This window comes from Hypanus sabinus (genome assembly GCF_030144855.1).
Source record: "Hypanus sabinus isolate sHypSab1 chromosome 1 unlocalized genomic scaffold, sHypSab1.hap1 SUPER_1_unloc_13, whole genome shotgun sequence".
In the NCBI taxonomy this organism is placed as follows: domain Eukaryota; kingdom Metazoa; phylum Chordata; class Chondrichthyes; order Myliobatiformes; family Dasyatidae; genus Hypanus; species Hypanus sabinus.
Window position 1 is genome coordinate 430,110 of NW_026778907.1, and position 72,089 is coordinate 502,198.

At 52.9% G+C, this 72,089-nt stretch overlaps 1 protein-coding gene across 1 annotated transcript; it reads right to left on the minus strand.

The window, feature by feature from the left end:
• Positions 1-25,952: 25,952 nt before the first annotated feature.
• LOC132385381 (T-lymphocyte activation antigen CD86-like) lies at positions 25,953-58,096 on the minus strand. Its single transcript, XM_059957418.1, has 6 exons — positions 58,018-58,096; positions 57,714-57,779; positions 53,629-53,678; positions 52,528-52,860; positions 28,576-28,860; positions 25,953-26,817 (listed from the first exon to the last, which is right to left on the minus strand). Exons 3-6 carry the CDS (start codon positions 53,675-53,677, stop codon positions 26,693-26,695), a joined length of 792 nt encoding a protein of 263 aa, XP_059813401.1. The 5' UTR covers position 53,678; positions 57,714-57,779; positions 58,018-58,096; the 3' UTR covers positions 25,953-26,692.
• Positions 58,097-72,089: the final 13,993 nt, after the last annotated feature.

Consider the following 72,089-nt stretch of genomic DNA (forward strand, 5'->3'; position numbering starts at 1 on the left):
CGGGGTTGTGTGGGACTGAGGTTGAGGGGTAATGACTGTTCCTGAACGGGGTGGTGTGGGACTGAGGTTGAGGGGTAATGACTGTTCCTGAACCTGGCGGTCTGGGACTGAGGTTGAGGGGTAATGACTGTTCCTGAACGGGGTGGTGTGTGACTGAGGTTGAGGGGTAATGACTGTTTCTGAACGGGGTGGTGTGGGACTGAGGTTGAGGGGTAATGACTGTTCCTGAACCTGGTGGTGTGGGACTGAGGTTGAGGGGTAATGACTGTTCCTGAACCTGGTGGTGTGGGACTGAGATTGAGGGGTAATGACTGTTCCTGAACCTGGAGGTGTGGGACTGAGGTTGAGGGGTAATGACTGTTCCTGAACGGGGTGGTGTGGGACTGAGATTGAGGGGTAATGACTGTTCCTGAACCTGGTGGTGTGGGACTGAGGTTGAGGGGTAATGACTGTTCCTGAACCTGGTGGTGTGGGACTGAGGTTGAGGGGTAATGACTGTTCCTGAACGGGGTGGTGTGGGACTGAGGTTGAGGGGTAATGACTGTTCCTGAACCGGGTGATGTGGGTCTGATGTTGAGGGGTAATGACTGTTCCTGAACGGGGTGGTGTGGGACTGAGATTGAGGGGTAATGACTGTTCCCGAACGGGGTGGTGTGGGACTGAGGTTGAGGGGTAATGACTGTTCCTGAACGGGGTGGTGTGGGACTGAGGTTGAGGGGTAATGACTGTTCCTGAACCTGGTGGTGTGGGACTGAGGTTGAGGGGTAATGACTGTTCCTGAACGGGGTGGTGTGGGACTGAGGTTGAGGGGTAATGACTGTTCCTGAACCTGGTGGTGTGGGACTCAGGTTTAGGGGTAATGACTGTTCCTGAACCTGGTGGTGTGGGACTGAGGTTGAGGGGTAATGACTGTTCCTGAACGGGGTGGTGTGGGACTGAGGTTGAGGGGTAATGACTGTTCCTGAACGAGGTGGTGTGGGACTGAGGTTGAGTGGTAATGACTGTTCCTGAACGAGGTGGTGTGGGACTGAGGTTGAGGGGTAATGACTGTTCCTGAACGGGGTGGTGTGGGACTGAGGTTGAGGGGTAATGACTGTTCCTGAACGAGGTGGTGTGGGACTGAGATTGAGGGGTAATGACTGTTCCTGAACCTGGTGGTGTGGGATTGAGATTGAGGGGTAATGACTGTTCCTGAACGGGGTGGTGTGGGACTGAGGTTGAGGGGTAATGACTGTTCCTGAACAGGGTGGTGTGGGACTGAGGTTTAGGGGTAATGACTGTTCCTGAACCTGGCGGTGTGGGACTGTGGTTGAGAGGTAATGACTGTTCCTGAACGGGGTGGTCTGGGACTGAGGTTGAGGGGTAATGACTGTTCCTGAACCTGCTGGTGTGGGACTGAGGTTGAGGGGTAATGACTGTTCCTGAACCTGGTGGTGTGGGACTGAGGTTGAGGGGTAATGACTGTTCCTGAACCTGGTGGTGTGGGATTGAGATTGAGGGGTAATGACTGTTCCTGAACGGGGTGGTGTGGGACTGAGGTTGAGGGGTAATGACTGTTCCTGAACGGGGTGGTGTGGGACTGAGGTTGAGGGGTAATGACTGTTCCTGAACGGGGTGGTGTGGGAATGAGTTTCAGGGGTAATGACTGTTCCTGAACGGGGTGGTGTGGGACTGAGGTTGAGGGGTAATGACTGTTCCTGAACGGGGTGGTGTGGGACTGAGGTTGAGGGGTAATGACTGTTCCTGAACAGGGTGGTGTGGGACTGAGGTTTAGGGGTAATGACTGTTCCTGAACCTGGTGGTGTGGGACTGAGATTGAGGGGTAATGACTGTTCCTGAACCTGGAGGTGTGGGACTGAGGTTGAGGGGTAATGACTGTTCCTGAACGGGGTGGTGTGGGACTGAGATTGAGGGGTAATGACTGTTCCTGAACCTGGTGGTGTGGGACTGAGGTTGAGGGGTAATGACTGTTCCTGAACCTGGTGGTGTGGGACTGAGGTTGAGGGGTAATGACTGTTCCTGAACGGGGTGGTGTGGGACTGAGGTTGAGGGGTAATGACTGTTCCTGAACCTGGTGGTGTGGGACTCAGGTTTAGGGGTAATGACTGTTCCTGAACCTGGTGGTGTGGGACTGAGGTTGAGGGGTAATGACTGTTCCTGAACGGGGTGGTGTGGGACTGAGGTTGAGGGGTAATGACTGTTCCTGAACGAGGTGGTGTGGGACTGAGGTTGAGGGGTAATGACTGTTCCTGAACGAGGTGGTGTGGGACTGAGGTTGAGGGGTAATGACTGTTCCTGAACGGGGTGGTGTGGGACTGAGGTTGAGGGGTAATGACTGTTCCTGAACCTGGTGGTGTGGGACTCAGGTTTAGGGGTAATGACTGTTCCTGAACCTGGTGGTGTGGGACTGAGGTTGAGGGGTAATGACTGTTCCTGAACGGGGTGGTGTGGGACTGAGGTTGAGGGGTAATGACTGTTCCTGAACGAGGTGGTGTGGGACTGAGGTTGAGGGGTAATGACTGTTCCTGAACGAGGTGGTGTGGGACTGAGGTTGAGGGGTAATGACTGTTCCCGAACGGGGTGGTGTGGGACTGAGGTTGAGGGGTAATGACTGTTCCTGAACAGGGTGGTGTGGGACTGAGGTTTAGGGGTAATGACTGTTCCTGAACCTGGTGGTGTGGGACTGAGATTGAGGGGTAATGACTGTTCCTGAACGGGGTGGTGTGGGACTGAGGTTGAGGGGTAATGACTGTTCCTGAACGGGGTGGTGTGGGACTGAGGTTGTTGGGTAATGACTGTTCCTGAACAGGGTGGTGTGGGACTGAGGTTTAGGGGTAATGACTGTTCCTGAACCTGGTGGTGCGGGACTGAGATTGAGGGGTAATGACTGTTCCTGAACCTGGAGGTGTGGGACTGAGGTTGAGGGGTAATGACTGTTCCTGAACGGGGTGGTGTGGGACTGAGATTGAGGGGTAATGACTGTCCCTGAACCTGGTGGTGTGGGACTGAGGTTGAGGGGTAATGACTGTTCCTGAACGGGGTGGTGTGGGACTGAGGTTGAGGGGTAATGACTGTTCCTGAACGGGGTGGTGTGGGACTGAGGTTGAGGGGTAATGACTGTTCCTGAACCTGGTGGTGTGGGACTGAGATTGAGGGGTAATGACTGTTCCTGAACCTGGTGGTGTGGGACTGAGGTTGAGGGGTAATGACTGTTCCTGAACCTGGTGGTGTGGGACTGAGGTTGAGGGGTAATGACTGTTCCTGAACGGGGTGGTGTGGGACTGAGGTTGAGGGGTAATGACTGTTCCTGAACCTGGTGGTGTGGGACTCAGGTTTAGGGGTAATGACTGTTCCTGAACCTGGTGGTGTGGGACTGAGGTTGAGGGGTAATGACTGTTCCTGAACGGGGTGGTGTGGGACTGAGGTTGAGGGGTAATGACTGTTCCTGAACGAGGTGGTGTGGGACTGAGGTTGAGGGGTAATGACTGTTCCTGAACGAGGTGGTGTGGGACTGAGGTTGAGGGGTAATGACTGTTCCTGAACGGGGTGGTGTGGGACTGAGGTTGAGGGGTAATGACTGTTCCTGAACCTGGTGGTGTGGGACTCAGGTTTAGGGGTAATGACTGTTCCTGAACCTGGTGGTGTGGGACTGAGGTTGAGGGGTAATGACTGTTCCTGAACGGGGTGGTGTGGGACTGAGGTTGAGGGGTAATGACTGTTCCTGAACGGGGTGGTGTGGGACTGAGGTTGAGGGGTAATGACTGTTCCTGAACGAGGTGGTGTGGGACTGAGGTTGAGTGGTAATGACTGTTCCTGAACGAGGTGGTGTGGGACTGAGGTTGAGGGGTAATGACTGTTCCTGAACGGGGTGGTGTGGGACTGAGGTTGAGGGGTAATGACTGTTCCTGAACCTGGTGGTGTGGGATTGAGATTGAGGGGTAATGACTGTTCCTGAACGGGGTGGTGTGGGACTGAGGTTGAGGGGTAATGACTGTTCCTGAACAGGGTGGTGTGGGACTGAGGTTTAGGGGTAATGACTGTTCCTGAACCTGGCGGTGTGGGACTGTGGTTGAGAGGTAATGACTGTTCCTGAACGGGGTGGTCTGGGACTGAGGTTGAGGGGTAATGACTGTTCCTGAACCTGGCGGTGTGGGACTGTGGTTGAGGGGTAATGACTGTTCCTGAACCTGGTGGTGTGGGACTGAGGTTGAGGGGTAATGACTGTTCCTGAATGGGGTGGTGTGGGACTGAGGTTGAGGGGTAATGACTGTTCCTGAACCTGGCGGTGTGGGACTGTGGTTGAGGGGTAATGACTGTTCCTGAACCTGGTGGTGTGGGACTGAGGTTGAGGGGTAATGACTGTTCCTGAATGGGGTGGTGTGGGACTGAGGTTGAGGGGTAATGACTGTTCCTGAACCTGGTGGTGTGGGACTGAGGTTGAGGGGTAATGACTGTTCCTGAACCTGGTGGTGTGGGACTGAGATTGAGGGGTAATGACTGTTCCTGAACCTGGTGGTGTGGGACTGAGGTTGAGGGGTAATGACTGTTCCTGAACGGGGTGGTGTGGGACTGAGGTTGAGGGGTAATGACTGTTCCTGAACGGGATGGTCTGGGACTGAGGTTGAGGGGTAATGACTGTTCCTGAACGGGGTGGTGTGGGACTGAGATTGAGGGGTAATGACTGTTCCTGAACCTGGTGGTGTGGGACTGAGGTTGAGGGGTAATGACTGTTCCTGAACCTGGTGGTGTGGGACTGAGATTGAGGGGTAATGACTGTTCCTGAACCTGGTGGTGTGGGACTGAGTTTGAGGGGTCATGACTGTTCCTGAACGGGGTTGTGTGGGACTGAGGTTGAGGGGTAATGACTGTTCCTGAACGGGGTGGTGTGGGACTGAGGTTGAGGGGTAATGACTGTTCCTGAACCTGGCGGTCTGGGACTGAGGTTGAGGGGTAATGACTGTTCCTGAACGGGGTGGTGTGTGACTGAGGTTGAGGGGTAATGACTGTTTCTGAACGGGGTGGTGTGGGACTGAGGTTGAGGGGTAATGACTGTTCCTGAACCTGGTGGTGTGGGACTGAGGTTGAGGGGTAATGACTGTTCCTGAACCTTGTGGTGTGGGACTGAGGTTGAGGGGTAATGACTGTTCCTGAACCTTGTGGTGTGGGACTGAGGTTGAGGGGTAATGACTGTTCCTGAACCTGGTGGTGTGGGACTGAGTTTGAGGGGTCATGACTGTTCCTGAACGGGGTTGTGTGGGACTGAGGTTGAGGGGTAATGACTGTTCCTGAACGGGGTGGTGTGGGACTGAGGTTGAGGGGTAATGACTGTTCCTGAACCTGGTGGTTTTGGACTGAGGTTGAGGGGTAATGACTGTTCCTGAACGGGGTGGTGTGGGACTGAGATTGAGGGGTAATGACTGTTCCTGAACCTGGTGGTGTGGGACTGAGGTTGAGGGGTAATGACTGCTCCTGAACAGGGTGGTGTGGGACTGAGGTTGAGGGGTAATGACTGTTCCTGAACCTTGTGGTGTGGGACTGAGGTTGAGGGGTAATGACTGTTCCTGAACCTTGTGGTGTGGGACTGAGGTTGAGGGGTAATGACTGTTCCTGAACAGGGTGGTGTGGGACTGAGGTTGAGGGGTAATGACTGTTCCTGAACGGGGTGGTGTGGGACTGAGGTTGAGGGGTAATGACTGTTCCTGAACCTGGTGGTGTGGGACTGAGGTTGAGGGGTAATGACTGTTCCTGAACGGGGTGGTGTGGGACTGAGTTTGAGGGGTAATGACTGTTCCTGAACGGGGCGGTCTGGGACTGAGGTTGAGGGGTAATGACTGTTCCTGAACGGGGTGGTGTGGGACTGAGGTTGAGGGGTAATGACTGTTCCTGAACGGGGTGGTGTGGGACTGAGGTTGAGGGGTAATGACTGTTCCTGAACGGGGTGGTGTGGGACTGAGGTTGAGGGGTAATGACTGTTCCTGAACCTGGTGGTGTGGGACTGGGGTTGAGGGGTAATGACTGTTCCTGAACCTGGTGGTGTGGGACTGAGGTTGAGGGGTAATGACTGTTCCTGAATGGGGTGGTGTGGGACTGAGATTGAGGGGTAATGAATGTTCCTGAACGGGGTGGTGTGGGACTGAGGTTGAGGGGTAATGACTGTTCCTGAATGGGGTGGTGTGGGACTGAGATTGAGGGGTAATGACTGTTCCTGAACGGGGTGGTGTGGGACTGAGATTGAGGGGTAATGACTGTTCCTGAACCTGGTGGTGTGGGACTGAGATTGAGGGGTAATGACTGTTCCTGAACGGGGTGGTGTGGGACTGAGGTTGAGGGGTAATGACTGTTCCTGAACCTGGTGGTTTTGGACTGAGGTTGAGGGGTAATGACTGTTCCTGAACGGGGTGGTGTGGGACTGAGATTGAGGGGTAATGACTGTTTCTGAACCTGGTGGTGTGGGACTGAGGTTGAGGGGTAATGACTGCTCCTGAACCTGGTGGTGTGGGACTGAGGTTGAGGGGTATTGACTGTTCCTGAACCTGGTGGTGTGGGACTGAGGTTGAGGGGTAATGACTGTTCCTGAACGGGGTGGTGTGGGACTGAGTTTGAGGGGTCATGACTGTTCCTGAACGGGGTTGTGTGGGACTGAGGTTGAGGGGTAATGACTGTTCCTGAACGGGGTGGTGTGGGACTGAGGTTGAGGGGTAATGACTGTTCCTGAACGGGGTGGTGTGTGACTGAGGTTGAGGGGTAATGACTGTTCCTGAACCTTGTGGTGTGGGACTGAGGTTGAGGGGTAATGACTGTTCCTGAACCTGGTGGTGTGGGACTGAGGTTGAGGGGTAATGACTGTTCCTGAACGGGGTGGTCTGGGACTGAGATTGAGGGGTAATGACTGTTCCTGAACCTGGTGGTGTGGGACTGAGGTTGAGGGGTAATGACTGTTCCTGAACGGGCTGGTGTGGGACTGAGATTGAGGGGTAATGACTGTTCCTGAACGGGGTGGTGTGGGACTGAGTTTGAGGGGTAATGACTGTTCCTGAACGGGGCGGTCTGGGACTGAGGTTGAGGGGTAATGACTGTTCCTGAACGGGGTGGTGTGGGACTGAGGTTGAGGGGTAATGACTGTTCCTGAACGGGGTGGTGTGGGACTGAGATTGAGGGGTAATGACTGTTCCTGAACGGGGTGGTGTGGGACTGAGGTTGAGGGGTAATGACTGTTCCTGAACCTGGTGGTGTGGGACTGTGGTTGAGGGGTAATGACTGTTCCTGAACCTGGTGGTGTGGGACTGAGGTTGAGGGGTAATGACTGTTCCTGAATGGGGTGGTGTGGGACTGAGATTGAGGGGTAATGACTGTTCCTGAACGGGGTGGTGTGGGACTGAGGTTGAGGGGTAATGACTGTTCCTGAATGGGGTGGTGTGGGACTGAGATTGAGGGGTAATGACTGTTCCTGAACGGGGTGGTGTGGGACTGAGATTGAGGGGTAATGACTGTTCCTGAACCTGGTGGTGTGGGACTGAGATTGAGGGGTAATGACTGTTCCTGAACGGGGTGGTGTGGGACTGAGGTTGAGGGGTAATGACTGTTCCTGAACCTGGTGGTGTGGGACTGAGATTGAGGGGTAATGACTGTTCCTGAACGGGGTGGTGTGGGACTGAGGTTGAGGGGTAATGACTGTTCCTGAACCTGGTGGTCTGGGACTGAGGTTGAGGGGTAATGACTGTTCCTGAACGGGGTGGTGTGGGACTGAGGTTGAGGGGTATTGACTGTTCCTGAACCTGGTGGTGTGGGACTGAGGTTGAGGGGTAATGACTGTTCCTGAACCTGGTGGTTTTGGACTGAGATTGAGGGGAAATGACTGTTCCTGAACGGGGTGGTGTGGGACTGAGGTTGAGGGGTAATGACTGTTCCTGAACCTGGTGGTTTTGGACTGAGGTTGAGGGGTAATGACTGTTCCTGAACGGGGTGGTGTGGGACTGAGGTTGAGGGGTGATGACTGTTCCTGAACCTGGTGGTGTGGGACTGAGGTTGAGGGGTAATGACTGTTCCTGAACCTGGTGGTTTTGGACTGAGGTTGAGGGGTAATGACTGTTCCTGAACCTGGTGGTGTGGGACTGAGGTTGAGGGGTAATGACTGTTCCTGAACCTGGTGGTGTGGGACTGAGGTTGAGGGGTAATGACTGTTCCTGAACCTGGTCGTGCGGGACTGAGGTTGAGGGGTAATGACTGTTCCTGAACCTGGTGGTGTGGACTGAGGTTGAGGGGTAATGACTGTTTCTGAACGGGGTAGTCTGGGACTGAGGTTGAGGGGTAATGACTGTTCCTGAACCTGGTGGTTTTGGACTGAGGTTGAGGGGAAATGACTGTTCCTGAACAGGGTGGTGTGGGACTGAGGTTGAGGGGTATTGACTGCTCCTTAACGGGGTGGTGTGGGACTGAGGTTGAGGGGTAATGACTGATCCTGAACCTGGTGGTGTGTGAATGAGTTTGAGGGGTAATGACTGCTCCTGAACGGGGTGGTGTGGGACTGAGATTGAGGGGTAATGACTGTTCCTGAACCTGGTGGTGTGGGACTGAGGTTGAGGGGTAATGACTGTTCCTGAACGGGGTGGTGTGGGACTGAGATTGAGGGGTAATGACTGTTCCTGAACCTGGTGGTGTGGGACTGAGGTTGAGGGGTAATGACTGTTCCTGAACGGGGTGGTGTGGGACTGAGGTTGAGGGGTAATGACTGTTCCTGAATGGGGTGGTGTGGGACTGAGATTGAGGGGTAATGACTGTTCCTGAACCTGGTGGTGTGGGACTGAGGTTGAGGGGTAATGACTGTTCCTGAACCTGGTGGTGTGGGACTGAGGTTGAGGGGTAATGACTGTTCCTGAACGGGGTGGTGTGGGACTGAGGTTGAGGGGTAATGACTGTTCCTGAACCTGGTGGTGTGGGACTGAGGTTGAGGGGTAATGACTGTTCCTGAACGGGGTGGTGTGGGACTGAGGTTGAGGGGTAATGACTGTTCCTGAACCTGGTGGTGTGGGACTGAGGTTGAGGGGTAATGACTGTTCCTGAACGGGGTGGTGTGGGACTGAGGTTGAGGGGTAATGACTGTTCCTGAACCTGGTGGTCCGGGACTGAGGTTGAGGGGTAATGACTGTTCCTGAACCTGGTGGTGTGGGACTGAGGTTGAGGGGTAATGACTGCTCCTGAACCTGGTGGTGTGGGACTGAGGTTAAGGGGTAATGACTGTTTCTGAACGGGGTGGTGTGGGACTGAGGTTGAGGGGTAATGACTGTTCCTGAACGGGGTGGTGTGGGACTGAGGTTGAGGGGTAATGACTGTTCCTGAACCTTGTGGTGTGGGACTGAGGTTGAGGGGTAATGACTGTTCCTGAACCTGGTGGTGTGGGACTGAGGTTGAGGGGTAATGACTGTTCCTGAACCTGGTGGTGTGGGACTGAGGTTGAGGGGTAATGACTGTTCCTGAATGGGGTGGTGTGGGACTGAGGTTGAGGGGTAATGACTGCTCCTTAACGGGGTGGTGTGTGAATGAGTTTGAGGGGTAATGACTGCTCCTGAACGGGATGGTGTGGGACTGAGGTTGAGGGGTATTGACTGTTCCTGAACGGGGTGGTCCTGGACTCAGGTTGAGGGGTAATGACTGTTCCTGAACCTGGTGGTGTGGGACTGAGGTTGAGGGATAATGACTGTTCCTGAACAGGGTGGTGTGGGACTGAGGTTGAGTGGTAATGACTGTTCCTGAACCTGGTGGTGTGACACAAGTCCTCAGGCTTCTGACCTCCCACATGATGGTCATGGCCTGGACAGCGGGGGTACGATGATGGATACTGTCTTTTTGAAGCAGCATATCTTGTAGACGTGCTCAAAGGTTGGGTCGGCTTTACCCAGAATGGACGAGGCCAATATGTAGATTTTTCAGTTCCTCGTCGCTAGTGTCTCCTTCCGGAACATCTTGTACTTTCTCGTTTACCTGCCCTCCATTCCTTCAGCAGCTTTTATCTTTACTCTTGCATTCAGTTATTGTTCTACCTGGTTCTATCTGCTCTGTATGTAGAGTATGCGAGACAAGATTTCCACTGGAGAATGATGAACATGTGACGATAATAAACCCAGGCCTGTACCAATCCACCCACTGCTTGGTGTAGACATGATGGATCAAATGGCCTGTTTACATGATTCAAGATGGTGCCTCACTATTTCCCTGTCCTCCACCAGGTAGAGAGCACTTGGAGGAGTCTGTTCAGTTGCTCAGCCGACGATGGGAGACGGTGCAGAGGCCATTTCCAAGGACTGACTGAGTTGCGGAGAGAGGTCAGATACTGCGGGGTGTTCGAGAGACCTGTCCTGTGCAAAGGAGGAGGAGGGAGTCAGACAGTCAAGGCAGGTTGGAACCTAATCTCGGCTCCGTTCAGAAAGTGGACAGACTCAGGAGAAGATGTGGTCTGCACGAGGGTGAGGAAGTATGGGAGATGGGGTACAATGTTCCTGTCACCACCAAAATTCATAACCTTCACAGAATCAGGAAATAAGTTCACTTCCTTCCCCAGACTTGCCACTGAAAAAATTCTTCCCATCGTTCACCACGCACTCTCCAAATATATACCTCAGCATCTCTGTGACTTCCTCGATCTGTGTATCCCTCCTCATCTGTGACCCCTCTGGCCCCTACACCCCTCCCCATCTCTGTGAGTCCCTCCGGCCCCACACCCCTCTCCGTCTCTGTGACTCCCTCTGGCCCCTACACCCCTCCCCATCTCTGTGACCCCCCTCTGGCCCCTACACCCCTCTCTGTCTCTGTGATCCCCTCTGGCCCCACACACCTCCCGTCTCTGTGACCCCCTCCGGCCCCACACCCCTCCCCATCTCTGTGAGTCCCTCCGGCCCCACACCCCTCTCCGTCTCTGTGACTCCCTCTGGCCCCTACACCCCTCCCCATCTCTGTGAGTCCCTCTGGCCCCACACCCCTCTCCGTCTCTGTGACTCCCTCTGGCCCCTACACCCCTCCCCATCTCTGTGAGTCCCTCTGGCCCCTACACCCCTCCCCATCTCTGTGAGTCCCTCCGGCCCCACACCCCTCCCCATCTCTGTGAGTCCCTCCGGCCCCACACCCCTCTCCATCTCTGTGACTCCCTCTGGCCCCTACTCCCCTCCCCATCTCTGTGAGTCCCTCTGGCCCCTACACCCCTCCCCATCTCTGTGAGTCCCTCTGGCCCCACACCCCTCCCGTCTCTGTGACCCCCTCCGGCCCCACACCCCTCCCCATCTCTGTGACCCCCCTCCGGCCCCACACCCCTCCGTCTCTGTGACTCCCTCTGGCCCCTACACCCCTCTCTGTCTCTGTGATCCCCCTCTGGCCCCTACACCCCTCTCTGTCTCTGTGATCCCCTCCGGCCCCACACCCCTCCCGTCTCTGTGACCCCCTCCGGCCCCACACCCCTCCCCATCTCTGTGACCCCCCTCCGGCCCCTACACCCCTCTCTGTCTCTGTGACCCCCTCCCCGTCTCTGTGACTCCATCCAGCCCCTACACCCCTCCCCGTCTCTGTGACTCCCTCCAGTCTCCACACCCCTCCCCATCTCTGTGACTCGCTCCGGCCCCACACCCCTCTCTGTCTCTGTGACCCCCTCCCCATCTCTGTGACCCCCTCCTGCCCTCCCTGAACCTTGTCCAGCTGAGTCGGAGTGGAGCCTACTCTTTCTGGGAGCCCTGTGGTCAGTAGTCAAGACTGGTTTTCCTGAAAAAATTGTGTCCAAATAACCTGGTGTTCCAGATTTACACAGGTTGGTGTGTGTTACTGCCACCCTTCTCTCCCCTTCCTCTCCCACTGTCCCAATATTTCCCATTCAGTACACATCCCTCTCCCCTTCTCCTCACTCTAATCCCTCTTTCACTCACACTTCCTTTTCCCCTCTTCCTCCCACCCGGTCTACCCCCCTCCCCTTCACACACTCCTTCGGTTTCTCTCTCTCTCTGCCACTCTTGCTCTTCTTCTCTTCTTCCTCACTTCCCCTCCCTCTCCCTATTTCTCACTGCCTTTCCCTGCTCTATCTCTGCCCACTCTCACTTCCTCACCCTCTCCCTTCTCTGCCCCCTCTCTCCCCCTCGAACTCTCTCGCTCCATCAGGCAGAGCCTCAATATAAAAACACCATGACTGCTTTGACTAAAATGGAGTTGGTTTTTGTTCTGATTGCGTTCTGTCTTGTAGAATTGTGCAGAATGTATGTTTCATTGAGGTTTTTTGTGGAAGTTGAGTCTCTGATGACATTTGCCTGTGAAGCTGCTCCCACTCAGAAATTTAAACTCACAGGGACTCGTCAGCACCTGTTCATTTGGATTTTCAGAAAGTGTAACTCAACAAGGTAGGAGCCTCTGGTATGACAGGAAAGATACTAACATCGATAGAAGATTGGTTGAAGAATGAGAATACTGACTGGCTGTCAGTAACGAGTGCTGTTCTGCAGGGGTCAGTGTTACAGCCTCTTTTCAAGGATTTGCTGGATTTGTGCCCAAGTTTGCAGATGTTACAAAGATTGGTGGAGGGACAAGAGCGTCTGTAGACTTGGACAGGTTGGGATAATGGGCAAAGAAGTGGCAGATGGAAAACGTGCATGGTCATGCTCTTTGGCAGAAAGGATGCAGGCGTAGACGACCTTCCAAACGGGAGCGAGTTCAGAAATGAGAGGTGCAAGCTTAACTTGCAGGTCGAGTCAGCGGTAAGCGAGGCAAATGCAGGGTTAGTATTGATTTTGAGAGGAGTAGAATACAAAAGCAAGGGTGTAATGCTTTATAAGGCAATAGATAGTAGGTGCAGGAGTAGGCCATTCAGCCCTTCTAGCCAGCACCACCATTCACCGTGATCATACACAATCAGTACCCCGTTCCTGCCCTCTCCCCATATCCCTTTGACCCCACTATCTATCTCTCTCTTGAATACATCCAGAGACTTGGCCTCCACTGCCTTCTGGGGCAGAGCATTCCACATATCCACCACTCTCTGAGTGAAAAAGTTTTTCTGCATCTCAGTTCTAAATGGCCTACCCCTTATTCTTAAACTGTGGCCTCTAGTTCTGGACTCACCCATCAGCGGGAACTTGCTTCCTGCCTCCAGCATGTCCAATCCCTTAATAATCTTATATGTTTCAATCAGATCCCCTCTCATCCTTCTAAATTCCAGTGTATACAAGCCCAGTCACTCCAATCTTTCAGGCATTGGTCAGATTGCACCTGGAGCATCCTGGGCACTTTTGGGCCCCTTATTGAAGAAAGGATATGCTGGCATTGGAGATGATCTCATAGATAAAAAGGCTTAACGTATGAGGGACATTTGATGGCTCTGGGCCTGGACTCACCAGACTTCAGAAGAATGAGGGGGGATCTCATTGAATACTGAATATTGAAAGGCCTAGATAGAATGGGCATAGAGAAGATGTTTCCAATTGAGGGAGAGTCTAGGACCAAAGGGTGCAGCCTCAGAACAGGATGTCCCTTTAGAACAGTTTCATCAGCCAGAGGGTGGAGTATCTGTGAAAGTCATTGCCACAAACGGCTGCAGAGGTTGATCGAGGGTTAACGGTTATGGGTAGGAGGTGGGCAGACAGCTGCAGAGGTTGATAGAGGGTTAACGGTTATGGGTAGGAGGTGGGTAGATGAGGTTGAAGAGAAAAACCCATGAACAAGGGGCAGAGCAAACTCGATGGGCTGAATGGCCAAATTCTTTCATCATCAATGAGGATGGGAGAGATTCCGGAGGATTGGAGGGTTACAGATGTTGTTCCCTTATTCAAGAAAGGGAGTAGGGATAGCCCAGGAAATTATAGACCAATGAGTCGTACTTCAGTGGTTGGTAATTTGATGGAGAAGATCCCGAGAGGCAGGATTTATGAACATTTGGAGAGGGATAATATGATTAGGAATAGTCAGTATGGCTTTGTCAAAGGCAAGTCATGCCTTACGAGCCTGATTGAATTTTTTGAGGACATGACTAAACACGTAGATGAAGGAAGAGCTGTAGATGTAGTGTATGTGGATTTTAGCAAGGCATTTGATAAGGTATCCCATGCAAGGCTTATTGAGAAAGTAAGGAGGCATGGGATCCAAGGGGACATTGCTTTGTGGATCCAGAACTGGCTTGCCCACAGAAGGCAAAGAGTGGTTGTAGATGGGTCATAGTCTGCATGGAGATCAGTGACTAGTGGAGTGCCTCAGGGATCTGTTCTATGACCCCTACTCTTCGTGATTTTTATAAATGACCTTGATGAGGAAGTGGAGGGATGGGTTAGTAAACTTGCTGATGACAAAGGTTGGAGGTGTTGTAGATAGTGTGGAGAGTGGTAGGTCAACTATGATGGCAGAATATAGAATGAATGGTAAGACTCTTGGCAGTATGGAGGATCAGAGGGATCTTGGGGTCCATAGGACACTCAAACCAGCTGTGCTGGTTGACTCTGTGGTTAAGAAGGCATACTGCGTATTGGCCTTCATCAATTGTGGAATTGAACTTAGGATCCGAGAGGTAATGTTGCAGCTATATAGGACCCTGTTCAGACCCCACTTGGAGTACTGTGCTCAGTTCTGGTCGCCTCACTACAGGAAGGATGTGGAAACCATAGAAAGGGTGCAGAGGAGATTTACAAGGATGTTGCCTGGATTGGGGAGCATGTCTTATGAGAATAGTTTGAGTGAACTTGGCCTTTTCTCCTTGGAGCGACAGAGGATGAGAGGTGACCTGATGGAGGTGTACAAGATGATGAGAGGCATTGATTGTGTGGATAGTCAGAGGCTTTTTCCCAGGGCTGAAATGGTTGCCACAAGAGGACACAGGTTTAAGGTGCTGGGGAGTAGGTACAGAGGAGATGTCAGGGGTAAATTTTTTAGTCAGAGAGTGGTGAGTGCGTGGAATGAGCTGTCGGCGATGGTGGTGGAGGCGGATACAATAGGGTCTTTTAAGAGATTCCTGCATAGGTACAAGGAGCTTAGTAAAATAGAGGGCTATGGGTAAGCCTAGTAATTTCTCGAATAGGCACACATTCGGTGCAGCTTTGTGGGCTGAAGGGCCTGTATTGTGCTGTCGGTTTTCGATGTTTCTATATCTGTCTGTCTGTCTCCTTTCTCTCACACTATCTCTCATTTTTCCTTACTCCCTCTCTCTGCCATTTAAATCACTCAGCCCGTCTCTCTTCACCTCTTACTCCCTCTCTGTGACCCCTTCTCCCTTAACTTCATTCCCTTTCTATCTCTACCAAATTCTCTCCTGCCTCTCGCTACCCATCTGCCTTCTCTCTGCCTCACTCTCTCTTTCTTGCTCTCACTCTCTCTTATCACTCTTCCCCTCTCTCCCCACATTCTGTCATCATCCTTCAATTTCCCCAACCATGTACCCGCTCGCTCTGTCTCTCCCACTTCGTCCTCCTCCATGACCCGACCCCTCCATCCCCTGACCCCTCCATGACCCGACCCCTCCATGACCCGACCCCTCCATGACCTGACCCCTCCATGACCTGACCCCCCATGACCCGACCCCTCCATGACCCGACCCCTCCATGACCCGACCCCTCCGTCCCCTGACCCCTCCATGACCTGATTCCTCCATGACCCGACCCCTCCATCCCCTGACCCCTCCATGACCCGACCCCTCCATGACCCGACCCCTCCGTCCCCTGACCCCTCCATGACCTGATTCCTCCATGACCTGACCCCTCCATGACCTGACCCCTCCATGACCTGACCCCTCCATGACCTGACCCCTCCGTCCCCTGAAGTCATTTTTCCAAATCACTGTTATCACATACTCCTCCAACCACTCTGGGAGGGGTGAGGAGGGAGCACTGTAGGAGGGGGTGAGGAGGGAGCACTGTAGGAGGGGGTGAGGAGGAATCACTCTGGGAGGGGGTGAGGGGCGAGTGCTGTGGGAGGGAGTAAAATTCACTCTGAGGGGGTGAGGAGGGAGTGCTGTGGGAGGGGTGAGGAGGAATCACTCTGGAAGGGGGTGAGGGGCGAGTGCTGTGGGAGGGAGTAAAATTCACTCTGAGGGGGTGAGGAGGGAGTGCTGTGGGAGGGGTGAGGAGGAATCACTCTGGGAGGGGGTGAGGAGGGAATGCTAAGGGAGGGGTGAGGAGGGGTCACTGTGGGGGGGTGAGGAAGAGTCACTCTGGGAGGGGGTGAGGAGGGGTCACTGTGGGAGGGGCAGTGATGAGACAGCCCCTCAATATGATCACACATTCTCCATTGCTATCAGACAGGTCAACGTGTCTCTGAGGTCAGACACGGTTACGATCCCAGTCAACCCAAACCACACATTCTGAAACAGGCTGCACTTTGGAAAGAGAAGTATTTGACGTAACTGAGCGAAACCTCGCGTTAGTTCTTTCCATGATCACAGCAGCTGGCCTGGACCAGTACGTGGGCACAGCACCACCGGGCCACGTCCTGTCACTGTGACCAAACCCAGGTCATCGGTCCAAAAGAACGGGAAAGTCCTTTCTACAAGTCTCGTCTGTCAAGGCACCCCTCCCACAGTGTTCCCTCCTCACCCCCTCCCATAGTGTTCCCTCCTCACCCCTCCCACAGTGTTCCCTCCTCACCACCCCACCCACAGTGTTCCCTCCTCAACCCTCCCACAGTGTTCCCTCCTCACCCCTCCCACAGTGTTCCCTCCTCACCCCCTCCCACAGTGTTCCCTCCTCACCCCTCCCACAGTGTTCCCTCCTCACCACCCCACCCACAGTGTTCCCTCCTCACCCCCTCCCACAGTGTTCCCTCCTCACCCCTCCCACAGTGTTCCCTCCTCACCCCCTCCCACAGTGTTCCCTCCTCACCCCTCCCACAGTGTTCCCTCCTCACCCCCTCCCACAGTGTTCCCTCCTCACCCCTCCCACAGTGTTCCCTCCTCACCCCCTCCCACAGTGTTCCCTCCTCACCCCTCCCACAGTGTTCCCTCCTCACCCCCTCCCACAGCGTTCCCTCCTCACCCCCTCCCACAGCATTCACTCCTCACCCCCCCACAGCATCCCCTCCTCACCCCTCTCATCGTGTTCCCTCCTCACCCCTCCCACAGCACTCCCTCCTCACCCCACCCACAGCGCTCCCTCCTCACCCCCTCCCACAGTGTTCCCTCCTCACCCCTCCCACAGTGTTCCCTCCTCACCCCTCCCACAGTTCCCTCCTCACCCCCTCCCACAGCGTTCCCTCCTCACCCCCTCCCACAGCATTCACTCCTCAACCCCCCACAGCATCCCCTCCTCACCCCTCTCATCGTGTTCCCTCCTCACCCCTCCCACAGCACTCCCTCCTCACCCCTCCCACAGCGCTCCCTCCTCACCCCCTACCACAGTGCTCCCTCCTCACCCCCTCCCACAGTGCTCCCTCATCACCCCTCCCACAGCGCTCCCTCATCACCCCCTCCCACAGTGCTCCCTCCTCACCCCCTCCCACAGTGCTCCCTCCTCACCCCTCCCACAGCGCTCCCTCACCACCTCCCACAGCGCTCCCTCCTCACTCCCACAGTGCACCCTCCTCACTCCCTCTCACAGTGCTCCCTCCTCACCCCCTCCCACAGCGCTCCCTCCACACTCCCACAGTGCACCCTCCTCACCCCCTCCCACAGCGCTCCCTCCTCACTCCCTCCCACAGTGCACCCTCCTCACCCCTTCCACAGCGCTCCCTCCTCACTCCCTCCCACAGTGCACCCTCCTCACCCCTCCCACTGTGTTCCCTCCTCACCCCTCCCACAGTGTTCCCTCCTCAGCCCTCCCACAGCATTCCCTCCTCACCCCTCCCACAGCACTCTCTCCTCACCCCTCCCACAGCGCTCCCACCTCACCCCCTCCCACAGCGCTCCCTCCTCACCCCCTCCCACAGTGCTCCCTCCTCACCCCCTCCCACAGTGCTCCCTCCTCACCCCTCCCACAGCGCTCCCTCCTCACCCCCCCACAGCACTCCTCACCCCTCCCACAGTGTTCCCTCCTCACTCCCTCCCACAGCGCTCCCTCCTCACCCCCCCACAGCACTCCTCACCCCTCCCACAGTGTTCCCTCCTCACTCCCTCCCACAGCGCTCCCTCCTCACCCCCTCCCACAGCGTTCCCTCCTCACCCCTCCCACAGTGCACCCTCCTCACCCCCTCCCACAACACTCCCTCCACACCCCTCCCACAGCACCCTCCTCACCCCTCCCACAGCACCCTCCTCACCCCTCCCACAGTGTTCCCTCCTCACCCCTCCCACAGCGCTCCCTCCTCACCCCTCCCACAGCACTCTCTCCTCACCCCTCCCACAGTGCTCCCTCCTCACCCCTCTCATCGTGTTCCCTCCTCACCCCTCTCATCGTGTTCCCTCCTCACCCCTCCCACAGCACTCCCTCCTCACTCCTCCCACAGCGCTCCCTCCTCCCCTCCCACAGTGCTCCCTCCTCACCCCCTCCCACAGTGCTCCCTCCTCACCCCTCCCACAGCGCTCCCTCACCCCCTCCCACAGTGCCTCCTCACCCCCTCCCACAGTGCTCCCTCCTCACCCCTCCCACAGTGTTACCTCCTCAGCCCTCCCACAGCATTCCCTCCTCACCCCTCCCACAGCACTCTCTCCTCACCCCTCCCACAGCGCTCCCACCTCACCCCTCCCACAGCGCTCCCTCACCCCCTCCCACAGTGCTCCCTCCTCACCCCCTCCCACAGTGCTCCCTCCTCACCCCTCCCACAGCGCTCCCTCCTCACCCCCCCACAGCACTCCTCACCCCTCCCACAGTGTTCCCTCCTCACTCCCTCCCACAGCGCTCCCTCCTCACCCCCTCCCACAGCGTTCCCTCCTCACCCCTCCCACAGTGCACCCTCCTCACCCCCTCCCACAACACTCCCTCCTCACCCCTCCCACAGCACCCTCCTCACCCCTCCCACAGCACCCTCCTCACCCCTCCCACAGTGTTCCCTCCTCACCCCTCCCACAGCGCTCCCTCCTCACCCCTCCCACAGCACTCTCTCCTCACCCCTCCCACAGTGCTCCCTCCTCACCCCTCTCATCGTGTTCCCTCCTCACCCCTCTCATCGTGTTCCCTCCTCACCCCTCCCACAGCACTCCCTCCTCACTCCTCCCACAGCGCTCCCTCCTCCCCTCCCACAGTGCTCCCTCCTCACCCCCTCCCACAGTGCTCCCTCCTCACCCCTCCCACAGCGCTCCCTCACCCCCTCCCACAGTGCTCCCTCCTCACCCCCTCCCACAGTGCTCCCTCCTCACCCCTCCCACAGCGCTCCCTCCTCACCCCCTCCCACAGTGCTCCCTCCTCACCCCCTCCCACAGTGTTCCCTCCTCACTCCCTCCCACAGCGCTCCCTCCTCACTCCCTCCCATAGTGCACCCTCCTCACCCCTCCCACAGTGTTCCCTCCTCAGCCCTCCCACAGCATCACTTCCTCACCCCCTCCCACAGCATTCCCTCCTCACCCCCCCACAGCACTCCTCACCCCTCCCACAGTGTTCCCTCCTCACTCCCTCCCACAGCGCTCCCTCCTCACCCCCTCCCACAGTGTTCCCTCCTCACCCCTCCCACAGTGCACCCTCCTCACCCCCTCCCACAACACTCCCTCCTCACCCCTCCCACAGCACCCTCCTCACCCCTCCCACAGCACCCTCGTCACCCCTCCCACAGTGTTCCCTCCTCAGCCCTCCCACAGCATTCCCTCCTCACCCCTCCCACAGCACTCTCTCCTCACCCCTCCCACAGCGCTCCCACCTCACCCCTCCCACAGCGCTCCCTCCTCACCCCCTCCCACAGTGCTCCCTCCTCACCCCCTCCCACAGTGCTCCCTCCTCACCCCTCCCACAGCGCTCCCTCCTCACCCCCCCACAGCACTCCTCACCCCTCCCACAGTGTTCCCTCCTCACTCCCTCCCACAGCGCTCCCTCCTCACCCCCTCCCACAGCGTTCCCTCCTCACCCCTCCCACAGTGCACCCTCCTCACCCCCTCCCAACACTCCCTCCTCACCCCTCCCACAGCACCCTCCTCACCCCTCCCACAGCACCCTCCTCACCCCTCCCACAGTGTTCCCTCCTCACCCCTCCCACAGCGCTCCCTCCTCACCCCTCCCACAGCACTCTCTCCTCACCCCTCCCACAGTGCTCCCTCCTCACCCCTCTCATCGTGTTCCCTCCTCACCCCTCTCATCGTGTTCCCTCCTCACCCCTCCCACAGCACTCCCTCCTCACTCCTCCCACAGCGCTCCCTCCTCCCCTCCCACAGTGCTCCCTCCTCACCCCCTCCCACAGTGCTCCCTCCTCACCCCTCCCACAGCGCTCCCTCACCCCCTCCCACAGTGCTCCCTCCTCACCCCCTCCCACAGTGCTCCCTCCTCACCCCTCCCACAGCGCTCCCTCCTCACCCCCTCCCACAGCGCTCCCTCCTCACTCCCACAGTGCACCCTCCTCACTCACTCCCACAGTGCACCCTCCTCACTCCCTCTCACAGTGCTCCCTCCTCACCCCCTCCCACAGCGCTCCCTCCTCACCCCCTCCCACAGTGCTCCCTCCTCACCCCCTCCCACAGCGCTCCCTCCTCACTCCCACAGTGCACCCTCCTCACCCCCTCCCACAGCGCTCCCTCCTCACTCCCTCCCACAGTGCACCCTCCTCACCCCTCCCACTGTGTTCCCTCCTCACCCCTCCCACAGTTCCCTCCTCACCCCTCCCACAGTGCTCCCTCCTCACCCCTCCCACAGTGTTCCCTCCTCACTCCCTCCCACAGCGCTCCCTCCTCACTCCCTCCCATAGTGCACCCTCCTCACCCCTCCCACAGTGTTCCCTCCTCAGCCCTCCCACAGCATCACTTCCTCACCCCCTCCCACAGCATTCCCTCCTCACCCCTCCCACAGTGTTCCCTCCTCACCCCTCCCACAGTGTTCCCTCCTCACCAACCCTCCCACAGTGTTCCCTCCTCAGCCCTCTCACAGCATCACTTCCTCACCCCCTCCCACAGTGTTCCCTCCTCACCCCTCCCACAGTGCACCCTCCTCACACCTTCCCATGCATTCATGTGTATGTCTGACACACTAATCCCCTCTGTCTACACAATGTCCATATCCCTCCATTCCCCACACATTCATGTGTGCGTTTGACACACTAATCCCCTCTGTCTACACAATGTCCATATCCCTCCATTCCCCACATATTCATGTGTCTGACACACTAATCCCCTCTGTCTACACAATGTCCATATCCCTCCATTCCCCACACATTCATGTGTCTGACACACTAATCCCCTCTGTCTACACAATGTCCATATCCCTCCATTCCCCACACATTCATGTGTGTCTCTGACACACTAATCCCCTCTGTCTACACGATGTCCATATCCCTCCATTCCCCACATGTTCATGTGTGTATGTGACACACTAATCCATTCTGTCTGCACAATTTCCATATCAAGTTCAACAGAAATCACCGCACAGTTTCCACAAGTCCCCAGGGTCCCGAAAGCATCGCCATCCCACCCCAGCAGCATAAGGGAATACCCCCGCTATGGACTTCCACGGCGCCGCCCGACTCAATGTCACAGACGCAGCACACAACGTAAGTGACCTGCCCGCAATGACCTCCGAGCCGACGAATCCCCTCTGTCTGCGCTGAGCACAGGAGACAGGGTGTTCTCCTGGACTTGTTGCCGACCATGGTGAGGCGTAATTTGTAAAATAGTGTGCAGTTTTGTTCACCTGCCCAGAGTAACGATGAAATCGTGCAGTAAAATTTGCAAGGATTTTGCCAGGAACTTTGGAACTGAGTTGTAAGGAAGGATTCCGAGGAGACTTGATGGAAGGGCTTCAGATTAAGAGGGGTATGAAAGTGAGAAAGGGAAGCAGGCTGTTTCCAATGAGGTTGTTTGGGTCTAAAACCAGAGGTCATGGGTTCAGGGTGAATGTTGAAACGTTGAAGCCTGAAGGTCAGTTCTTTTTTTATGAGTCTATGTATGTGCCTTCAGCTCCAGCTGGCAGCTCATTACAGGCACCCCCCAGTATCTGTCTAAACTTCAACTCGTCCTGGACATCTTTCCCCCTCACATCTGAAATGAACAGCCTCTCGTATTGGACATTTTCATGCCGGGGAAAGATAGCAGCTGTCTGGCAGAGTCTCTGCCACTCCAGAGTAAACATGTTTGTCCAACGTCTTCCTAGAGCTCACAGACTCTGATCCAGGCTGTTTCCTGGTGTAGATCTTACGCCTCTCTCCACATCCTTTCTGAATGCGGTGGCCATGTCCACAATCCTCCAAAAGAGCTTTCTAAAGCTGTCAAAACACAAAATGCTGGCAGAACTCAGCAGGCCAGACAGCATCTATGGGAGGAGGTAGTGACGAGGTTTCGGGCCGAAACCCTTCATCAGGAGTCCCTCCTACCTGTAATGGTTTTGAACTGAACACCTCGACTAGGCAAGTGTTCTGTACTGCTTCGTTCTGGTTGCCTAACTGAGAGTCTGTGGACCCTCACCCAGCCCCTCTGTAACCACACTTGCCAAGAATGGTCTGTGGTCTTTGCGCTTTTCTCAGCCGGAGAATCTACATCCACGTCCTTTCCAACTGCATCACGTTAGACACCATCACTGCCCAAACCACACGTCCTTCCTTTGGAAATCCAATCACAGACCTTTGCAATTACAAAACCTTTTTTCTACAGTCTTTCACAAACACAAGTAGTTACTTCTTGTTTCTGAGATTTGTACCCACAGATTCCGCTGTGTGGCTGTGTGTGAGACTGTGTATGTGCGTGTGTCTTTCTGTGTTAGCAAACACATTTATAAATTGCACATACAAATGTGGACATGAGAACAGACCAGAACTGTACTGAACAGTGGTCACTCTGTGAGTGTGATATCACCCTGTGTGGTGTAACACTGTGAGTGTGGTTTAACACTCTGACAGTGTTGTCATACTCTGTAAGTATGGTACAACACCCTGTGTGGTATAACACGGAGTTTAGTGTAACACTGTGAGTGTGGTTTAACACTCTGACAGTGGTGTCATACTCTGTAAGTATGGTACAACACCCTGTGTGGTATAACACGGAGTTTAGTGTAACACTGTGAGTGTGCTGTCACATTCTATATAAACCTTTGCACTGACCTTCAAGCAAGGTCAAAGTCAAAGTGTTTACTATCAAGATACACATGTGTTACCAACTCATTTTCTTACAGCCATTATAATATTGTGGAAAATATAGAAATACATTTGAATTTATGAAGAGCAAAGACAGACGAACAACCTATGTGCAAAAGAAGAGAAAGTTTTTAAGTGGAAAACAAATACTACTGAGAAGAAGTGGGAGAGTTCCTGAAGGTGAGCTCTCCAGTTGTGGGATCAGTTCTGTGTTGGGTGATACAGTTACAGTTCCTGAACCGGAGCTAAGACTTCTCTGCCTCCTTACTGATGGTAATAGTGAGGGGTTCCTCATGGTTTAAACTCCTTTCTTGTGCCAGTGCTCCATGTGGTGGGAAAGGCTTTGCCTCTGATGGACTGGACCGTCTCCACTACCTCCTGTAGACTGGGCGTTGCTCTTTCCACACCAGGCCAGCTAGCATACTCTCCACCATGCACCAATAGAACTTTATCAGAGTGTTAAGTGACATGCCAAATCTACATAAACTTCCAAGAATGTAGAGCCGCATAGATTTGTGTGTCTGATCTGCAATTAGATCTCTCTTCCTCCTTAGACAGTTAGCTTTGTATGTCCATTGTACCTCATGTTCAAGAACATCAAGACCCTGCTGCCCCCTCACGGGACCCCCTGCAGTTTGTGTACCGTCCCAACCGCTCATTGGACGACACCATTGCCACCATCCTCCACCTGGCCCTGACCCACCCGGACAAAACAGACACATACGTTCGGATGCTGTTCATAGACTTCAGTTCAGCATTCAACACAATCATCCCTCAGAAACTGATTGGAAAGCTGAGCCTACTGGGCCTGAACACCTCCCTCTGCAACTGGATCCTAGACTTCCTGACTGGGAGACCTCAGTCCGTCTAGATCGGGAGCAGAATCTCCAACACCATCACACTGAGCACAGGGGCCCCCCAGGGTTGCGTGCTCAGTCCACTGCTGTTCACTCTGCTGACCCACGACTGTGCTGCAACACACAGCTCGAACCACATCATCAAGTTCACCGATGACACGACCGTGGTGGGTCTCATCAGCAAGAATGACGAGTCAGCTTACAGAGAGGAAGTGCAGCAGCTAATGGACTGGTGCAGAGCCAACAACCTGTCTCTGAATGTGAACAAAACAACAGAGATGGTTGTTGACTTCAGGAGGGCACAGAGTGACCACTCCCCACTGAACTTCGATGGCTCCTCGGTAGAGATTGTTAAGAGCACCAAATTTCTTGGTGTTCACCTGGCAGAGAATATCACCTGGTCCCTCAACACCAGCTCCATAGCAAAGAAAGCCCAGCAGCGTCTCTACTTTCTGCGAAGGCTGAGGAAAGTCCATCTCCCCCCACCCCCCATCCTCATCACATTCTACAGGGGTTGTACCAAGAGCATCCTGAGCAGCTGTATCACTGCCTGGTTCGGAAATTGCACCATCTTGGATCGCAAGACCCTGCAGCGGATAGTGAAGTCAGCTGAGAAGATCATCGGGGTCTCTCTTCCTGCCATCACGGACATTTACACCACACGCTGCACCGGCAAAGCAAACAGCGTTATGAAGGACCCCACGCACCCCTCATACAAACTCTTCTCCCTACTGCCATCTGGCAAAAGGCTCCAAAGCATTCAGGCTCTCACGACCAGACTACGTAATAGTTTCTACCCCCAAGCCATCAGACTCCTCAATACCCAGAGCCTGGACTGACACCAACTTACTGCCCTCCACTGTGCCTATTGTCTTCTTTATTATTTATTGTAAATGCCTGCACTGTTTTTGTGCACTTTATGCAGTCCAGTGTAGGTCTGTAGTCTAGTGTAGTTTTTGTGTTGTTTTACGTAGTTTCAGTGTAGTTTTTGTACTGTCTCATGTAGCACCATGGCCCTGAAAAACACTGTCTTGTTTTTACTGTGTCCTGTACCAGCAGTTATGGTCGAAATGACAAAAAGTGACTTGGCTTACCATTCGTGTATTTATCATTCTGAGCTTGGTGTTGGACGGCAGACGTACAGGTGTTGGAGGTGATGGAGGAAGATTCCTGGGATGGGAGCGAGGCACCCCTCACGGAGGGGTGGATTGACAGTTCAGTCCAGTGCTCCCCTGTATTTTCAGTGGGTAGTGGGGTGGTCTCATTGAAGGGGCTCAACAAGAGAGATCCCTAGAAGGGATTCAGAACAGGGGTGGAGTTCCATGGGGGTGAAGATGGATTTCTCCTCCAGAATCCCAGGAAATTTCTTCCTTGGGGGACAGAGTCTGACAGTCCAGTTGGTTTGTGCTGGCTAACCCTTAGATTGGCACATGCTGATATCTTTGTCCATAACTTGCCCAGCCTTGGAATTGGAATATCACTTTATCCTGTCCCTGACTGATCCAATCAGACTATCCTGATATCGTATCCTTCATAGGTCCATCAATCAGTTTGTCTCTTGTTGATATCCTGTCTCTGATTGGTCCAACCCTGGGATTGGCCAATGCTGATATCATGTGCCTGATTGGTCCAACCCTAGGATTGGCCAATGCTGATATCATGTGCCTGATTGGTCCAACCCTAGGATTGGCCAATGCTGATATCATGTGCCTGATTGGTCCAACCCTAGGATTGGCCCATGTTGGTGTTGTGTCACTGAATAAAAACCAGGTGAGTTTTGATTTAGACAGGGTGGTTTGATTGTGGATCACAATGGAAAGACAGATGAGAAATTGATATTGAGATTGACACCCTGTGAGGTAATCAGGTGATCTGAGACAGCGAGGTCCGGGGTTGTAGATAGGATAGATGAAGGAAGATTTGTCTGGAATGGAAGATTTCACAATGAAATATCGACAGCTATCACAAAAATTAATATTAATTTTATTGCACATAAACATAAATTCCAAACATCTCTCCAGGTTAGGTGATCCAATGGGAGACAATAATTCCCCGGTGATTGACAAGACGGTTCAACAACCGACACCAAGCACAGTAAAGGTCTCTCCACTGAGGACTGCGTCCATCTGGAGCAGGCCTGTGCTTCTCCTATCTCTCACCCCACTCCACCTCCTCTGCCCAACAAAAGGAATTTGCATCGACAATGTGCTGGGCAGACTGCAAGTGTCACCACACTTCCTGCGCCAACATAGCATGCCCACGAGTGGCTAACGCTAACACGTACATCTTTGAAAAGTGTGAGGAAACTGTAGCACTTGGCTGAAACCCCCGTGATCATGCAAACTCCTCACAGACCCTGGTCACTGGTGCCGATCACAACGGTTAATGGTGAGGACCAGCTTGTTGGGATGGTTCACTTGTGGGGGGAGGAGGTCCCAGAGAAGGAGAGAGGTGTAGGAACCACAAATCCTTCCTTTACTCTGGTTTAAAGTACTCTCTCCACCACATCGACCCCTGCAGTCCGTAACTCCGAGACCACTCTCCCTGTATCCCTGGGTCAGAAGGGTCAATCTGTGAAGGTGGGTGGGGAGTTTGGACTCAGAAGCCACCTGCTCCCCCACCAACGTGACTGCCTCATGCAGGGCACACCTCAGTCAGTCTCTGTCCCCAGGGTGAGGGACAGGAGAGAGGAAGTTCTGCGGCTAGAGGCCGATCCAGGCGAGGATGGAGATGATGACGACGGTGCTGCTGAGTTGGCTGAAGCCCGGCTGCCCGCCAGGCAGTCCAAGGAGGGTGTCAGCCGGTGGTTTCCCGTGTGCACTGACTGCTGGAGCATTAGAGAGATATCATGTCAGACAGGCCTCCTCCCTTATCACACCTGCTTTCCCCCCTCCCTCAGCGTTCCCTCACCGTCCCCTCCCACAACATTCCCTCCTCTCCCCCTCCCACAGCGTTCCCTCCTCACCGTCCCTCCCACACTGTTTCTTCCTCTCCCCCTCCCACAGCATTCCCTCACCGTCCCCTCCCACACTGTTCCTTCCTCTCCCCCTCCCTCAGCGTTCCCTCACCGTCCCCTCCCACAACATTCCCTCCTCTCCCCTTCCCACAACATTCCCTCCTCTTCCCCTCCCACAGTGTTCCCTCCTCTTCCCCTCCCACAGTGTTCCCTCCTCTTCCTCTCCCACAGTGTTCCCTCCTCTCCCCCTCCCACAGTGTTCCCTCCTCTTCCTCTCCCACAGTGTTCCCTCCTCTTCCTCTCCCACAGTGCTCCCTCCTCACCCCCTCCCACAGCGTTCCCTCCTCACCCCCTCCCACAGCGTTCCCTCCTCACCGTCCCTCCCACATTGTTCCCTCCTCACCGTCCCTCCCACAGTTCCCTTCTCTCCCCCTCCCACAGCGCTCCCTACTCACCCTCCCCCACAGTATCCTTCCTCACCATCCCCTCCCACAGTATCCCTCCTCACCCCTCCCACAGTATCCCTCCTCACCCCTCCCACAGCGCTCCCTCCTCACCCTCTCCCACAACATTCCCTCCTCTCCCCCCCCCCACAGCGCTCCCTCCTCACTGCTCCCTCCCACAGCATTCCCTCCTCACCGTCCCTCCTACAGCGTTCCCTCCTCTCCCCCTCCCACAGCATTCCCTCCTCATCCCCTCCCAGTGTTCCCTCCTCTCCCCCTCCCACAGCGTTCCCTCCTCACCCCCTCCCACAGTGTTCCCTCCTCACCGTCCCTCCCACAGCATTCCCTCCTCACCGCCCCTCCCACAGTGTTCCCTCCTCACCCCCTCCCACAGTGTTCCCTCCTCACCGTCCCTCCCACAGCATTCCCTCCTCACCGCCCCTCCCACAGTGTTCCCTCCTCACTCCCTCCCTTATCACAACTGCTTTCGCCCCTCCCACAGCGTTCCCTCACCGTCCCTCCCACAGTGTTCCCTCCTCTGCCCCTCCCACAGTGTTCCCTCCTCACCGTCCCTTCCCACAGTGTTCCCTCCTCACTCCCTCCCTTATCACACCTGCTTTCCCCCCTCCCACAGCGTTCCCTCACTGTCCCCTCCCACAACATTCCCTCCTCTCCCCTTCCCACAGCGTTCCCTGCTCACCCCCTCCCACAGCGTTCCCTCCTCACCCCCTCCCACAGCGTTCCCTCCTCACCGTCCCTCCCACATTGTTCCCTCCTCACTGCTCCCTCCCACAGCGTTCCCTCCTCTTCCTCTCCCACAGTTCCCTCCTCACCCCCTCCCACAGCGTTCCCTCCTCACCCCCTCCCACAGCGTTCCCTCCTCACCGTCCCTCCCACATTGTTCCCTCCTCACTGCTCCCTCCCACAGCGTTCCCTCCTCTTCCTCTCCCACAGTTCCCTCCTCACCCCCTCCCACAGCGTTCCCTCCTCACCCCCTCCCACAGCGTTCCCTCCTCACCGTCCCTCCCACATTGTTCCCTTCTCACTGCCCCCTCCCACAGTGTTCCCTCCTCTCCCTCTCCCACAGCGTTCCCTCCTCTCCCTCTCCCCAACAGCACTCCCTCCTCACCACCAACCCTCTTCACTGACCCGGAGTTAACCCAGCCCTCCCCACACCCTCACCTACCTCTGAATTGGGCAGAGTGCAGGACCTCGCCCCCCCGGGTCCTGAGCCAACAGGAGACGGGGCCATGTTGCACTGGGAGCTGCAGCTGGCTGCGTAACTGGTACATCCTCCGGTGGTCCTGGCTGTAGCTGGTCAGATCCTGCCCTTTGCAGAGGGCCTCCCCGCTGCTCCCTTTAACCCAGAGCAGTGTGGCGAGGGGGTAGCCCCCTGAGGAGATGCAGGTCAGGTTCACCACGTCACTGGTCCCGGGAGACAGCTGCTTCACCTCCGGCTGGCTGTATTTAGCTGGGGAGCCAGAAATCAGTCCGTAAGTGCAGGTGGCACCAGCAAGCAAGGACACACCTTCCCGGTTCTTCTGCCCGTTCTTTTTGTATTGTTAGTGCCCGTGTGTGGCGCTTGGTTCTCAATCAAAGGAGCCACTGCTATGTACGTCCGGGGCGGGCGCTGCCTCGCAGAAATCAGACACCCGAAAAGCATCAAAAACACAAGCTGACTTAACAAAGACTGGAGACAGTGTCGTGAACCGGTCCACCTCAAACCATCGGGGTGTAGGCCGCACAGCGGCCTGACTCCATGGAAACCGCATCCTGCTCGGGGATTGTTACTGTTGCTGGTTTTAATCCGAGGGCAGGGGTCGGGGATTGTTATTGTTACTGTCTTTTCATTGGGGTGGGGGTCGGGATTGTTATTTTTGCTCTTTTTTCTGTGGTGAGGGGATCAGGGATTAGAAACATAGAAAACCTACAGCACACTACAGGCTCTTCAGCCCTCAATGGTGCAACAAACACGGACTTACTTTAGAAATTACCTCTGGTTACCCACAGCCCTTTAAGCTCCATGTCCCTATCCAGGAGTCTCTTAAAAGTCCCTATCGTTTCTGTCTCCACCACCATCGCCGACAGCCCATTGCACACACTCACCACTGTCTGCGTAAAAAACCTACCCCTGACATCTCCTCTGTATCTACTTCCAAGCACAAAGAGTAAGGGTCCCAGAACAGATCCCTGAGGCACTCCACTGGTCACTGGACCTCCATGCAGAACATGACACATCTACAACCACTCTTTGCCTTCTGTGGGCAAGCCAGTTCTGGATCCACAAAGCAATATCCCCTTGGATCCCATGCCTCCTTACTTTCTCAATAAGCCTTGCATGGGGTACCTTCTCAAATGCCTTGCTGAAATCCATATACACTACATCTACTGCTCTACTTTCATCAATGTGTTTAGTCACATCCTCAAAAAATTCAATCAGGCTCCGTAAGGCACGACCTGCCCTTGACAAAGCCGTGCTGACTATTCCTAATGTTCATAAATCCTCCCTCACAGATCTTCACCATCAACTTACCAACCACTGAAGTAAGACTCACTGGTTTATAATTTCCTGTGCTATCTCTACTCCCTTTCTTGAATAAGGGAACAACATCTGCAACCCTCCAATCCTCCGGAACCTCTCCCGTCCCCATTGATGATGCAAAGATCATCGCCAGAGGCTCAGCAATCTCCTCCCTCGTTTCCCACAGTAGCTTGGGGCACATCTCGTCTGGTCTCAGTCCAACTTGATGCTTTCCAAAGGCTCCAGTACACCCTCTTCCTTAATATCTACATACTCAAGCTTTTCAGTCCTCTGCAAGTCATCCCTACAATCACCAAGACCCTTTTCCGTAGTGAATACTGAAGCAAAGTATTCATTAAGTACCTCTGCTATCTGAGCCAATTCCATACACACTTTTCCACTTCACACTTGATTGGTCCTATTCTCTCACGTCTTATTCTCTTGCTCTTCACATACTTGTAGAATACCTTGGGGTTTCCCTTAATCCTGCCCACCAAGGCTTTCTCATTGCCCCTTCTGGCTCTCCTAATTTCATTCTTAAACTCCTTCCTGATAGCCTTACAATCTTCTAGATCTCAATCATTACCTGTTTTTTGAACCTTTCATAAGCTCTTCTTTTCTTCTTGACCAGATTTACAACAGCCTTGTACACCATGGTTCCTGTACCCCACCATTCTTTCCCTGTCTCATTGGAACATACCTACGCAGAACTCCACGCTAATATCCCCTGAACATTTGCCACATTTCTGCTGTACATTTCCCTGAGAACATCTGTTCCCAATTTATGCTTCCAAGTTCCTGCCTGATAGCCTCATATTTCCCTGTACTCCAATTAAACTTTTCCCTAACTTGTCTGTTCCTATCCCTCTCCAATGCTATGGTAAAGGAGATAGAATTGTGATCACTATCTCCAAAATGCTGTCCCCCTGAGAGATCTGACACCTGACCAGGTTCATTTCCCAATACCAGATCAAGTACAGCCTCTCCTCTTGTAGGCTTATCTACATATTGTGTAAGGAAACCTTCCTGAACACACCTAACAAACTCCACCCCATCTAAACCCCTCGCTTGAGGGAGATGCCAATCGATATTTGGGAAATTAAAGGCTCCCACCATGACAATCCTGTTATTATTTCAACTTTGCAGAAGGTCACCTTTGAGGCGATCAGAGATTTTAAATGTGACCGCGGGAGACGGTCTGAAATTGCACTGTCGCATGGAGCAGGGGGCTGAGCGCTGATATTGTTAGCAGCCCAGGCTTTTCCCTTTGGACCGAAGGAGCATTACAGGGGCTTGTTAGCGGTGTACGGGATATTAAGGGGATTACAGGGGGCTTGTTAGCGGTGTACAGGATATTAAGAGGATTACAGGGGCTTGTTAGCGGTGTACGGAATATTAAGGGGATTACAGGGGCTTGTTAGCGGTGTACGGGATATTAAGGGGATTACAGGGGGCTTGTTAGCGGTGTACAGGATATTAAGAGGATTACAGGGCCTTGTTAGCGGTGTACAGGATATTAAGAGGATTACAGTGGGCTTGTTAGCGGTGTACGGGATATTAAGGGGATTACAGGGGCTTGTTAGCGGTGAACGGGATAATAAGAGGATTACAGGGGGCTTGTTAGCGGTGTACGGGATATTAAGGGGATTACAGGGGCTTGTTAGCGGTGAACGGGATATTAAGGGGATTACAGGGGCTTGTTAGCGGTGAACGGGATATTAAGAGGATTACAGGGCCTTGTTAGCGGTGTACGGGATATTAAGAGGATTACAGGGGCTTGTTAGCGGTGTACAGGATATTAAGGGGATTACAGAGGCTTGTTAGCGGTGTACAGGATATTAAGAGGATTACAGGGGGCTTGTTAGCGGTGTACAGGATATTAAGGGGATTACAGGGGCTTGTTAGCGGTGTACAGGATATTAAGAGGATTACAGGGGCTTGTTAGCGGTGTACAGGATATTAAGAGGATTACAGGGGCTTATTAGCGGTGTACAGGATATTAAGGGGATTACAGGGGCTTGTTAGCGGTGTACAGGATATTAAGGGGATTACAGGGGGCTTGTTAGCGGTGTACGGGATATTAAGAGGATTACAGGGGGCTTGTTAGCGGTGTACGGGATATTAAGAGGATTACAGGGGCTTGTTAGCGGTGTACGGGATATTAAGAGGATTACAGGGGGCTTGTTAGCGGTGTACGGGATATTAAGAGGATTACAGGGGCTTGTTAGCGGTGTACGGGATATTAAGAGGATTACAGGGGCTTGTTAGCGGTGTACAGGATATTAAGGGGATTACAGGGGGCTTGTTAGCGGTGTACGGGATATTAAGAGGATTACAGGGGGCTTGTTAGCGTTGTACAGGATATTAAGGGGATTACAGGGGCTTGTTAGCGGTGTACGGGATATTCAGAGGATTACAGGGGGCTTGTTAGCGGTGTACAGGATATTAAGAGGATTACAGGGGCTTGTTAGCGGTGTACGGGATATTAAGAGGATTACAGGGGGCTTGTTAGCGGTGAACGGGATATTAAGAGGATTACAGGGGGCTTGTTAGCGGTGTACGGGATATTAAGAGGATGACAAGGGCTTGTTAGCGGTGTACAGGATATTAAGGGGATTACAGGGGGCTTGTTAGCGGTGTACAGGATATTAAGGGGATTACAGGGGCTTGTTAGCGGTGTACAGGATATTAAGGGGATTACAGGGGCTTGTTAGCGGTGTACGGGATATTAAGAGGATTACAGGGGCTTGTTAGCGGTGTACGGGATATTAAGAGGATTACAGGGGCTTGTTAGCGGTGTACAGGATATTAAGGGGATTACAGGGGCTTGTTAGCGGTGTACGGGATATTAAGAGGATTACAGGGGCTTGTTAGCGGTGTACGGGATATTAAGAGGATTACAGGGGCTTGTTAGCGGTGTACAGGATATTAAGAGTATTACAGGGGGCTTGTTAGCGGTGAGCGGGATATTAAGAGGATTACAGGGGCTTGTTAGCGGTGTACAGGATATTAAGAGGATTACAGGGGCTTGTTAGCGGTGTACAGGATATTAAGGGGATTACAGGGGCTTGTTAGCGGTGTACGGGATATTAAGAGGATTACAGGGGCTTGTTAGCGGTGTACGGGATATTAAGAGGATTACAGGGGCTTGTTAGCGGTGTACAGGATATTAAGGGGATTACAGGGGCTTGTTAGCGGTGTACGGGATATTAAGAGGATTACAGGGGGCTTGTTAGCGGTGTACGGGATATTAAGAGGATTACAGGGGGCTTGTTAGCGGTGTACAGGATATTAAGGGGATTACAGGGGGCTTGTTAGCGGTGTACGGGATATTAAGAGGATTACAGGGGCTTGTTAGCGGTGTACGGGATATTAAGGGGATTACAGGGGCTTGTTAGCGGTGTACAGGATATTAAGAGGATTACAGGGGGCTTGTTAGCGGTGTACAGGATATTAAGAGGATTACAGGGGGCTTGTTAGCGGTGTACGGGATATTAAGGGGATTACAGGGGCTTGTTAGCGGTGTACAGGATATTAAGAGGATTACAGGGGGCTTGTTAGCGGTGTACAGGATATTAAGAGGATTACAGGGGGCTTGTTAGCGGTGTACAGGATATTAAGAGGATTACAGGGGCTTATTAGCGGTGTACAGGATATTAAGGGGATTACAGGGGCTTGTTAGCGGTGTACAGGATATTAAGGGGATTACAGGGGGCTTGTTAGCGGTGTACGGGATATTAAGAGGATTACAGGGGGCTTGTTAGCGGTGTACGGGATATTAAGGGGATTACAGGGGCTTGTTAGCGGTGTACGGGATATTCAGAGGATTACAGGGGGCTTGTTAGCGGTGTACAGGATATTAAGAGGATTACAGGGGTTTGTTAGCGGTGTACGGGATATTAAGAGGATTACAGGGGCTTGTTAGCGGTGTACAGGATATTAAGAGTATTACAGGGGGCTTGTTAGCGGTGAACGGGATATTAAGAGGATTACAGGGGCTTGTTAGCGGTGTACAGGATATTAAGAGGATTACAGGGGCTTGTTAACGGTGTACGGGATATTAAGGGGATTACAGGGGCTTGTTAGCGGTGTACGGGATATTAAGAGGATTACAGGGGCTTGTTAGCGGTGTACGGGATATTAAGAGGATTACAGGGGGCTTGTTAGCGGTGTACGGGATATTAAGGGGATTACAGGGGCTTGTTAGCGGTGTACAGGATATTAAGAGGATTACAGGGGGCTTGTTAGCGGTGTACGGGATATTAAGGGGATTACAGGGGCTTGTTAGCGGTGTACAGGATATTAAGGGGATTACAGGGGCTTGTTAGCGGTGTACGGGATATTAAGAGGATTACAGGGGCTTGTTAGCGGTGTACGGGATATTAAGAGGATTACAGGGGCTTGTTAGCGGTGTACAGGATATTAAGGGGATTACAGGGGCTTGTTAGCGGTGTACGGGATATTAAGAGGATTACAGGGGGCTTGTTAGCGGTGTACGGGATATTAAGAGGATTACAGGGGGCTTGTTAGCGGTGTACAGGATATTAAGGGGATTACAGGGGGCTTGTTAGCGGTGTACGGGATATTAAGAGGATTACAGGGGCTTGTTAGCGGTGTACAGGATATTAAGGGGATTACAGGGGCTTGTTAGCGGTGTACAGGATATTAAGAGGATTACAGGGGGCTTGTTAGCGGGGTACAGGATATTAAGAGGATTACAGGGGGCTTGTTAGCGGTGTACGGGATATTAAGAGGATTACAGGGGCTTGTTAGCGGTGTACAGGATATTAAGGGGATTACAGGGGCTTGTTAGCGGTGTACAGGATATTACCAGGATTACAGGGGGCTTGTTAGCGGTGTACGGGATATTAAGAGGATTACAGGGGGCTTGTTAGCGGTGTACAGGATATTAAGAGGATTACAAGGGGCTTGTTAGCGGTGTACGGGATATTAAGAGGATTACAGGGGCTTGTTAGCGGTGTACAGGATATTAAGGGGATTACAGGGGCTTGTTAGCGGTGTACAGGATATTAAGAGGATTACAGGGGGCTTGTTAGCGGTGTACGGGATATTAAGAGGATTACTGGGGCTTGTTAGCGGTGTACGGGATATTAAGGGGATTACAGGGGCTTGTTAGCGGTGTACAGGATATTAAGAGGATTACAGGGGGCTTGTTAGCGGTGTACAGGATATTAAGAGGATTACAGGGGGCTTGTTAGCGGTGTACGGGATATTAAGAGGATTACAGGGGCTTGTTAGCGGTGTACAGGATATTAAGAGGATTACAGGGGGCTTGTTAGCGGTGTACGGGATATTAAGAGGATTACAGTGGGCTTGTTAGCGGTGTACAGGATATTAAGGGGATTACAGGGGCTTGTTAGCGGTGTACGGGATATTAAGGGGATTACAGGGGCTTGTTAGCGGTGTACAGGATATTAAGAGGATTACTGGGGGCTTGTTAGCGGTGTACGGGATATTAAGAGGATTACAGGGAGCTTGTTAGCGGTGTACAGGATATTAAGAGGATTACAGGGGGCTTGTTAGCGGTGTACGGGATATTAAGAGGATTACAGGGGCTTGTTAGCGGTGTACAGGATATTAAGGGGATTACAGGGGCTTGTTAGCGGTGTACAGGATATTAAGAGGATTACAGGGGGCTTGTTAGCGGTGTACGGGATATTAAGAGGATTACAGGGGCTTGTTAGCGGTGTACGGGATATTAAGGGGATTACAGGGGCTTGTTAGCGGTGTACAGGATATTAAGGGGATTACAGGGGCTTGTTAGCGGTGTACGGGATATTAAGAGGATTACAGGGGCTTGTTAGCGGTGTACGGGATATTAAGGGGATTACAGGGGCTTGTTAGCGGTGTACAGGATATTAAGAGGATTACAGGGGGCTTGTTAGCGGTGTACGGGATATTAAGGGGATTACAGGGGCTTGTTAGCGGTGTACGGGATATTAAGAGGATTACAGGGGCTTGTTAGCGGTGTACGGGATATTAAGGGGATTACAGGGGGCTTGTTAGCGGTGTACAGGATATTAAGAGGATTACAGGGGCTTGTTAGCGGTGTACGGGATATTAAGAGGATTACAGGGGCTTGTTAGCGGTGTACGGGATATTAAGGGGATTACAGGGGGCTTGTTAGCGGTGTACGGGATATTAAGAGGATTACAGGGGGCTTGTTAGCGGTGAACGGGATATTAAGAGGATTACAGGGGGCTTGTTAGCGGTGAACGGGATATTAAGAGGATTACAGGGGGCTTGTTAGCGGTGAACGGGATATTAAGGGGATTACAAGGGCTTGTTAGCGGTGTACAGGATATTAAGGGGATTACAGGGGCTTGTTAGCGGTGTACGGGATATTAAGAGGATTACAGGGGCTTGTTAGCGGTGTACGGGATATTAAGGGGATTACAGGGGGCTTGTTAGCGGTGAACGGGATATTAAGGGGATTACAAGGGCTTGTTAGCGGTGTACAGGATATTAAGGGGATTACAGGGGCTTGTTAGCGGTGTACGGGATATTAAGGGGATTACAAGGGCTTGTTAGCGGTGTACAGGATATTAAGGGGATTACAGGGGCTTGTTAGCGGTGAACGGGATATTAAGGGGATTACAAGGGCTTGTTAGCGGTGTACAGGATATTAAGGGGATTACAGGGGCTTGTTAGCGGTGTACAGGATATTAAGAGGATTACAGGGGCTTGTTAGCGGTGTACAGGATATTAAGGGGATTACAGGGGCTTGTTAGCGGTGTACGGGATATTAAGGGGATTACAGGGGGCTTGTTAGCGGTGAACGGGATATTAAGGGGATTACAAGGGCTTGTTAGCGGTGTACCGGATATTAAGGGGATTACTGGGGCTTGTTAGCGGTGTACGGGATATTAAGAGGATTACAGGGGCTTGTTAGCGGTGTACGGGATATTAAGGGGATTACAGGGGGCTTGTTAGCGGTGAACGGGATATTAAGGGGATTACAAGGGCTTGTTAGCGGTGTACAGGATATTAAGGGGATTACAGGGGCTTGTAAGCGGTGTACGGGATATTAAGGGGATTACAGGGGCTTGTTAGCGGTGAACGGGATATTAAGGGGATTACAGGGGCTTGTTAGCGGTGAACGGGATATTAAGGGGATTACAAGGGCTTGTTAGCGGTGTACAGGATATTAAGGGGATTACAGGGGCTTTTTAGCGGTGTACAGGATATTAAGGGGATTACAGGGGGCTTATTAGCGGTGAACGGGATATTAAGAGGATTACAGGGGCTTGTTAGCGGTGTACGGGATATTAAGGGGATTACAGGGGCTTGTTAGCGGTGTACGGGATATTAAGAGGATTACAGGGGGCTTGTTAGCGGTGTACGGGATATTAAGAGGATTACAGGGGCTTGTTAGCGGTGTACAGGATATTAAGAGGATTACAGGGGCTTGTTAGCGGTGTACGGGATATTAAGGGGATTACAGGGGCTTGTTAGCGGTGTACGGGATATTAAGGGGATTACAGGGGGCTTGTTAGCGGTGAACGGGATATTAAGGGGATTACAAGGGCTTGTTAGCGGTGTACAGGATATTAAGGGGATTACAGGGGCTTGTTAGCGGTGTACGGGATATTAAGGGGATTACAAGGGCTTGTTAGCGGTGTACAGGATATTAAGGGGATTACAGGGGCTTGTTAGCGGTGAACGGGATATTAAGGGGATTACAAGGGCTTGTTAGCGGTGTACAGGATATTAAGGGGATTACAGGGGCTTGTTAGCGGTGTACAGGATATTAAGAGGATTACAGGGGCTTGTTAGCGGTGTACAGGATATTAAGGGGATTACAGGGGCTTGTTAGCGGTGTACGGGATATTAAGGGGATTACAGGGGGCTTGTTAGCGGTGAACGGGATATTAAGGGGATTACAAGGGCTTGTTAGCGGTGTACAGGATATTAAGGGGATTACTGGGGCTTGTTAGCGGTGTACGGGATATTAAGAGGATTACAGGGGCTTGTTAGCGGTGTACGGGATATTAAGGGGATTACAGGGGGCTTGTTAGCGGTGAACGGGATATTAAGGGGATTACAAGGGCTTGTTAGCGGTGTACAGGATATTAAGGGGATTACAGGGGCTTGTAAGCGGTGTACGGGATATTAAGGGGATTACAGGGGCTTGTTAGCGGTGAACGGGATATTAAGGGGATTACAAGGGCTTGTTAGCGGTGTACAGGATATTAAGGGGATTACAGGGGCTTTTTAGCGGTGTACAGGATATTAAGGGGATTACAGGGGGCTTATTAGCGGTGAACGGGATATTAAGAGGATTACAGGGGCTTGTTAGCGGTGTACGGGATATTAAGGGGATTACAGGGGCTTGTTAGCGGTGTACGGGATATTAAGAGGATTACAGGGGGCTTGTTAGCGGTGTACGGGATATTAAGAGGATTACAGGGGCTTGTTAGCGGTGTACAGGATATTAAGAGGATTACAGGGGCTTGTTAGCGGTGTACGGGATATTAAGGGGATTACAGGGGCTTGTTAGCGGTGTACGGGATATTAAGGGGATTACAGGGGCTTGTTAGCGGTGTACGGGATATTAAGAGGATTACAGGGGGCTTGTTAGCGGTGTACGGGATATTAAGAGGATTACAGGGGGCTTGTTAGCGGTGTACGGGATATTAAGAGGATTACAAGGGCTTGTTAGCGGTGTACAGGATATTAAGAGGATTACAGGGGCTTGTTAGCGGTGTACAGGATATTAAGAGGATTACAGGGGGCTTGTTAGCGGTGTACGGGATATTAAGAGGATTACAGGGGGCTTGTTAGCGGTGTACGGGATATATTAAGAGGATTACAAGGGCTTGTTAGCGGTGTACAGGATATTAAGGGGATTACAGGGGCTTGTTAGCGGTGTACGGGATATTAAGAGGATTACAGGGGGCTTGTTAGCGGTGTACAGGATATTAAGAGGATTACAGGGGGCTTATTAGCGGTGTACGGGATATTAAGAGGATTACAGGGGGCTTGTTAGCGGTGTACGGGATATTAAGAGGATTACAGGGGGCTTGTTAGCGGTGTACAGGATATTAAGAGGATTACAGGGGGCTTGTTAGCGGTGTACGGGATATTAAGAGGATTACAGAGGGCTTGTTAGCGGTGTACGGGATATTAAGAGGATTACAGGGGGCTTGTTAGCGGTGAACGGGATATTAAGAGGATTACAGTGGGCTTGTTAGCGGTGTACAGGATATTAAGGGGATTACAGGGGGCTTGTTAGAGGTGTACGGGATATTAAGAGGATTACAGGGGGCTTGTTAGCGGTGTACAGGATATTAAGGGGATTACAAGGGCTTGTTAGCGGTGTACAGGATATTAAGGGGATTACAGGGGGCTTGTTAGCGGTGTACGGGATATTAAGGGGATTACAGGGGCTTGTTAGCGGTGTACGGGATATTAAGAGGATTACAGGGGGCTTGTTAGCGGTGTACGGGATATTAAGAGGATTACAGGGGCTTGTTAGCGGTGTACAGGATATTAAGAGGATTACAGGGGGCTTGTTAGCGGTGTACGGGATATTAAGAGGATTACAGGGGGCTTGTTAGCGGTGTACGGGATATTAAGAGGATTACAAGGGCTTGTTAGCGGTGTACAGGATATTAAGAGGATTACAGGGGGCTTATTAGCGGTGTACGGGATATTAAGAGGATTACAGGGGACTTGTTAGCGGTGTACGGGATATTAAGAGGATTACAGGGGGCTTGTTAGCGGTGTACAGGATATTAAGGGGATTACAGGGGCTTGTTAGCGGTGAACGGGATATTAAGGGGATTACAGGGGGCTTGTTAGCGGTGAACGGGATATTAAGAGGATTACAGGGGGCTTGTTAGCGGTGTACAGGATATTAAGGGGATTACAGGGGGCTTGTTAGCGGTGAACGGGATATTAAGAGGATTACAGGGGCTTGTTAACGGTGTACAGGATATTAAGAGGATTACAGGGGGCTTGTTAGCGGTGTACAGGATATTAAGAGGATTACAGGGGGCTTGTTAGCGGTGTACGGGATATTAAGGGGATTACAGGGGCTTGTTAGCGGTGTACAGGATATTAAGAGGATTACAGGGGGCTTGTTAGCGGTGTACAGGATATTAAGGGGATTACAGGGGCTTTTTAGCGGTGTACAGGATATTAAGGGGATTACAGGGGGCTTATTAGCGGTGAACGAGATATTAAGAGGATTACAGGGGCTTGTTAGCGGTGTACGGGATATTAAGGGGATTACAGGGGCTTGTTAGCGGTGTACGGGATATTAAGAGGATTACAGGGGGCTTGTTAGCGGTGTACGGGATATTAAGAGGATTACAGGGGCTTGTTAGCGGTGTACAGGATATTAAGAGGATTACAGGGGCTTGTTAGCGGTGTACGGGATATTAAGGGGATTACAGGGGCTTGTTAGCGGTGTACGGGATATTAAGGGGATTACAGGGGGCTTGTTAGCGGTGAACGGGATATTAAGGGGATTACAAGGGCTTGTTAGCGGTGTACAGGATATTAAGGGGATTACAGGGGCTTGTTAGCGGTGTACGGGATATTAAGGGGATTACAAGGGCTTGTTAGCGGTGTACAGGATATTAAGGGGATTACAGGGGCTTGTTAGCGGTGAACGGGATATTAAGGGGATTACAAGGGCTTGTTAGCGGTGTACAGGATATTAAGAGGATTACAGGGGGCTTGTTAGCGGTGTACAGGATATTAAGGGGATTACAAGGGCTTGTTAGCGGTGTACAGGATATTAAGGGGATTACAGGGGCTTGTAAGCGGTGTACGGGATATTAAGGGGATTACAGGGGCTTGTTAGCGGTGAACGGGATATTAAGGGGATTACAGGGGCTTGTTAGCGGTGAACGGGATATTAAGGGGATTACAAGGGCTTGTTAGCGGTGTACAGGATATTAAGGGGATTACAGGGGCTTTTTAGCGGTGTACAGGATATTAAGGGGATTACAGGGGGCTTATTAGCGGTGAACGGGATATTAAGAGGATTACAGGGGCTTGTTAGCGGTGTACGGGATATTAAGGGGATTACAGGGGCTTGTTAGCGGTGTACGGGATATTAAGAGGATTACAGGGGGCTTGTTAGCGGTGTACGGGATATTAAGAGGATTACAGGGGCTTGTTAGCGGTGTACAGGATATTAAGAGGATTACAGGGGCTTGTTAGCGGTGTACGGGATATTAAGGGGATTACAGGGGCTTGTTAGCGGTGTACGGGATATTAAGGGGATTACAGGGGGCTTGTTAGCGGTGAACGGGATATTAAGGGGATTACAAGGGCTTGTTAGCGGTGTACAGGATATTAAGGGGATTACAGGGGCTTGTTAGCGGTGTACGGGATATTAAGGGGATTACAAGGGCTTGTTAGCGGTGTACAGGATATTAAGGGGATTACAGGGGCTTGTTAGCGGTGAACGGGATATTAAGGGGATTACAAGGGCTTGTTAGCGGTGTACAGGATATTAAGGGGATTACAGGGGCTTGTTAGCGGTGTACAGGATATTAAGAGGATTACAGGGGCTTGTTAGCGGTGTACAGGATATTAAGGGGATTACAGGGGCTTGTTAGCGGTGTACGGGATATTAAGGGGATTACAGGGGGCTTGTTAGCGGTGAACGGGATATTAAGGGGATTACAAGGGCTTGTTAGCGGTGTACAGGATATTAAGGGGATTACTGGGGCTTGTTAGCGGTGTACGGGATATTAAGAGGATTACAGGGGCTTGTTAGCGGTGTACGGGATATTAAGGGGATTACAGGGGGCTTGTTAGCGGTGAACGGGATATTAAGGGGATTACAAGGGCTTGTTAGCGGTGTACAGGATATTAAGGGGATTACAGGGGCTTGTAAGCGGTGTACGGGATATTAAGGGGATTACAGGGGCTTGTTAGCGGTGAACGGGATATTAAGGGGATTACAAGGGCTTGTTAGCGGTGTACAGGATATTAAGGGGATTACAGGGGCTTTTTAGCGGTGTACAGGATATTAAGGGGATTACAGGGGGCTTATTAGCGGTGAACGGGATATTAAGAGGATTACAGGGGCTTGTTAGCGGTGTACGGGATATTAAGGGGATTACAGGGGCTTGTTAGCGGTGTACGGGATATTAAGAGGATTACAGGGGGCTTGTTAGCGGTGTACGGGATATTAAGAGGATTACAGGGGCTTGTTAGCGGTGTACAGGATATTAAGAGGATTACAGGGGCTTGTTAGCGGTGTACGGGATATTAAGGGGATTACAGGGGCTTGTTAGCGGTGTACGGGATATTAAGGGGATTACAGGGGCTTGTTAGCGGTGTACGGGATATTAAGAGGATTACAGGGGGCTTGTTAGCGGTGTACGGGATATTAAGAGGATTACAGGGGGCTTGTTAGCGGTGTACGGGATATTAAGAGGATTACAAGGGCTTGTTAGCGGTGTACAGGATATTAAGAGGATTACAGGGGCTTGTTAGCGGTGTACAGGATATTAAGAGGATTACAGGGGGCTTGTTAGCGGTGTACGGGATATTAAGAGGATTACAGGGGGCTTGTTAGCGGTGTACGGGATATTAAGAGGATTACAAGGGCTTGTTAGCGGTGTACAGGATATTAAGGGGATTACAGGGGCTTGTTAGCGGTGTACGGGATATTAAGAGGATTACAGGGGGCTTGTTAGCGGTGTACAGGATATTAAGAGGATTACAGGGGGCTTATTAGCGGTGTACGGGATATTAAGAGGATTACAGGGGGCTTGTTAGCGGTGTACGGGATATTAAGAGGATTACAGGGGGCTTGTTAGCGGTGTACAGGATATTAAGAGGATTACAGGGGGCTTGTTAGCGGTGTACGGGATATTAAGAGGATTACAGAGGGCTTGTTAGCGGTGTACGGGATATTAAGAGGATTACAGGGGGCTTGTTAGCGGTGAACGGGATATTAAGAGGATTACAGGGGGCTTGTTAGCGGTGTACAGGATATTAAGGGGATTACAGGGGGCTTGTTAGAGGTGTACGGGATATTAAGAGGATTACAGGGGGCTTGTTAGCGGTGTACAGGATATTAAGGGGATTACAAGGGCTTGTTAGCGGTGTACAGGATATTAAGGGGATTACAGGGGGCTTGTTAGCGGTGTACGGGATATTAAGGGGATTACAGGGGCTTGTTAGCGGTGTACGGGATATTAAGAGGATTACAGGGGGCTTGTTAGCGGTGTACGGGATATTAAGAGGATTACAGGGGCTTGTTAGCGGTGTACAGGATATTAAGAGGATTACAGGGGGCTTGTTAGCGGTGTACGGGATATTAAGAGGATTACAGGGGGCTTGTTAGCGGTGTACGGGATATTAAGAGGATTACAAGGGCTTGTTAGCGGTGTACAGGATATTAAGAGGATTACAGGGGGCTTATTAGCGGTGTACGGGATATTAAGAGGATTACAGGGGACTTGTTAGCGGTGTACGGGATATTAAGAGGATTACAGGGGGCTTGTTAGCGGTGTACAGGATATTAAGGGGATTACAGGGGCTTGTTAGCGGTGAACGGGATATTAAGGGGATTACAGGGGGCTTGTTAGCGGTGAACGGGATATTAAGAGGATTACAGGGGGCTTGTTAGCGGTGTACAGGATATTAAGGGGATTACAGGGGGCTTGTTAGCGGTGAACGGGATATTAAGAGGATTACAGGGGCTTGTTAACGGTGTACAGGATATTAAGAGGATTACAGGGGGCTTGTTAGCGGTGTACAGGATATTAAGAGGATTACAGGGGGCTTGTTAGCGGTGTACGGGATATTAAGGGGATTACAGGGGCTTGTTAGCGGTGTACAGGATATTAAGAGGATTACAGGGGGCTTGTTAGCGGTGTACAGGATATTAAGGGGATTACAGGGGCTTTTTAGCGGTGTACAGGATATTAAGGGGATTACAGGGGGCTTATTAGCGGTGAACGGGATATTAAGAGGATTACAGGGGCTTGTTAGCGGTGTACGGGATATTAAGGGGATTACAGGGGCTTGTTAGCGGTGTACGGGATATTAAGAGGATTACAGGGGGCTTGTTAGCGGTGTACGGGATATTAAGAGGATTACAGGGGCTTGTTAGCGGTGTACAGGATATTAAGAGGATTACAGGGGCTTGTTAGCGGTGTACGGGATATTAAGGGGATTACAGGGGCTTGTTAGCGGTGTACGGGATATTAAGGGGATTACAGGGGGCTTGTTAGCGGTGAACGGGATATTAAGGGGATTACAAGGGCTTGTTAGCGGTGTACAGGATATTAAGGGGATTACAGGGGCTTGTTAGCGGTGTACGGGATATTAAGGGGATTACAAGGGCTTGTTAGCGGTGTACAGGATATTAAGGGGATTACAGGGGCTTGTTAGCGGTGAACGGGATATTAAGGGGATTACAAGGGCTTGTTAGCGGTGTACAGGATATTAAGGGGATTACAGGGGCTTGTTAGCGGTGTACAGGATATTAAGAGGATTACAGGGGCTTGTTAGCGGTGTACAGGATATTAAGGGGATTACAGGGGCTTGTTAGCGGTGTACGGGATATTAAGGGGATTACAGGGGGCTTGTTAGCGGTGAACGGGATATTAAGGGGATTACAAGGGCTTGTTAGCGGTGTACAGGATATTAAGGGGATTACTGGGGCTTGTTAGCGGTGTACGGGATATTAAGAGGATTACAGGGGCTTGTTAGCGGTGTACGGGATATTAAGGGGATTACAGGGGGCTTGTTAGCGGTGAACGGGATATTAAGGGGATTACAAGGGCTTGTTAGCGGTGTACAGGATATTAAGGGGATTACAGGGGCTTGTAAGCGGTGTACGGGATATTAAGGGGATTACAGGGGCTTGTTAGCGGTGAACGGGATATTAAGGGGATTACAAGGGCTTGTTAGCGGTGTACAGGATATTAAGGGGATTACAGGGGCTTTTTAGCGGTGTACAGGATATTAAGGGGATTACAGGGGGCTTATTAGCGGTGAACGGGATATTAAGAGGATTACAGGGGCTTGTTAGCGGTGTACGGGATATTAAGGGGATTACAGGGGCTTGTTAGCGGTGTACGGGATATTAAGAGGATTACAGGGGGCTTGTTAGCGGTGTACGGGATATTAAGAGGATTACAGGGGCTTGTTAGCGGTGTACAGGATATTAAGAGGATTACAGGGGCTTGTTAGCGGTGTACGGGATATTAAGGGGATTACAGGGGCTTGTTAGCGGTGTACGGGATATTAAGGGGATTACAGGGGCTTGTTAGCGGTGTACGGGATATTAAGAGGATTACAGGGGGCTTGTTAGCGGTGTACGGGATATTAAGAGGATTACAGGGGGCTTGTTAGCGGTGTACGGGATATTAAGAGGATTACAAGGGCTTGTTAGCGGTGTACAGGATATTAAGAGGATTACAGGGGCTTGTTAGCGGTGTACAGGATATTAAGAGGATTACAGGGGGCTTGTTAGCGGTGTACGGGATATTAAGAGGATTACAGGGGGCTTGTTAGCGGTGTACGGGATATTAAGAGGATTACAAGGGCTTGTTAGCGGTGTACAGGATATTAAGGGGATTACAGGGGCTTGTTAGCGGTGTACAGGATATTAAGAGGATTACAGGGGCTTGTTAGCGGTGTACAGGATATTAAGAGGATTACAGGGGGCTTGTTAGCGGTGTACGGGATATTAAGAGGATTACAGGGGGCTTGTTAGCGGTGTACGGGATATTAAGAGGATTACAAGGGCTTGTTAGCGGTGTACAGGATATTAAGGGGATTACAGGGGCTTGTTAGCGGTGTACGGGATATTAAGAGGATTACAGGGGGCTTGTTAGCGGTGTACAGGATATTAAGAGGATTACAGGGGGCTTGTTAGCGGTGTACGGGATATTAAGAGGATTACAAGGGCTTGTTAGCGGTGTACAGGATATTAAGAGGATTACAGGGGCTTGTTAGCGGTGTACAGGATATTAAGAGGATTACAGGGGGCTTGTTAGCGGTGTACGGGATATTAAGAGGATTACAGGGGGCTTGTTAGCGGTGTACGGGATATTAAGAGGATTACAAGGGCTTGTTAGCGGTGTACAGGATATTAAGGGGATTACAGGGGCTTGTTAGCGGTGTACGGGATATTAAGAGGATTACAGGGGGCTTGTTAGCGGTGTACAGGATATTAAGAGGATTACAGGGGGCTTATTAGCGGTGTACGGGATATTAAGAGGATTACAGGGGGCTTGTTAGCGGTGTACGGGATATTAAGAGGATTACAGGGGGCTTGTTAGCGGTGTACAGGATATTAAGGGGATTACAGGGGCTTTTTAGCGGTGTACAGGATATTAAGGGGATTACAGGGGGCTTATTAGCGGTGAACGGGATATTAAGAGGATTACAGGGGCTTGTTAGCGGTGTACGGGATATTAAGGGGATTACAGGGGCTTGTTAGCGGTGTACGGGATATTAAGAGGATTACAGGGGGCTTGTTAGCGGTGTACGGGATATTAAGAGGATTACAGGGGGCTTGTTAGCGGTGTACAGGATATTAAGGGGATTACAGGGGCTTTTTAGCGGTGTACAGGATATTAAGGGGATTACAGGGGGCTTATTAGCGGTGAACGGGATATTAAGAGGATTACAGGGGCTTGTTAGCGGTGTACGGGATATTAAGGGGATTACAGGGGCTTGTTAGCGGTGTACGGGATATTAAGAGGATTACAGGGGGCTTGTTAGCGGTGTACGGGATATTAAGAGGATTACAGGGGCTTGTTAGCGGTGTACAGGATATTAAGAGGATTACAGGGGCTTGTTAGCGGTGTACGGGATATTAAGGGGATTACAGGGGCTTGTTAGCGGTGTACGGGATATTAAGGGGATTACAGGGGGCTTGTTAGCGGTGAACGGGATATTAAGGGGATTACAAGGGCTTGTTAGCGGTGTACAGGATATTAAGGGGATTACAGGGGCTTGTTAGCGGTGTACGGGATATTAAGGGGATTACAAGGGCTTGTTAGCGGTGTACAGGATATTAAGGGGATTACAGGGGCTTGTTAGCGGTGAACGGGATATTAAGGGGATTACAAGGGCTTGTTAGCGGTGTACAGGATATTAAGGGGATTACAGGGGCTTGTTAGCGGTGTACAGGATATTAAGAGGATTACAGGGGCTTGTTAGCGGTGTACAGGATATTAAGGGGATTACAGGGGCTTGTTAGCGGTGTACGGGATATTAAGGGGATTACAGGGGGCTTGTTAGCGGTGAACGGGATATTAAGGGGATTACAAGGGCTTGTTAGCGGTGTACAGGATATTAAGGGGATTACTGGGGCTTGTTAGCGGTGTACGGGATATTAAGAGGATTACAGGGGCTTGTTAGCGGTGTACGGGATATTAAGGGGATTACAGGGGGCTTGTTAGCGGTGAACGGGATATTAAGGGGATTACAAGGGCTTGTTAGCGGTGTACAGGATATTAAGGGGATTACAGGGGCTTGTAAGCGGTGTACGGGATATTAAGGGGATTACAGGGGCTTGTTAGCGGTGAACGGGATATTAAGGGGATTACAAGGGCTTGTTAGCGGTGTACAGGATATTAAGGGGATTACAGGGGCTTTTTAGCGGTGTACAGGATATTAAGGGGATTACAGGGGGCTTATTAGCGGTGAACGGGATATTAAGAGGATTACAGGGGCTTGTTAGCGGTGTACGGGATATTAAGGGGATTACAGGGGCTTGTTAGCGGTGTACGGGATATTAAGAGGATTACAGGGGGCTTGTTAGCGGTGTACGGGATATTAAGAGGATTACAGGGGCTTGTTAGCGGTGTACAGGATATTAAGAGGATTACAGGGGCTTGTTAGCGGTGTACGGGATATTAAGGGGATTACAGGGGCTTGTTAGCGGTGTACGGGATATTAAGGGGATTACAGGGGCTTGTTAGCGGTGTACGGGATATTAAGAGGATTACAGGGGGCTTGTTAGCGGTGTACGGGATATTAAGAGGATTACAGGGGGCTTGTTAGCGGTGTACGGGATATTAAGAGGATTACAAGGGCTTGTTAGCGGTGTACAGGATATTAAGAGGATTACAGGGGCTTGTTAGCGGTGTACAGGATATTAAGAGGATTACAGGGGGCTTGTTAGCGGTGTACGGGATATTAAGAGGATTACAGGGGGCTTGTTAGCGGTGTACGGGATATTAAGAGGATTACAAGGGCTTGTTAGCGGTGTACAGGATATTAAGGGGATTACAGGGGCTTGTTAGCGGTGTACGGGATATTAAGAGGATTACAGGGGGCTTGTTAGCGGTGTACAGGATATTAAGAGGATTACAGGGGGCTTATTAGCGGTGTACGGGATATTAAGAGGATTACAGGGGGCTTGTTAGCGGTGTACGGGATATTAAGAGGATTACAGGGGGCTTGTTAGCGGTGTACAGGATATTAAGAGGATTACAGGGGGCTTGTTAGCGGTGTACGGGATATTAAGAGGATTACAGAGGGCTTGTTAGCGGTGTACGGGATATTAAGAGGATTACAGGGGGCTTGTTAGCGGTGAACGGGATATTAAGAGGATTACAGGGGGCTTGTTAGCGGTGTACAGGATATTAAGGGGATTACAGGGGGCTTGTTAGAGGTGTACGGGATATTAAGAGGATTACAGGGGGCTTGTTAGCGGTGTACAGGATATTAAGGGGATTACAAGGGCTTGTTAGCGGTGTACAGGATATTAAGGGGATTACAGGGGGCTTGTTAGCGGTGTACGGGATATTAAGGGGATTACAGGGGCTTGTTAGCGGTGTACGGGATATTAAGAGGATTACAGGGGGCTTGTTAGCGGTGTACGGGATATTAAGAGGATTACAGGGGCTTGTTAGCGGTGTACAGGATATTAAGAGGATTACAGGGGGCTTGTTAGCGGTGTACGGGATATTAAGAGGATTACAGGGGGCTTGTTAGCGGTGTACGGGATATTAAGAGGATTACAAGGGCTTGTTAGCGGTGTACAGGATATTAAGAGGATTACAGGGGGCTTATTAGCTGTGTACGGGATATTAAGAGGATTACAGGGGGCTTGTTAGCGGTGTACGGGATATTAAGAGGATTACAGGGGGCTTGTTAGCGGTGTACAGGATATTAAGGGGATTACAGGGGCTTGTTAGCGGTGAACGGGATATTAAGGGGATTACAGGGGGCTTGTTAGCGGTGAACGGGATATTAAGAGGATTACAGGGGGCTTGTTAGCGGTGTACGGGATATTAAGGGGATTACAGGGGCTTGTTAGCGGTGTACGGGATATTAAGAGGATTACAGGGGGCTTGTTAGCGGTGTACAGGATATTAAGGGGATTACAGGGGGCTTGTTAGCGGTGAACGGGATATTAAGAGGATTACAGGGGCTTGTTAACGGTGTACAGGATATTAAGAGGATTACAGGGGGCTTGTTAGCGGTGTACAGGATATTAAGAGGATTACAGGGGGCTTGTTAGCGGTGTACGGGATATTAAGGGGATTACAGGGGCTTGTTAGCGGTGTACAGGATATTAAGAGGATTACAGGGGGCTTGTTAGCGGTGTACGGGATATTAAGGGGATTACAGGGGGCTTGTTAGCGGTGAAAGGGATATTAAGAGGATTACAGGGGGCTTGTTAGCGGTGTACAGGATATTAAGGGGATTACAGGGGGCTTGTTAGCGGTGAACGGGATATTAAGAGGATTACAGGGGCTTGTTAGCGGTGTACAGGATATTAAGAGGATTACAGGGGGCTTGTTAGCGGTGAACGGGATATTAAAGGGATTACAGGGGCTTGTTAGCGGTGAACGGGATATTATGAGGATTACAGGGGGCTTGTTAGCGGTGTACAGGATATTATGGGGATTACAGGGGCTTGTTAGCGGTGAACGGGATATTAAGGGGATTACAGGGGGCTTGTTAGCGGTGTACAGGATATTAAGGGGATTACAGGGGGCTTATTAGCGGTGAACGGGATATTAAGAGGATTACAGGGGGCTTGTTAGCGGTGTACGGGATATTAAGAGGATTACAGGGGGCTTGTTAGCGGTGTACAGGATATTAAGGGGATTACAGGGGGCTTGTTAGCGGTGAACGGGATATTAAGAGGATTACAGGGGGCTTGTTAGCGGTGAACGGGATATTAAGAGGATTACAGGGGGCTTGTTAGCGGTGAACGGGATATTAAGAGGATTACAGGGGCTTGTTAGCGGTGTACAGGATATTAAGAGGATTACAGGGGGCTTGTTAGCGGTGAACGGGATATTAAGAGGATTACAGGGGGCTTGTTAGCGGTGAACGGGATATTAAGAGGATTACAGGGGCTTGTTAGCGGTGTACAGGATATTAAGAGGATTACAGGGGGCTTGTTAGCGGTGTACGGGATATTAAGAGGATTACAGGGGGCTTGTTAGCGGTGAACGGGATATTAAGAGGATTACAGGGGGCTTGTTAGCGGTGTACAGGATATTAAGAGGATTACAGGGGGCTTGTTAGCGGTGAACGGGATATTAAGAGGATTACAGGGGGCTTGTTAGCGGTGAACGGGATATTAAGAGGATTACAGGGGGCTTGTTAGCGGTGTACAGGATATTAAGAGGATTACAGGGGGCTTGTTAGCGGTGTACGGGATATTAAGAGGATTACAGGGGGCTTGTTAGCGGTGAACGGGATATTAAGGGGATTACAGGGGGCTGTTGTGAGCACATCAGGAACATCGACATGACTGAGATGGACACATGGATGATAAAAGAGAGAGGGAAGGTTTCGATTGATATTAATATCAACGAAAGGTCAACCCTCCCCATGGGCCACAGTGCGCCCAGTGGGGAACTTTCATTTCCCTCCTGCCGTCACTGTACACTGACATTCCCCCCTGTTATAGGAGCAGCAGTGTTAAACTGGAAAGAAGGCGAAGACCTCTCCGGATAACATCCAAGGAGAAATCAGCCAGGCTGGGTCTTCGTCCCTCGGATTGTAGGAGAATGAGAGCTGTTTAAAATCATGGATGCACAGAGTTGGGGTGTCAAGAATAGAGGACACAGCGGAGGGGAGAGGTTCAACAGGGACCTGAGGGGCAATTTTTCCACCCAAAGTGTGAGGAGCATATTTGATAAGCTGGCAGAGGATGTGATTGAGGCAGATAAGATGCACTTGCCAGGTACGTGGAGGAATAGGGACTAGACAGGCGGCTGTCATGGTCAGTGGAACTACTTGGGCCAAAGGACCTGTTTGTTTCCACGTAGAAACTCTGTCGGGACTCTCGGTAGTCCTATTGGCCCAGGACTTTCATCAGTAAGAGTCACTGTAGTGTAGCTCGGGACATTCTCGAGTCTGTAAGGAGTCTCGGAAACTCCTCCTCAGGGAACGTGTGGGTCTTCCCCGGCCCAAACAGGTCGGAAAATTGTCCCGTGATTAGGTTAGGGTTAAATCGGGGTTGTTTAGAGGTGCTGAGCAGCAAGGGCGCAGTGCTTGCTGTATCTCCCTCGGTAAGCAAAGGGAAGTCAACTGCAGCGTGAAGGAGTGGGAAAGAACGAGGGGCAGTGTGTGGAATTCAGTTTCCACGAACACAGGAAAGGGCAGGCAATGAGGTACAGTGTGGAATTCAGTTACCACTAACACAGGAAAGGGCAGGCAATGAGGTACAGTGTGGAATTCAGTTACCACTAACACAGGAAAGGGCAGGCAATGAGGTACAGTGTGGAATTCAGTTACCACTAACACAGGAAAGGGCAGACAATGAAGTGCAGTGTTGTGGAATTCAGTTTCCACGAACACAGGAAAGGGCAAACAATGAGGTGCAGTGTTTGTGGCCCTTTTCCCAGTAATCGAGAAAAGGGAGGGATCAGTGAGAGTTGAGTAAATTAGTGGTGCTGATATCCAGAGGACTGAAGGCAGATACGGAACAAGTTCCTAGCCGCTCACACCATTCACACCATTCTGGGGAGAAGCAGATACTGAGTCCACAGTGAAGCAGGCCATTCAGCAAGCTGTGTTCCTGCTGACCTAACACACCCCATCTTTCTCAGCCGTTCCGACGTCCATCCGGCTAAAGATTAGTTTTATTTGTCGTGGTCACATCGAAACGTGCGGTGAAATGCATCAAACACGCGGAAATCTGCAGATGCTGGAAATTCAAACAACAACACACACAAAATGCTGGTGGAACACAGCAGGCCAGGCAGCATCTATAGGGAGAAGCACTGTCGAGGTTTCGGGCCGAGACCCTTCGTCAGGACAGTGCTTCTGCTTGTAGATGCTGCCCGGCCTGCTGTGTTCCACCAGCATTTCGTGTGTGTTGTGTGAAATGCGTCATCTGTGAAATCAACCTGAACAGTGGGGGCAGCCCGCGAGTCTCGCCTACATTGGGGGTCCTCACTGGAATCCACGGGGGCAACCCACACTGTCACAAGGAGAAAGAACGGCAGCAGCAGGGAACCGCTGCCAGCCTAACCCACTACGCGACACTTTGTTGATGTTGTCAGAGCCTCCCCCACTCCCCCTCAGAGAGCGTGTTCCACTCCCCAACCAGAAAATACGCCCCCTTGAGGGGCCCGGGGTGTTAGGCACCCCTGCCGGGGATGCCCGATGCTGCTCATTCACCCTTACCTTCGATGCTGAGGTTGACTATTCTCTGAGAGACGACCGCTCTGTTCAGGAGGATGCATTCGTACAGCCCTTCATCAGCCACCGTGAGCTCACGAAGCAGCAGGGAGAAATCCCCTCCCGTGCCGTTGGCCGGGAAGCTGGAGCGGCCGGCATAAGCAGGGTCGACACGGTCCGAGCACGGCTCTGACGGGAGGCAGAGAGCATTCACCACCTTCTCCCTGGCGCTCTGGGTCCGGCTCTTCTGCCAGTACACCCTGTCGCGCCTGGCGCTGCCTCGGCAGGGCAGGACGACCTCGCCTCCGAATGCCCCTGTGACTTGTGTTGGTTCAGATCCTGGGGAGGGAGCCGTCAAAGAGACAATCAGTTCAATCCTGGGGCTCACTTCACCCCACCCATCAATCAGGAGAGGATGTCACTCGCGGACCGACTCCGGACAGGGGACTGTCCGAGAACATCTGTACGAGCCCATCCAAAGTTCGGACAAATCAGGCAGAGTATTACTTTTGAGTCAATCCAAACATTGGACCAATCAGGAGAGTATCATAACGGGCCAATCCAGGGGAAGAGAGCAGGAGATGGGGGAGGGAGGGGAGAGGGAGAAGTGGGGGGGAGAGAAGGAGAGAAGGAGAGGGAGAGTGAGAAAGGGAGACAGAGAGAGAGGAGAGAGGGGAAAAGGAGAGGGGAGGGTGGGGGAGTGAGGGGTAGGAGGGATGGAGAGGGGGAGGGGTTGGAGAGAATGGAGGGAGGGTGAAACAAGAAGGGGAAAGGGAACGGAAAGGGGGAGAGAGGGGAACCAAAAGAGGCGGAGGGGGAAGTAAGAGAAGAGGAAAGAAAGAGGGAGGAGAGGGAAAAGGTTACTACCTCCACAAATTACCCCCTTCCTTTTCTGATTTCACCCACGCTGCAGAGATCCGATTGGATCCCTGATGTCCCTGGTGGAGGTAGAGGAAAAATTTACCCCACTCCACTATTCTCACCCCCCTCCCTCTAAGTCCTTGACCCTCGTGGTTAACTCTGCTCCCCCCACGACCATTCAAGCCCCGATTCCTCCCCCTTTGGGGGCGGCGGGGTCTGGGACCCCGGACCAGAAGCAACACCCACCTGTAGTTGTGACGATGGTCAGACACACGGTCAGAAGCAGTACCAGCATCCTGGGGAGACAGAACACTCAGCTAACAGCGGCCAGGTTAATGCAGTTCCCCCACCCACACAGCCTCCCTCATCCCCTGCTGCCGGACTTCTGGAGAAGGGAGGGTCTCGCTGAAATCTACTCAATATTGACGTTGTTCCTACAGTGGGGGAGCCTAAGACCAGGGGCACAGTCACAGAATAGAGAGACGTGCATTTCAGAAAGAGATGAGGAGGAATCTCTTCAGTCGTGGGTGGCGGATCTGTGGAATTCATTACCACAGACGGTCACTTACATCAGAGACTGGCTGCTGAGGGGGTTGAGGGATGTGGGGGGAGTGGAGAATGGGGTTGAAGAAAACAGCTGGGTCTGAATGTTTTCCGAAGATGGTAAGTCAGCTGCGGAACTCCAACACCTTGAGCATTGCTCCAGGTTTCCACCAGCTGCTGAATCTCTTTCCTGTATACTGTGAAACACTTTCTCGTCTAAAGATCAGGGAAAGGATTTGTAAATATACCTAAATAATGTAAAGAGATGTATATTGAGCTAGCATGCCTAAGGTATTTGCACAGTACTGTGTTTGTCAGCCAGTTTGAAAATCCGGCAGGAGAAAAAGATGCTGCGAATGGGGAGGGTGGAGCGCCGTGGGACAGGTGGCGGAGACGGGGGCCAGGCACGGGACAGTGGTGCGGATGCTGAGGCTCAGACGGCACAGGTCAGGCCACACTGGGCAGGTTTGCTCACAAAGAACGTGCCGGTATGGGATGGAAGGGTTTGGGCCTGTACTGACAGGAGTGTAGAAGAAGGAGGGTGGAGCGCCGTGGGACAGGTGGCGGAGACGGGGGCCAGGCACGGGACAGTGGTGCGGATGCTGAGGCTCAGACGGCACAGGTCAGGCCACACTGGGCAGGTTTGCTCACAATGAACGTGCCGGTATGGGATGGAAGGGTTTGGGCCTGTACTGACAGGAGTGTAGAAGAAGGAGGGTGGAGCGCCGTGGGACAGGTGGCGGAGACGGGGGCCAGGCACGGGACAGTGGTGCGGATGCTGAGGCTCAGACGGCACAGGTCAGGCCACACTGGGCAGGTTTGCTCACAATGAACGTGCCGGTATGGGATGGAAGGGTTTGGGCCTGTACTGACAGGAGTGTAGAAGAAGGAGGGTGGAGCGCCGTGGGACAGGTGGCGGAGACGGGGGCCAGGCACGGGACAGTGGTGCGGATGCTGAGGCTCAGACGGCACAGGTCAGGCCACACTGGGCAGGTTTGCTCACAATGAACGTGCCGGTATGGGATGGAAGGGTTTGGGCCTGTACTGACAGGAGTGTAGAAGAAGGAGGGTGGAGCGCCGTGGGACAGGTGGCGGAGACGGGGGCCAGGCACGGGACAGTGGTGCGGATGCTGAGGCTCAGACGGCACAGGTCAGGCCACACTGGGCAGGTTTGCTCACAAAGAACGTGCCGGTATGGGATGGAAGGGTTTGGGCCTGTACTGACAGGAGTGTAGAAGAAGGAGGGTGGAGCGCCGTGGGACAGGTGGCGGAGACGGGGGCCAGGCACGGGACAGTGGTGCGGATGCTGAGGCTCAGACGGCACAGGTCAGGCCACACTGGGCAGGTTTGCTCACAAAGAACGTGCCGGTATGGGATGGAAGGGTTTGGGCCTGTACTGACAGGAGTGTAGAAGAAGGAGGGTGGAGCGCCGTGGGACAGGTGGCGGAGACGGGGGCCAGGCACGGGACAGTGGTGCGGATGCTGAGGCTCAGACGGCACAGGTCAGGCCACACTGGGCAGGTTTGCTCACAATGAACGTGCCGGTATGGGATGGAAGGGTTTGGGCCTGTACTGACAGGAGTGTAGAAGAAGGAGGGTGGAGCGCCGTGGGACAGGTGGCGGAGACGGGGGCCAGGCACGGGACAGTGGTGCGGATGCTGAGGCTCAGACGGCACAGGTCAGGCCACACTGGGCAGGTTTGCTCACAAAGAACGTGCCGGTATGGGATGGAAGGGTTTGGGCCTGTACTGACAGGAGTGTAGAAGAAGGAGGGTGGAGCGCCGTGGGACAGGTGGCGGAGACGGGGGCCAGGCACGGGACAGTGGTGCGGATGCTGAGGCTCAGACGGCACAGGTCAGGCCACACTGGGCAGGTTTGCTCACAAAGAACGTGCCGGTATGGGATGGAAGGGTTTGGGCCTGTACTGACAGGAGTGTAGAAGAAGGAGGGTGGAGCGCCGTGGGACAGGTGGCGGAGACGGGGGCCAGGCACGGGACAGTGGTGCGGATGCAGACACACCAAGCCTGGAGACCCCAGGCAAGTCATTGGATTCCAACAGCTGGTTTATTGATCATTACAGAACGTCTCTCCCCTCTCCCTTCCCCTTTTCCCACCCATGATTCCCCTCTCCCTGCCCCCTTCCCACTCTCAGTCCACAAAAGAGACCCCTATCAGAATCTGGTTTATCATCACTCACCTGTGTCATGAAATTTGTTTTTTGTGCAGCAGTACAGTAACATTACTACTGCATTGTGCCAAAGTCTTAGACTCGAGGTGTATGTCCCTGAGACTTTGGATAGTACTGTGTGTGTTTGTAAAATGACTGTTTATGAAAGGGATCAAAGTTTAATCCGTTTGTCACCCGGCCAATTGTCTGCTCCACACATCAGCCTGAAGCCAAGATAAATTGGTTTATTATTGTCACATGTTGAAGTTCGGATAAGTACATGGATTGAAGGGTTATGGTGGGCTTTGGTCCAGCTGTAGGTCGATGGAACTAGACAGGATAGCATTTCTAGATGGGCCAAAGGGCCTGTTTCTGTACTGTAGACTCTGTGTACCGGGGTAGTACAAGGGAAAGCAATGACAGAATGCCGGAGAAAGTGTTAGAGTTACAGAGAGAGAGAGAGCAGATCAGGCGGACAGTGAGATGCAAATCCATAATGGATTATATCGTCAGCTCAAGAATGCGCTTTATCCAAACGGGAAACCATTCAATAGTCTCATAACAGCAGGGTGGCAGCTGTCCCTGAGCCCAGTGCTCACATGTCTTCTCCATCCTGACTCTGTCTGAACAACAACTGAATGTCAGGAACATGTCTGCATGGTTTTTAAGCATTGAGATTGGCTCATTGGCTGTTTTCATTAACAGGTATTCAAGAGTAGCTATTGAAGTGGCCGTTGAGTGTAGTATGGAATGATAAAACCGGAGGCACACACACTAAATTTTCGCAGATGTGTCACAGAAAACATCCCATCCAAATACATAATCCTCTGCCCATGAACGGAGACAAGAGATTCTGCAGATGCTGGAAAGCCACAGCAACGCACAAAATGAACAGTCGAAGCTTCGGGCCGAGATCCCGCCCCTCATTTACCACCTGCCGGCAGGTCTCCCTGGGGGGAAAGTCGGACCCAGCCCGGATCTGAAAGGAGGTACCACGCACACAAAATGCTGGAGGAACTCAGCAGGTCACGCCGGAGAGGAATAAACAGTTGACCCTTCTTCAAGACCAAGACCCTCTTAGCATCTTACCCTCGCCTCCCGCTTCCCCTCTCCCGTCTCCCCTCCTGTCCAGTCCTGATGCAGAGCCTCAGCCCAACTCTTTACTCTCCTCCGGTGCCCATGATAGAGTGCAAAGGAAAGGGAAGTCGTGCCCACGAACTCCAGGACCGACAGGGTCTGGCCCATCCTGACAAGGGGAGATAAGGAGGAAGTGGAAATGCAGCCTGGGAGATAGCCATCCCTTCGGGACCAGCGGAACGAGAGGAAGGGTAGACCCCAGGAAACTGCGCACCGACCCGGGGTCAGAGCAACCCGCTCGATCGGGTCCTCATCCGTTCATCTCCCAACCCCTCCTCCCTCCGACTCAGCGGCCGTAACGCCGGCCGTCTCTGGGACGCGCTCTCCGAAAGCGGCGGCTCACCTTCTCCAGCGGGACTGGGTCCGCCTCGCTGACAATCACCGAGTGACACTTCCACGGAAATTCAGAAACTCTCTCCTCTCTCCAACCCTCCCTCTGAATTCGAGCAAATCTTGCACACAACCGCGAGAGAGAAAAACATACCCCGGTACCTCAGCAAATCTGGTAAAACTGCGGCGAAATCCCGTGGACGAGACTTTGATCAAATGTCTGCAGAAGAAGGCATTGAACCAGTCAGTTAACAATATTGCCAGGCTGACGCCCGAGGGGTTTTCCGAAGAAGATCGGACCTAATTTCTTTTCTTCTCTCTCTCCCTCTCTCCCTCCCTCTCTCTCTCTCCCTCTTTCTTTCTTTCTTCTCCCCCCCCTCCCCAAAGTCCACAACTACAGGCGGCAGGAGCCCTGCAGCGCGAAGGGAGGGCGAGCCTGTCCCCAGGGGACCGCTTACCTTGCAAACCCAGAGAACAGGGTCAGAGCGCGGCAGAGCCACACCGCGGCATCGCGCAAAGGAAGAGATCGTCCGATAGACTAATTTTAAAGCTCAGAGGCTCCGCCCACGGGATTGCCAATAATTCCCATTATTTATGAAGAGGATTGCGATCCGCTTGTTCACCGTCCCTTTCCTAGAACCGTTTTCACGCCCTTCACTAGCTGAACTCCCACAAGAAGCGAGCCTCTGCACAAAAACAACTGAAACCCGTGCGGTTTCTTGAGAAGCTAATCACAGAAGACCCGTGATCACTTGACGGATCCTGGCGGGATGGAGCCTCCCCTCGGGGTAAGGCTGCCGACCCAGCCAAAGTCCTTGCTCACCCCGGACAGGAGCTCTTCTCCCCTCTCAGCGGGCAGTAGATTCAAAAGCCTGAAAGCGCGTCCACCAGGCACAAGGACAGCTTCTACCCGCGGCTGTAGGTCTGCAGACGGATCTCCTGCACTACAAACACACGCACAATGCTGGAGGCGGTCGCCGTTTCGGCCCGGACCCTTCGGCGGCACCGAGTACAGTAGAGTGTAGTCTTGACCTCATCTCGCACTGCACTTTCTCTGTGCCTCTTGATTCTGCATCTGTTATTGTTCGTCCTCAATGTACTGATGTGATGAACTATGCATAACAAAGTTTTTCACTCAACCGCAGTGAAGCACCAGAAACAGGCCCTTTTGCCCATTTAGTCCGTGCTGGTCTGTTCTTCCGTCTGGTTCCATCGTCCCACTTTGGATCATAGCCAAAAATAAACTTTATATCAACTGCAAAATAAATACAAAGTGCAAAAGAGAGGGCACAGCCTCCAAACTGAGGGGCGACCTTTCAGAACAGAGGTCAGGAGGAATTTTTCCAGCCAGGGAGCAGTGAATCTGTGGAATGCTCTGCCACAGACTGGGCGGAGGCCGAGTGCATGAGGATACTTAACGCATTTCCTGACCGGTCGGGGCATCAAAGGATATGGCGAGAAGGCAGGTGTATGGGGTTGAGTGGGATACGGGATCAGCCATGATGGAATGGTGCAGCAGACTCGATGGGCTGAATGGTCTAATTCTGCTCCTGTGTCTTATGGTCTTAAAAACAGAGCAAAATAGTGAGGTAGTGTTCACTTATTCACGGACCATTCTGAAATCTGATGGCAGAGGGGAAGAAGCTGCTCCTGAACCATGGACTCTACCTCCTCAATGATGGTCATGCCCCAGGTGGTCAAGGTCCCGTGTTGGATGCTGCCCCCTTTCGAAGATGCCCTCGATGGTGGGGAGGCTGGAGCGGGCTGACTTTACAAGCCAAGTGCATGCCAAAGGGATGGATCACACCAAAGTTTGAGTGCTGGGCCCCATTTCGAAGAAGGGATGTGCTGGAATTGGAGAAGGTCCACAGAGCGCTCATGAAAGTGATCTCATATGAAGAGGTTTGAACTGGCTGGAGTTCAGGATCACAGGAGATCCCGGAGGATGATTCCTGTAGTGACCGAATCCAGGACCAAAGGGCACCGCCTCAGAATAGAAGGAGTTTTCTTTAGAACAGAGAGGTGGGGAAATTTATTTAGCCAGATGTTAGTGAATTATTGCATGGGCAGCAGTGGAGGCCGTTATTGTCTATTTTATTTATTTACTAATTTGGAAAAACAGCACATTTGAGTCATGCTAGCCAGCAATTCCACAACAACCCTGATTTAACCACAAACTAATCACAGGACAACTCACAATGACCAATTTACCCGCCCAGTGCATCTTTGGACTGTGGAGGCAACTGAAACACCTGGGGAAACCCCTCCCACTCCACAGGGAGCACAAGCAGGGACTCCTTACAGAGGAGCCTGGGATCGAACTGACGCCCCGAGCTGTAATCCCATCATGCTAAAGCAAGCTTCATAGCTTCTTTGATTCATAAGGGTTACGGGGTTGCGACTGCTCCTCAGCCCCACCCACAACAATCTGTCACCCCCTCCCACAATAATCCATCCTCACCCCTCCCACAATAATCCATCCTCAACCCCTCCCACAACAATCCATCCTCAACCCCTCCCACAACAATCCATCCTCACCCCCTCCCACAACAATCCATCCTCAACCCCTCCCACAACAATCCATCCTCACCCCCTCCCACAACAGTCCATCCTCACCCCCTCCCACAACAATCCATCCTCACCCCCTCCCACAACAATCCATCCTCACCCCCTCCCACAATAATCCATCCTCACCCCCTCCCACAATAATCCATCCTCACCCCCTCCCACAATAATCCATCCTCACACCCTCACACAATAATCCATCCTCACCCCCTCCCACAACAATCCATCCTCATTCCCCCACAACAATCCGTCCTCACCCCCTCCCACAACAATCCAACCTCACCCCCTCCCACAACAATCCATCCTCACCCCTCCCACAACAATCCATACTCACCCCCTCCCACAACAATCCATCCTCACCCCCTCCCACAATAATCCGTCCTCACCCTCTCCCACAATAATCCATCTTCACCCCCTCCCGCAATAATCCGTCCTCACCCCCTCCCACAATAATCCATCCTCACACCCCCACAACAATCCATCCTCACTCCCCCACAATAATCCATCCTCACCCCCTCCCACAACAATCCATCCTCACCCCCTCCCACAACAATCCATCCTCACCCCCTCCCACAATAATCCATCCTCACCCCCTCCCACAATAATCCGTCCTCACCCCCTCCCACAACAATCCATCCTCACCCCCTCCCACAACAATCCATCCTCACTCCCCCACAACAATCCATCCTCACCCCCTCCCACAATAATCCGTCCTCACCCCCTCCCACAACAATCCATCCTCACCCCCTCCCACAACAATCCGTCCTCACCCCCTCCCACAACAATCCATCCTCACCCCCTCCCTCAACAATCTGTCCTACCTCCCTCCCACAACAATCCATCCTCACCCCCTCCCACAATAATCCATCCTCACCCCCTCCCACAATAATCCATCCTGACCCCCTCCCACAACAATCTGTCCTCACCCCCTCCCACAACAATCCGTCCTCACCCCCTCCCACAACAATCCATCCTCACCCCCTCCCACAACAATCCATCCTCACCCCTCCCACAACAATCCATCCTCACCCCCTCCCACAATAATCCATCCTCACCCCCTCCCACAATAATCCATCCTCACCCTCTCCCACAATAATCCATCCTCACTCCCCCACAACAATCCATCCTTACCCCTCCCACAATAATCAGTCCTCACCCCCTCCCACAACAATCCATCCTCACCCCCTCCCACAACAATCCGTCCTCAACCCCTCCCACAACAATCCATCCTCACCCCCTCCCACAATAATCTATCCTCACCCCCTCCCACAATAATCCATCCTCACCCCCTCCCAGAACAATCCATCCTCACCCCCTCCCACAACAATCCATCCTCACCCCCTCCCACAACAATCCATCCTCACCCCCTCCCACAACAATCCGTCCTCACCCCCTCCCACAACAATCCATCCTCACCCCCTCCCACAATAATCCATCCTCACCCCCTCCCACAACAATCCATCCTCACCCCCTCCCACAACAATCCATCCTCACCCCCTCCCCCAACAATCCGTCCTCACCCCCTCCCACAACAATCCGTCCTCACCACCTCCCACAACAATCCATCCTCACCCCCTCCCACAATAATCCATCCTCACCCCCTCCCAGAATAATCCATCCTCACCCCCTCCCACAACAATCCATCCTCACCCCCTCCCACAATAATCCATCCTCACCCCCTCCCACAACAATCCATCCTCACCCCCTCCCACAACAATCCGTCCTCACCCCCTCCGACAACAATCCATCCTCACCCCCTCCCACAACAATCCATCCTCACCCCCTCCCACAATAATCCATCCTCACCCCCTCCCACAATAATCCATCCTCACCCAATCCCACAACAATCCATCCTCACCCCCTCCCACAACAATCCATCCTCACCCCCTCCCACAACAATCCATCCTCACCCCGTCCCACAATAATCCATCCTCACCCCCTCCCACAACAATCCGTCCTCACCCCCTCCCACAACAATCCATCCTCACCCCCTCCCACAACAATCCATCCTCACCCCCTCCCCCAACAATCCATCCTCACCCCCTCCCACAACAATCCATCCTCACCCCCTCCCACAATAATCCTTCCTCACCCCCTCCCACAATAATCCATCCTCACCCCCTCCCACAACAATCCGTCCTCACCCCCTCCCACAACAATCCATCCTCACCCCTCCCACAATAATCCATCCTCACCCCCTCGCACAACAATCCATCCTCACCCCCTCCCACAACAATCCGTCCTCACCCCCTCCCACAACAATCCATCCTCACCCCCTCCCACAATAATCCATCCTCACCCCCCTCCCACAACAATCCGTCCTCACCCCTCCAACAACAATCCGTCCTCACCCCCTCCCACAACAATCCATCCTCACCCCCTCCCACAATAATCCATCCTCACCCCCTCCCAGAACAATCCATCCTCACCCCCTCCCACAACAATCCATCCTCACCCCCTCCCACAACAATCCATCCTCACCCCCTCCCACAATAATCCATCCACACCCCCTCCCACAACAATCCATCCTCACCCCCTCCCACAACAATCCATCCTCACCCCCTCCCACAACAATCCGTCCTCACCCCCTCCCACAACAATCCATCCTCACCCCCTCCCACAACAATCCATCCTCACCCCCTCCCACAACAATCCATCCTCACCCCCTCGCACAACAATCCATCCTCACCCCCTCCCACAACAATCCGTCCTCACCCCCTCCCACAACAATCCATCCTCACCCCTCCCACAATAATCCATCCTCACCCCCTCCCACAACAATCCATCCTCACCCCCTCCCACAACAATCCGTCCTCACCCCCTCCCACAATAATCCATCCTCACCCCCTCCCACAATAATCCATCCTCACCCCCTCCCACAACAATCCATCCTTACCCCTCCCACAACAATCCATCCTCACCCCCTCCCACAATAATCCATCCTCACCCCCTCACATAACAATCCATCCTCACCCCCTCCCACAACAATCCATCCTCACTCCCTCCCACAACAATCCATCCTCACCCCCTCCCACAACAATCCATCCTCACCCCCTCCCACAACAATACGTCCTCACCCCCCTCCCACAACAATCCATCCTCACCCCCCTCCCACAACAATCCATCCTCACTCCATCGCACAACAATCCATCCTCACCCCCTCCCACAACAATACGTCCTCACCCCCTCCCACAACAATCCATCCTCACCCCCTCCCTCAACAATCCGTCCTCACCCCCTCCCACAATAATCCATCCTCACCCCCTCCCACAACAATCCATCCTCACCCCCTCCCACAATAATCCGTCCTCACCCCTCCCACAACAATCCATCCTCAACCCCTCCCACAATAATCCATCCTCACCCCCTCCCACAATAATCCATCCTCACCCCCTCCCACAACAATCCATCCTCACTCCCTCCCACAATAATCCATCCTCACCCCCTCCCTCAACAATCCGTCCTCACCCCCTCCCACAATAATCCATCCTCACCCCCTCCCATAACAATCCATCCTTACCCCCTCCCACAACAATCCATCCTCACTCCCTCCCACAATAATCCATCCTCACCCCCTCCCACAACAATCCGTCCTCACCCCCTCCCACAACAATCCATCCTCACCCCCTCCCACAACAATCCATCCTCACTCCCTCCCACAATAATCCATCCTCACCCCCTCCCACAACAATCCGTCCTCACCCCCTCCCACAACAATCCATCCTCACTCCCCCTCCCACAACAATCCATCCTCACCCCCTCCCACAACAATCCATCCTCACCCCCTCCCACAACAATCCATCCTCACCCCATCGCACAACAATCCATCCTCACCCCCTCCCACAACAATACGTCCTCACCCCCTCCCACAACAATCCATCCTCACCCCATCGCACAACAATCCATCCTCACCCCCTCCCTCAACAATCCGTCCTCACCCCCTCCCACAATAATCGATCCTCACCCCCTCCCACAACAATCCATCCTCACCCCCTCCCACAACAATCCATCCTCACTCCCCCACAACAATCCATCCTCACCCCCTCCCACAATAATCCATCCTCACCCCCTCCCACAATAATCCAACCTCACCCCCTCCCACAACAATCCATCCTCACCCCCTCCCACAACAATCCATCCTCACCCCCTCCCACAACAATCCATCCTCACCCCCTCCCACAATAATCCATCCTCACCCCCTCCCACAACAATCCATCCTCACCCCCTCCCACAATAATCCAACCTCACCCCCTCCCACAACAATCCATCCTCACCCCCTCCCACAATAATCCATCCTCACCCCCTCCCACAACAATCCATCCTCACCCCATCCCACAATAATCCATCCTCAACCCCTCCCACAACAATCCATCCTTACCCCTCCTACAACAATCCATCCTCACCCCCTCCCACAACAATCCATCCTCACCCCCTCCCACAATAATCCATCCTCAACCCCTCCCACAACAATCCGTACTCACCCCCTCTCACAACAATCCATCCTCACCCCCTCCCACAACAATCCATCCTCACTCCCCCACAACAATCCATCCTCACCCCCTCCCACAATAATCCATCCTCACCCCCTCTCACAACAATACGTCCTCACCCCCTCCCCCAACAATCCATCCTCACTCCCCCACAACAATCCATCCTCACCCCCTCCCACAATAATCCATCCTCACTCCCCCACAACAATCCATCCTCAACCCCTCCCACAATAATCCATCCTCACCCCCTCCCACAACAATCCATCCTCACCCCCTCCCACAATAATCCATCCTCATCCCCTCCCACAATAATACATCCTCACTCCCCCACAACAATCCATCCTCACCCCATCGCACAACAATCCATCCTCACCCCCTCCCTCAACAATCCATCCTCACCCCCTCCCACAATAATCCATCCTGACCCCCTCCCTCAACAATCTGTCCTACCTCCCTCAACAATCCATCCTCACCACCTCCCACAACAATCCATCCTCACCCCCTCCCACAATAATCTGTCCTACCTCCCTCCCACAACAATCCATCCTCACCACCTCCCACAACAATCCATCCTCACCCCCTCCCTCAACAATCTGTCCTACCTCCCTCCCACAACAATCCATCCTTACCCCTCCCACAATAATCCATCCTCACCCTCCCACAATAATCCATCCTCACCCCCTCCCACAACAATCCGTCCTCACCCCTCCCACAATAATCCATCCTGACCCCCTCCCACAACAATCCATCCTCACCCCCTCCCACAACAATCCATCCTTACCCCTCCCACAACAATCCATCCTTACCCCTCCCACAATAATCCATCCTCACCCCTCCCACAATAATCCATCCTGACCCCCTCCCACAACAATCCATCCTCACCCCCTCCCACAACAATCCATCCTTACCCCTCCCACAATAATCCATCCTCACCCTCCCACAATAGTCCATCCTCACCCCCTCCCACCACAATCTGTCCTCACCCACAATAATCCATCCTTACCCCCTCCCACAATAATCCATCCTCACCCCCTCCCACAACAATCCATCCTCACCCCCTCCCACAACAATCCATCCTCACCCCCTCCCACAACAATCCGTCCTCACCCCCTCCCACAATAATCCATCCTCACCCCCTCCCACAACAATCCATCCTCACACCCTCCCACAACAATCCATCCTCACCCCCTCCCACAACAATCCGTCCTCACTCCCCCACAACAATCCATCCTCACCCCCTCCGACAACAATCCATCCTCACCCCCTCCCACAACAATCCATCCTCACCCCCTCCCACAATAATCCATCCTCACCCCCTCCCACAATAATCCATCCTCACCCAATCCCACAACAATCCATCCTCACCCCCTCCCACAACAATCCATCCTCACCCCCTCCCACAACAATCCATCCTCACCCCTTCCCACAATAATCCATCCTCACCCCCTCCCACAACAATCCGTCCTCACCCCCTCCCACAACAATCCATCCTCACCCCCTCCCAAAACAATCCATCCTCACCCCCTCCCCCAACAATCCATCCTCACCCCCTCCCACAACAATCCATCCTCACCCCCTCCCACAATAATCCTTCCTCACCCCCTCCCACAATAATCCATCCTCACCCCCTCCCACAACAATCCGTCCTCACCCCCTCCCACAACAATCCATCCTCACCCCCTCCCACAATAATCCATCCTCACCCCCTCCCACAACAATCCATCCTCACCCCCTCCCACAACAATCCGTCCTCACCCCCTCCCACAACAATCCATCCTCACCCCCTCCCACAATAATCCATCCTCACCCCCTCCCACAACAATCCGTCCTCACCCCCTCCAACAACAATCCGTCCTCACCCCCTCCCACAACAATCCATCCTCACCCCCTCCCACAATAATCCATCCTCACCCCCTCCCAGAACAATCCATCCTCACCCCCTCCCACAACAATCCATCCTCACCCCCTCCCACAACAATCCATCCTCACCCCCTCCCACAACAATCCATCCTCACCCCCTCCCACAATAATCCATCCTCACCCCCTCCCACAACAATCCATCCTCACCCCCTCCCACAACAATCCATCCTCAACCCCTCCCACAACAATCCGTCCTCACCCCCTCCCACAACAATCCATCCTCACCCCCTCCCACAACAATCCATCCTCACCCCCTCGCACAACAATCCATCCTCACCCCCTCCCACAACAATCCGTCCTCACCCCCTCCCACAACAATCCATCCTCACCCCTCCCACAATAATCCATCCTCACCCCCTCCCACAACAATCCATCCTCACCCCCTCCCACAACAATCCGTCCTCACCCCCTCCCACAATAATCCATCCTCACCCCCTCCCACAATAATCCATCCTCACCCCCTCCCACAACAATCCATCCTTACCCCTCCCACAACAATCCATCCTCACCCCCTCCCACAATAATCCATCCTCACCCCCTCACATAACAATCCATCCTCACCCCCTCCCACAACAATCCATCCTCACTCCCTCCCACAACAATCCATCCTCACCCCCTCCCACAACAATCCATCCTCACCCCCTCCCACAACAATCCATCCTCACCCCCTCCCACAACAATACGTCCTCACCCCCTCCCACAACAATCCATCCTCACCCCCTCCCACAACAATCCATCCTCACCCCATCGCACAACAATCCATCCTCACCCCCTCCCACAACAATACGTCCTCACCCCCTCCCACAACAATCCATCCTCACCCCCTCCCTCAACAATCCGTCCTCACCCCCTCCCACAATAATCCATCCTCACCCCCTCCCACAACAATCCATTCTCACCCCCTCCCACAATAATCCGTCCTCACCCCTCCCACAACAATCCATCCTCACCCCCTCCCACAATAATCCATCCTCACCCCCTCCCACAATAATCCATCCTCACCCCCTCCCACAACAATCCATCCTCACCCCCTCCCACAACAATCCATCCTCACTCCCTCCCACAATAATCCATCCTCACCCCCTCCCTCAACAATCCGTCCTCACCCCCTCCCACAATAATCCATCCTCACCCCCTCCCATAACAATCCATCCTTACCCCCTCCCACAACAATCCATCCTCACTCCCTCCCACAATAATCCATCCTCACCCCCTCCCACAACAATCCGTCCTCACCCCCTCCCACAACAATCCATCCTCACCCCCTCCCACAACAATCCATCCTCACTCCCTCCCACAATAATCCATCCTCACCCCCTCCCACAACAATCCGTCCTCACCCCCTCCCACAACAATCCATCCTCACTCCCCCTCCCACAACAATCCATCCTCACCCCCTCCCACAACAATCCATCCTCACCCCCTCCCACAACAATCCATCCTCACCCCATCGCACAACAATCCATCCTCACCCCCTCCCACAACAATACGTCCTCACCCCCTCCCACAACAATCCATCCTCACCCCATCGCACAACAATCCATCCTCACCCCCTCCCACAACAATCCATCCTCACTCCCTCCCACAATAATCCATCCTCACCACCTCCCTCAACAATCCGTCCTCACCCCCTCCCACAATAATCCATCCTCACCCCCTCCCACAACAATCCATCCTCACCCCCTCCCACAACAATCCATCCTCACTCCCCCACAACAATCCATCCTCACCCCCTCCCACAATAATCCATCCTCACCCCCTCCCACAATAATCCAACCTCACCCCCTCCCACAACAATCCATCCTCACCCCCTCCCACAACAATCCATCCTCACCCCCTCCCACAACAATCCATCCTCACCCCCTCCCACAATAATCCATCCTCACCCCCTCCCACAACAATCCATCCTCACCCCCTCCCACAATAATCCAACCTCACCCCCTCCCACAACAATCCATCCTCACCCCCTCCCACAATAATCCATCCTCACCCCCTCCCACAACAATCCATCCTCACCCCATCCCACAATAATCCATCCTCAACCCCTCCCACAACAATCCATCCTTACCCCTCCTACAACAATCCATCCTCACCCCCTCCCACAACAATCCATCCTCACCCCCTCACACAATAATCCATCCTCAACCCCTCCCACAACAATCCGTCCTCACCCCCTCTCACAACAATCCATCCTCACCCCCTCCCACAACAATCCATCCTCACTCCCCCACAACAATCCATCCTCACCCCCTCCCACAATAATCCATCCTCACCCCCTCTCACAACAATCCGTCCTCACCCCCTCCCCCAACAATCCATCCTCACTCCCCCACAACAATCCATCCTCACCCCCTCCCACAATAATCCATCCTCACTCCCCCACAACAATCCATCCTCAACCCCTCCCACAATAATCCATCCTCACCCCCTCCCACAACAATCCATCCTCACCCCCTCCCACAATAATCCATCCTCATCCCCTCCCACAATAATACATCCTCACTCCCCCACAACAATCCATCCTCACCCCATCGCACAACAATCCATCCTCACCCCCTCCCTCAACAATCCATCCTCACCCCCTCCCACAATAATCTGTCCTACCTCCCTCCCACAACAATCCATCCTCACCACCTCCCACAACAATCCATCCTCACCCCCTCCCTCAACAATCTGTCCTACCTCCCTCCCACAACAATCCATCCTTACCCCTCCCACAATAATCCATCCTCACCCTCCCACAATAATCCATCCTCACCCCCTCCCACAACAATCCGTCCTCACCCCTCCCACAATAATCCATCCTGACCCCTTCCCACAACAATCCATCCTCACCCCCTCCCACAACAATCCATCCTTACCCCTCCCACAACAATCCATCCTTACCCCTCCCACAATAATCCATCCTCACCCCTCCCACAATAATCCATCCTGACCCCCTCCCACAACAATCCATCCTCACCCCCTCCCACAACAATCCATCCTTACCCCTCCCACAATAATCCATCCTCACCCTCCCACAATAGTCCATCCTCACCCCCTCCCACCACAATCTGTCCTCACCCACAATAATCCATCCTTACCCCCTCCCACAATAATCCATCCTCACCCCCTCCCACAACAATCCATCCTCACCCCCTCCCACAACAATCCATCCTCACCCCCTCCCACAACAATCCGTCCTCACCCCCTCCCACAATAATCCATCCTCACCCCCTCCCACAACAATCCATCCTCACACCCTCCCACAACAATCCATCCTCACCCCCTCCCACAACAATCCGTCCTCACTACCCCACAACAATCCATCCTCACCCCCTCCGACAATAATCCATCCTCACCCCCTCCCACAATAATCCATCCTCTCCCCCTCCCACAACAATCCATCCTCACCTCCTCCCACAACAATCCGTCCTCACCCCCTCCCAGAATAATCCATCCTCACCCCCTCCCACAATAATTCGTCCTCACCCCCTCCCACAACAATCCGTCCTCACCCCCTCCCAGAATAATCCATCCTCACCCCCTCCCACAATAATTCGTCCTCACCCCCTCCCACAACAATCCGTCCTCACCCCCTCCCACAACAATCCATCCTCACCCCCTCCCACAACAATCCATCCTCACCCCCTCCCACAACAATCCGTCCTCACCCCCTCCCACAATAATCCATCCTCAACCCCTCCCACAACAATCCATCCTTACCCCTCCTACAATAATCCGTCCTCACCCCCTCCCACAATAATCCATCCTCACCCCCTCCCACAACAATCTGTCCTCACCCCCTCCCACAATAATCCATCCATACCCCCTCCCACAATAATCCCTCCTCACCCCCTCCCACAATAATCCGTCACCCCTTCCCACAATAATCCATCCTCACCCCCTCCCACAACAATCCGTCCTCACCCCCTCCCAGAACAATCCGTCCTCACCCCCTCCCAGAATAATCCATCCTCACCCCCTCCCACAATAATCAGTCCTCACCCCCTCCCACAATAATCCATCCTCACCCCCTCCCACAACAATCCGTCCTCACCCCCTCCCACAATAATCCATCCTCACCCCCTCCCACAACAATCCATCCTCACCCCCTCCCACAATAATCCATCCTCACTCCCCCACAACAATCCGTCCTCACCCCCTCCCACTATAGTCCATCCTCACCCCCTCCCACAACAATCCAACCTCACCCCCTCCCACAACAATCCATCCTCACCCCCTCCCACAACAATCCATCCTCAACCCCTCCCACAACAATCCATCCTCACCCCCTCCCACAATAATCCATCCTCAACCCCTCCCACAACAATCCGTACTCACCCCCTCTCACAACAATCCATCCTCACCCCCTCCCACAACAATCCATCCTCACTCCCCCACAACAATCCATCCTCACCCCCTCCCACAATAATCCATCCTCACCCCCTCTCACAACAATACGTCCTCACCCCCTCCCCCAACAATCCATCCTCACTCCCCCACAACAATCCATCCTCACCCCCTCCCACAATAATCCATCCTCACTCCCCCACAACAATCCATCCTCAACCCCTCCCACAATAATCCATCCTCACCCCCTCCCACAACAATCCATCCTCACCCCCTCCCACAATAATCCATCCTCATCCCCTCCCACAATAATACATCCTCACTCCCCCACAACAATCCATCCTCACCCCATCGCACAACAATCCATCCTCACCCCCTCCCTCAACAATCCATCCTCACCCCCTCCCACAATAATCCATCCTGACCCCCTCCCTCAACAATCTGTCCTACCTCCCTCAACAATCCATCCTCACCACCTCCCACAACAATCCATCCTCACCCCCTCCCACAATAATCTGTCCTACCTCCCTCCCACAACAATCCATCCTCACCACCTCCCACAACAATCCATCCTCACCCCCTCCCTCAACAATCTGTCCTACCTCCCTCCCACAACAATCCATCCTTACCCCTCCCACAATAATCCATCCTCACCCTCCCACAATAATCCATCCTCACCCCCTCCCACAACAATCCGTCCTCACCCCTCCCACAATAATCCATCCTGACCCCCTCCCACAACAATCCATCCTCACCCCCTCCCACAACAATCCATCCTTACCCCTCCCACAACAATCCATCCTTACCCCTCCCACAATAATCCATCCTCACCCCTCCCACAATAATCCATCCTGACCCCCTCCCACAACAATCCATCCTCACCCCCTCCCACAACAATCCATCCTTACCCCTCCCACAATAATCCATCCTCACCCTCCCACAATAGTCCATCCTCACCCCCTCCCACCACAATCTGTCCTCACCCACAATAATCCATCCTTACCCCCTCCCACAATAATCCATCCTCACCCCCTCCCACAACAATCCATCCTCACCCCCTCCCACAACAATCCATCCTCACCCCCTCCCACAACAATCCGTCCTCACCCCCTCCCACAATAATCCATCCTCACCCCCTCCCACAACAATCCATCCTCACACCCTCCCACAACAATCCATCCTCACCCCCTCCCACAACAATCCGTCCTCACTCCCCCACAACA

Bases quoted from the DNA above. Each gene is read 5' to 3' on its own strand.
- LOC132385381 (XM_059957418.1), bottom strand. From the start codon at position 53,677: ATGCTGGTACTGCTTCTGACCGTGTGTCTGACCATCGTCACAACTACA. The intron at 52,861-53,628 runs GTGGGTGTTGCT...CTCCCTCCCCAG, and splicing joins GACCATCGTCACAACTACAG to GATCTGAACCAACACAAGTC. The intron at 26,818-28,575 runs GTAGGTGAGGGT...CTAATGCTCCAG, and splicing joins GCACTCTGCCCAATTCAGAG to CAGTCAGTGCACACGGGAAA.